This window comes from Gallinula chloropus (assembly GCF_964237585.1).
Source record: "Gallinula chloropus genome assembly, chromosome: 2".
NCBI lineage: Eukaryota > Metazoa > Chordata > Aves > Gruiformes > Rallidae > Gallinula > Gallinula chloropus.
The window spans coordinates 37,857,474-37,926,488 of record NC_140086.1 but is presented as its reverse complement, the minus strand read 5'-3'; the positions used below and the strand labels follow the sequence as shown (position 1 = coordinate 37,926,488).

General features: G+C 47.5%; 2 protein-coding genes across 2 annotated transcripts; one reads left to right on the top strand and one right to left on the bottom strand.

The window, feature by feature from the left end:
- Positions 1 to 22,921: 22,921 nt before the first annotated feature.
- TRIM55 (tripartite motif containing 55) lies at positions 22,922 to 62,532 on the top strand. The gene is made up of 10 exons (XM_084280587.1): positions 22,922 to 23,199; positions 23,625 to 23,797; positions 32,694 to 32,859; positions 34,561 to 34,656; positions 39,068 to 39,301; positions 40,314 to 40,336; positions 40,436 to 40,560; positions 42,699 to 42,919; positions 44,801 to 45,091; positions 62,131 to 62,532. Exons 1-10 carry the CDS (start codon positions 23,011 to 23,013, stop codon positions 62,248 to 62,250), a joined length of 1,638 nt encoding a protein of 545 aa, XP_084136713.1. The 5' UTR covers positions 22,922 to 23,010; the 3' UTR covers positions 62,251 to 62,532.
- A 2,356-nt stretch (positions 62,533 to 64,888) lies between these two features.
- On the bottom strand, positions 64,889 to 65,404 carry CRH (corticotropin releasing hormone; the record flags this gene model as incomplete). Its single annotated transcript, XM_084260237.1, has 1 exon — positions 64,889 to 65,404. One exon carries the CDS (start codon positions 65,402 to 65,404, stop codon positions 64,889 to 64,891), a length of 516 nt encoding a protein of 171 aa, XP_084116363.1.
- Positions 65,405 to 69,015: the final 3,611 nt, after the last annotated feature.

Sequence of the window (69,015 nt, the reverse complement as noted above, 5' to 3'; positions counted from 1 at the left end):
CTACATGGGACAGTCTCCCCAGCAAAGGGTGCGTGCAGACAGCGACACTGCGGCGCTGCTGATGACAGGGGCAGATGTCCTGTGAATGTCCCTGGGGCCAGCATCTCACTCAGGGGGTTTTGCATCTGTCCAAGGGCTGGTGCAGAGTGCCATATAACCCGGGCCTGCTACAAGACAGGAGTATTTCTCACTAGGATGGTATCCAGTGGCTGCAGAAGCCCAAGCATTTGAAAAATGGACAAGGGCCAACTGTTTGGCCGGGCGTGTTCTCAAAGAGCTGCCCTTTTGTGTGTTTACATATGAACTCATACCCAGAGTCCCTCAAAACGCCACGTGGGAAGAGGCATTGCAGATGGTTCAGGCCTGTCAGCAGCATTACCAGTTACTTAGGCAGCTCGTGAGCTTTTCCCCCTGCGACGAGTTTGTGTGGTAACCCACTTAGCTTAATGCAAAGAAAATCGACCCTAATTGTCAGACATTTAATTCCATTCCTTCCCTTGGAACGCACAGCCAAGGCATGACCGCAGAAAAAACGCTGAAGCACGCAGAGCCGAGCAGTTAGAGGCCCTGCTGGATTTTCTGTGCTGTTACAGAGCGTGTAGAAGGACCAGGGGTGGGAGTAATCCCCTTCCTCGCCTCCACGAACTGCTGCCAGCTGCATCAGCACACCCAGCGTGCCCCTTTGGCTCCCAGGGAGAGGAACAGGCACCGAGTTTCACACAAGAGGCCTCAGTCCTTCCTGCACGTGGCACCCACCTCGGGCTTGGGAAGGGATCGGTATGGCGGCAGCATGTAAATGTACAGGTACTTCCTTAGTCAGGAAAAATAACGTCTGGATGTTTGGGGAGAGGGGAGGGGAAGAGAGGGAGAGGGAGGGGAGAAGGTGAGAGAGAGAGGAAGAGGTGAGGGAGAGGTTTGGAGAAGCGTCCCTCAGAATTTCAACATCCGAGTTAACTGCGACGAGACAAGGTCTCTCAGCGGGTGACCTCCTGCGCTGCCTTGCTGTGGGAGGGTCCGTGGCGAGCGGGAGTAAGAGCGCACCTCTGCTCGCCTGGGGAAGGTACCGCGGCCTGGGCCGGCCGTCCCGCCGCCGCAACCGCTGCTGCTGAGCGCCGGCCGCGGCACACAGGCGCGGTTTGCAGGGCAGCCCCCGCTGTTCCTGGGAGAAAACCGCCGTGTGCTGCAGCTGGTTAAAAAGAAGCTGCTCTAACGGGGTTCGCGTGGGGGAAAAACAAAACACAAGCGTCTCCTTCGAGCCGGAATCGAACCAGCGACCTAAGGATTTCCGTGGGGCGCGGCCTCTACAGTCCTCCGCTCTACCAGCTGAGCTATCGAAGGGAGCTGGCGACCGCCGCGCCGCCGCGCTACAAGGACCCAGCACGGCTGGCGTAGGCGCCGCGCGGCGCATGCGCGGGGTCGTGGAGCTCGGGGGCGGGAGGCCGCTCCGGCCGGGGCTCGCCGCACGGCGGGGCAGGATCTGTCGGGGGCGCCCCCTGTCGGTAGAGCGGGAGGGGGGGGAGCGCCGCGGCCGGGCCTGACGCGACGGGGCGGGGCGCGCGCTCGGAACGCGGCCTATATTATGGGGCAGGGAAACACAGGGTCTGTGTGGGGCCAGTGGCGCAATGGATAACGCGTCTGACTACGGATCAGAAGATTGTAGGTTCGACTCCTGCCTGGCTCGCCCTCGTTTTTCACCCCTCCCGCGTTACGGCTGCCGTCAGTCACAGACGGCGGGGCGGGGGATGGGGTTGAACCCGAGTTTGGCGCCATTGGAGCGCGGGGCACATGGTCGCAGCAGCGCTCTGTGTCCCCGAGTACAGCACCTCCCAGGCTACAACTTTTCTTACAGCTGTCGGCGTCTGCCTTATCCAGCAGCGGCACCATCAAGCCGGGCGGGTTAAGGCCCCCGTCACCTACCGGGGAAACACGTATTGTTGATGACAACAATGGGCCAGCAGTGTGCCCTGGGGGCTGAGAGAGCCAATGGGATCCTGGGGTGCATCCGGAGGAGTGTGGCCAGCAGGTCAAAGGAGGTGATCCTCCCCCTCTACTCTGCCCTGGTCAGGCCCCACCTGGAGTATTGTGTCCAGTTCTGGGCTCCCAGGTATAAAAAGGACCGGGATCTCCTGGAGAGAGTCCAGAGAAGGGCTACGAAGATGATTAAGGGCCTGGAGCATCTCCCCTATGAGGAAAGGCTGAGTGAGCTGGGACTGTTCAGCCTTGAGAAGACTAAGGGGGGACCTAATTAAAGTTTATAATTCTCTGAGGCAGGGGATGCAGGGGGAATAAGCCAGCCCCTTCTCAGTGGTCTGTGGGGATAGGACAAGGGGCAGTGGCTGCAAGTTGGAGCACAGGAAGTTCCACACCAACATGTGGAAGAACTTTTACACAGTGGGGGTGACAGAGCCCTGGGACAGGCTGCCCAAGGAGGTGGTGGAGTCTCCTTCTCTGGAGATATTCAAGACCCGTCTGGACGCCTATCTGTGCAATATGAGCTAGGGAGCTGCTTTGGCAGGGGGGTTGGACCCGATGATCTCTCGAGGTCCCTTCCAACCCCTATGATTCTATGATTCTGTGATTCTATAATATTGTGCCCATAGAGGAGCCGTGTGTTCTTCTTCGTGGGCCTCGTGCAGTACAGTCAGCCCTACAGCTGAAGGCAGACAGTGCGATGGAGACTGTTGTTCTGGGGAAGCACGGCAGCATCCTTCCTGTGCAGTGGAAGGACAAGTACGTGACATGAGGGCTACGCAGCGGGTCCAGAACAGCCGGCCAGCCCGAGGGGGAGAGGAAGGGAAGAGGCTTGAGAATGCTCCACAGCTTCGGGGTGTCCCTGGTCTGTGGACTCAGTGCAAGCTGGCGATAAGAAGCGGTGCGCGTGGCGATGAATCGCTGCCCGCCAGTGCTGCTGACGTTCGCGATCGCCATCCTTCACTTCGCGGCATCTGTGACAGGTTGGTGACAGTCAGGATACTGAGGTGTGCAGACAGGCTGGAGGCAGCACAAGCAAAGCGCAACCTGTTGTAGCTTTGTGTGGCTGGGTTCTGGCAGAGGAGGGGGGCTGCAGGGGTGGCTTCTGCAAGAAGCAGCCAGAAGCTCTCTGCAGGCCCCGCAGAGCAAACACCAGCCGGCTCAAGGCCAGAGTCGTTGCTGACCAAGGCCGAACCCATCAGGGACAGTCACAGCGCCTCTGGGAATCACATTTAGGAGAAAAAACCACAAGCAGCTGCTTTTTGCCACTAGAGAAGGGATGTAAGGAACTGTGCAGACACCAAGGTCAGTGAAGGGAGGAGGAGGCGCCCCAGGTGCCGGAGAGAAAGATGCCCCTGAAGCCTGTGGAGAAACCCATGGTGGAGCGGGTGTCCCCACACAGCCCATGGAAAAGGCTGAGACCCCACCTGCAGCCCGTGGAGAGGCCTCACGCTGGAGTAGGTGGAGACATACAGGAGATGCTGTGATCTGCGTTGGAGCAAGGCCCTGGCAGCACTTGTAGCCCATGGAGAGAGACAGACACAGAGATGAGCAAGGGAGAGATTTGCACCGGAACAGATTTGCTGGGGGGAGGCTTGTGACCCTGTGGAGGACCAGGCTGGAGCAGTCTGGGCCTGAGAGACTGAGACACATTCTATGATTTATGACTGCACCCCACAGCAGTGACTCACGCTGGGGCAGCTGGTGAGGAGCTGAAGCTCCATGGGAAAGAGCTCACGTTGGAGAAGTACATGGAGGACTGTCTCCAGTGGGTGGGACTCCACAGTGCAGCAGGGAAAGGGTGTGAGGAATGCTCTCATCCCCCCCCCCATCCCCACCCCTGCTCCCCCCAGCTAAGGAGAACGTCTAGTGAGGAACTGACCAAAACCCCCATTTCCCCAGTTCCTGCCCCTCCCCATGCCACAATGTGGGGGAAGAAAGGAGCGAAATCACGACTAAAGTGAAGTCTGCTAATCAGGGAGGGGTGGGGAGCACCCTCTGGTCTCACTGGGTGTGCAGTGCGGTGTAATAAATGAGAGAGTTTTCTTTCCTTTATTCTGTGTTGAGTCCGTTTTGCCCATGACACTGACTGCAGAATGATCTCTCCCTCTCCTTATCTCACTCCTAAGCCACTCAATATCTATTTTCTTCCCTGTCCAGCTGAAAAGAGGAGCGATAGAGCAGCTTTGGTGGGCGTCTGGCCTCCAGCCCGGGTCAAACCCCCACAGCACCTCAGCATGTCATACACCTCCAGACCCTCCTTTTCCTCCCTCTTGCTTGGTGAGCTAAGAGGCGTCGGGAGCCCCTTGCAGAAGGCTTTCTGGAGAACCCCCGCCTCGGAGATGCTCCTTTAAACAGAAAGAAGGTGCGTGTCCGAGGACACTGCGCTCTGCCAGGCTCTGTGTAAGCGCTATGGGGTTCTGCTGCCCAGCCCAGCATGGCCGCTGGGGAGGGAGGCAGGCGGCAAAGCCAGCTTGGTTCCCCTCACAGGGGGAGAGCGAAAACAGAGCGTAGCGGGGCAAACCAAGGTAGCAAAATATCTCCGAGCCAGGCAGGAGTCGAACCTACAATCTTCTGATCCGTAGTCAGACGCGTTATCCATTGCGCCACTGGCCCCGCACGCGGCACAGGGCCCCACCGCCGCCGGCTCACCGAGTCCGCCTCTCGCGGCACGCCCGCTGCGCGCATGCGCTGTTACCGCGGCCCTCTCAGGGCGCATGCTCACAGCTCGGCGCTGGGGTAGGGATGGCACGTTGGGCAGCCGCTGGTCGGCGAACCACAGGTCCCTTCGATAGCTCAGCTGGTAGAGCGGAGGACTGTAGAGGCCGCGCCCCACGGAAATCCTTAGGTCGCTGGTTCGATTCCGGCTCGAAGGAGACGTTCATATTTTGTACTCGCTTTCCGTCTTGTGTTTAATTTAACTTTTTCGGCCCCTCGGTGATAGACGGAGGCGGCGCCGCCGCTCCCGTGCCTCACCTCTCTCCCTGTCCCGCCGGGAGCGGCGGCTGTGCCCCAGAGGCTCCGGGTGCCTGTTCAGGCAGGTGTAAGGTGCAAGCAGAGCACACCTCCCGAGGGGAGCAGAGCACACCTCCCGAGGGAAGCTGTACACCTCCCGAGGGGAGCAGAGCACACCTCCCCAGGGGAGCAGGGCACACCTCCCAGGGGGAGCAGAGCACACCTCCCAAGGGAAGCAATGTACACCTCCCGAGGGGAGCAGGGCACACCTCCCAGGGAAGCAATGTACACCTCCCGAGGGGAGCAGGGCACACCTCCCAGGGAAGCAATGTACACCTCCCGAGGGGAGCAGGGCACACCTCCCAGGGAAGCAATGTACACCTCCCGAGGGGAGCAGAGCACACCTCCCAAAGGGAGCAGAGCACACCTCCCGAGGGGAGCAGGGCACACCTCCCAAAGGGAGCAATGTACACCTCCCGAGGGGAGCAGTGCACACCTCCCGAGGGAAGCTGTACACCTCCCCAGGGGAGCAGTGCACACCTCCCGAGGGAAATGCCCTGGCAAGCCTCACAATCCATGTGGCAGAGATGCTTTTGTGAGGGCTTTTGTGATTGTTTTCTGCAATCATATTGCAGTTAATTATTAAAATAGACTTAGTAGTTTAAATATAATTAATAATAGTAATGTATTATCACAATAAAATATATAGATATACATATATGGCATTATCTTAGATGAAGCCAAAACTTAGGCCTTTTCAGCTCATTCTTACCTAGTTTTATTAGGCCTTCTCTTCCAGGGTGATCCTTGGGGTACCAGTTCAGCTGGGGGCAGGCTCTCCCCCGTTTTGCATGTTGCTTTGCATGGTGCTGAACACTCCTGCCTGATTTTGCTTTCTGTGATGCCAGACAACCCCTACGGACGCTGGCTCTGAGAGTCCTGGCTGATGGCAGTGGATAAAAGTGCTCCATTGTCTCTTGGCTTCAGGTGACGGGTGTGATGTCTGGCCCTGGCCTTTGATTGTGGGTGCACGGGATGACCTGGGAGAAGGTGGAGCAGTGGGAGAAGACAAAGGGGTCCTTTACACACGAGGGGTTTCATGCAGACAAACGGGCTCGCTTAAGATACTGTAAGCCGTAGGGCCAGCGTTCCCACTCTGCTTTTTCCCTCCACTTTCTGTATTGCTATCCCCCTTCCTTCTTCCTTCAAGTCATCTGTTTTCAGGAGAGGTGCTACGTGGTGTGCAGAAACACATGGCTGGCAGCGACTCCTGGCTTGCAGATAGGGCACGCATCTGAAAGGGGCCATGTCTGCCTGCATAGCAGGGGAAGAAGGGGAGTTTTCTCTGGAAGAGAACCCAGAATGAGTCTTCTCTGTGCCAGAGTGTTTTTCTGGGGTGGGTTTCAGATATGGGAGGAGGAAGACAGAGTATCTCTGGAAATATGGTACAAGCGAGATTATCAGTCGGGAAGGACATTTAACGAGGCTCAGCGGGAGCTCCTGCAAGCTCCTGCCCGGCTTTATCCATGACATCCCACTCCTACAAGATATGCTCATGTATTTAAATTTACTACATGCTTTTTACTACAATTACAGCCTAGTCAGTTCTTGGATGAGAGCTTGCTAGATACTTCATTTAGGAGCAAATTATTAATCACCTGCAAGAGCTTAAATAGTTTTGTGTCTTGTCTCCAGCAAGGGCCAATAACGAGCTGTGTGCACCTATTCAGTCACAGAACCACAGGCTGGGCTGGGTTGGAGGGGACCTCAAAGCCCACGTAGTTCCACCCCCTGCCATGGGCAGGGACACCCCCTACTAGACCAGGTTGCCCAAAGCCCCATCCAACCTGGCCTTGAACACTGCCACGGAGGGGGCAGCTACAGCTTCTCTGGGCAGCCTGTGCCAGGGCCTCACCACCCTCACAGGGAAGAATTTCTTCCTTGTATCTCATCTAAACCTGCCCTCTCTCAGTTTAAAGCCACTAACCATGGCCCTCCAACTAGACTTTGCCACTGATCACAACCCTCTTGGCCTTGTCTTTCAGCCATTCAGTTCACTTGTATCAATTCCAAAAGATGGCAGAGATTATAAGAAAGCCGCTCTGATGCACTGGGTCACTAGAGTGAGGTGGGCAGGCCAACCACTGGATGGCCTGACAGGTACCAGGGTGATACCTCCTCCAACAAAAATAACTCTTCAGCTCACGTGTTGTAAGAAAATGTTTGTTTGCATTTCAAGCAAAAGCTCTCTCATCTCCTGGAGAAAGGGGAAATAGAATAAATCTCAGAGGAGTTCAGAGTATGAGGAAAAAAAATTTCAGGCTGCCTGGAGGATTTCAAGAGAGAGATGGTGAAAACGTTCCCGCACGACGAGGTGCTGGCTGATGGATGCAGTCTGAGATACGTGGCATGTGTATGGACAAGATACCAGGCTGATCACATAGATGGCACTTAGGTACTCTTGTCACTCTGTCTATTTTGAATATTGTAAGCACACACTTCTGTTTGTACCTACTCTTCACCTGGCTTGAGTTAATTAGGTTTTCAAGGTCACCTGATCTATCCAGTTATCACTCAGCTGGTAGCAGGTCTCTCAGATGATGTCCTGGTCACTTAGACATAATTTTTAGCTTCCCAGGACATTCCCCAGAGCAGCCAGACCTTCCCCATTCCAGCAGCAGGAGCAGTGAGTCAGCCAAACCAAAGTTTAATAGTGGAAAACTGGAAGATGCTGTGAATAGACTTGGGTGCTGGAGTGGGGTTGGGAAAGATCCATGTAATAAGCAGGATTTAAAATAAAAGAAATCTCTTTGGAGATGGAGTTGAAACCTCGTGAGGATGCTGAGCAGGATGTGCAGGTATGGGCTGAATTAAATGAATCGTTTAAGGAGAAAATCTGTTCCTGCAGCTTTCTAACTGTTTGGGTTTATTGGCGGGTTTTTTTACCCTCAGTTTTCCCTCCGGCCGTACCCGGTTGGGTGGGAACCTGGGAGCACGCAAGCCAGGGAGAAAAGAGTATAAAAAGTAACCCTAGCGAGCCAGGCAGGAGTCGAACCTACAATCTTCTGATCCGTAGTCAGACGCGTTATCCATTGCGCCACTGGCCCCTAGCGGTAGGGGACTCCCAGCGCGGGTGCTGTTGTACCCTCGGGCCAGCCCCATCCACTTCGGGGTTCCCGCCAAAACGGGGGTTGCAGAGCAGGATCAAAGTCCTGGGCCCCGAGTGTCTGGTCTCCGGTGCTGCTCCCATCCGCTGGTGTTCTTGGGGTGGGGGGTGTATGTGGGGTGCAGTGTGGAGGGGAGATGGGAATTCTCCGGCAGCCAGCGGAGGTTGTGCGGTGGAAATCCCGACTTCTCACCGGCATCCCAGTCAGTGCTGCTCCGCTGTGATGATGAGCTTTGTAGGTGGGGAACAAGTCACATCATGCCACCTGATGCAACGCCCATGCCAAAAGGAAAAAAGAAAAACATTGTCATGTCACACAGTTCCCAAGTGCTGGCAGTTGTGTCATGCCCCTTTGCTCATAAACTCCATTGCCCCCACCCCCCAGCAGCCCCTGGGGCCAGCAGAACCTGCCTGCTCCCATGGCATCTGGAGGAGGAATCCCAGCTCATGGGAGGAGGAGGTGGGATCTGCCTCAGCTTCCACCATGCTGTAGTAGAAGAACCTTTTAGCCTTCACCCCACACCTGGTTCTGCCTCCACTGAAGGACCCCCAAAGAGACAGACAGGTCCTGCAGGGCTGGGACAGGCTGTGTGGATGAGGACAGCTCTGAAGATACCAAGATAGCATCAGCACCCTGACCCATCAGCAGTTCCTGCCCCAGGCCGTCTGGCCCATCCCTGACAATACCCTGGGTGTCAGTGAGCTGCTGGGCTCTTTCTAATGGTAGCCTTTGATTGCTGTTTGATTTCTGGCCTGACACTTGTCCATTCAGGCTTTCATAAACAAGTCTGTACCAGAAAGCCTGGCTACTGAAACTAAACTCTGCGTATTTAGTCTTAGGTTCATTAGGCAAACAAAAGCCCCAAAATAATAATAATTTTTAAAAAAAAACAAACAGCCAGGTCTGGACATTAGGGAGCATGAAAAAACATGAATGGTCCCTTTTTCCATTCCTTAGGAGCAGCGGGATGGGATTCACGTAACCTGCTGCCAGGGAGAGCACCATGAGATGTTGAAGGCAGATGTTAACCACCATAACTCTATCTGAAGGCCCACTGCTGCTGTACCTCCCTCAGCAGCCGTGATTGTGCCATCCCACTGGACTCAATGATGGCTGTCCCGGCTCCCTCCAGACTGCTTTTAACAGGAGGAGGGTGTGGGGTCAGTGAGTGACCCTCGGCCTGTTACGCCTCATTCAGATGTGATGCTGGGTTTGCCTATGTAACGACAGCAGCCCACCCATGAGCTGCGGCCACAGAACAAGCGGGTGGCTCTCTCTGCTTCAAAAGGCCTCAAAAAGAGCTCTTTGTCTGCCCTTTTCACCATGATTCCCTTCCCCAGTGTGCACGTACCTGCTCTGGAGCTGGTCTCCTTGGTGAGAGTAAAGAGATCCCACTTCTCGCCTCACTGTGCTCAGCTGCACCACTTGCCTTGTCCTTTTTCTGGTGGTCTGTGGCCTCTCCAGGCACATGAGTCACCTCAGTAATGCAGCAAAGTGGTGGTTAATTTTCTGAGAGTCGGTGAGGTGAAACAGCTCTGCTCCTGCAAAATAGGGGCGCAGGCCTTGCGGCCAGTGCCAGTGCAAGGAAGGTGAGAGGGGCAGGTTGTCCCATGCCCCTGGCCAGGGCAGCTCAGCTGCCTGCAGCTGCTTGTCAAGTTGCAGGCTGGAGAAGGAGGGCTGCACTGAGACAGTGAGGAAGACAACATGGAGTGGGAGCAAGGTGTGAGAAGTGGAGAAGTTATCCAGTGGGTGAGAGGTAGAGCTGTTGTCTGCCTCCGCACACACCTCACTTCGGATCTGTCCTTTCCATCATCCCTTCATTTTCTTTCTTGCTCTCTCTTGCTCATGAAGACAAGGCTGAATTCCTCCTGATTGCCCCAGGCTGGTGCACAGGGGTCAGCACAGAGAGGAACAGCTCCTTCATAAGCACAAACTTGCAAATAGCTTCTGCTTTGCAGATGGGTTTTGGCTTTCCCCCCTGACTTAATCATGAAAAACCACAAAGCAAATGAAAGGGTGAGTTTATCCAAATTGCTGGTGGCCTACAACAACAGGAGGAATGTAACTACAAGCAGGAGTTTGTAGGGGTGGAGGTAGCACCTTTTTCTAGTTGGTTAACTTGGATTTGCATCTATTCCTCAACTGGCAGCCAGAGAAGTGATCTGCTCTGTGTACGGGTCAGACAGGATAGAGAATCCACGTATTCTCTCAGAGATCCCAGGGATGTTACCCCTGCTGCAGTGATGGGCTAAAGGATGATGCTTAAACGTGGCAGCTTCTCAGGTTTCCATGCGCTGCAAACAGAATTGCTCGGAGCAAACAAAGCCACTCAGTTTTGGCGAAGGGAGCACATACTGCATGCAAGAAGATCTGTGCTGTGGTGCCCTGCAATTTGGAAAGCAGGTCCCAGAAAGGTGGGCCCTGCTCAAACCCATGAGAGGGCTGCAGCCAAAAGTAATGATTTCAGGTGAAACCTTGATCAAGCAGGGAACCATCCTCATGACTGGAGGAAGCTGGAGCCAGACCTGGGAAATCAGGCTGGTGGCCCGGGGAGGGAGTGGTAAGTGCTGGAAATGAGAAGGGCCGATACATCTCTAGAAGACACTTTCTTCCTGGCAATTGCCAGTCCAGGGGAGGGTCTGCAGCTGCAGGAAGGCACATTTGGATATTATGGAGAACAACCTGGCAACCCAGAGTGTTTGCAAGATGCCCCAAGCTCTACACAGAGATTTACCACATCCTTTGGCAAGGAGCGAGTCATTAGTATCCAATTACACTGAAATCATACTTAATTCGAGACAGGTTAAGACACAAAGCAAATAAAAACATTTACTCACAGCTGCCAAGAAAGATAAACCTATAAAAGAGGTAGGTGGAGAAATGAGAGAAAACCAGGCTTCAGTTACCGGCTTTGAAGATTAAATCAGCAAGGCCATTCCCTCATATCCAGGCATTTTGCCGCAGGCTCTCCTGACACAGTGAGGACCAGAAAATCTATCTTCCTCCACACCTTACCCCTCAGGCTGAGTTGGCCAAGAATTGTTTCCTCATGGAGGAACAAAGTGCCTCTCATGTCTAATTTCCTTCTAAAAAAACAAATTCTTCCCCTCCAGAGAGGTCTAACACTTGAGTACGGAGCTCCTCCTATTTCTCCCCTATCCAGGACACACACTGGCCCTTCACTCTTGGCAAAAATCAGAATGATTTCACTCCTTTGGCATTACCTGGCCAGTTAACAATGCCTTGGCTCAAGTGCTAAACCAGAGTGATCTCACGGGAAAGGCATTGGCTTGATGCCTGAATGCCACCATTTCCTTTTTGCCTTTTTTTTAGTTCTTTCCCTTAAACTTTTTGTTCTGTAATAACTTAAATACCTCTTAATTGCCCTGCCTGCTATCAAGAATTATTCTGGTGGGCATACAGCAACGTGTGTGCACCTGGTCAGCCTTGGTATGGAGGGGACATCTTGCTTCAAGCTAGTGCTGTGGTTGGGGGCTGCTCCTTGGTTGATTGGACTTATCTTTTCGGAGAGAGGGTGAGACAGTTGACTCCCTTAATGGAAAAGGATAATGGAGCTGAAAGTTGATGTGGGAAGGTGAAAAGCAGGTTGCTGCGGTGCTGTGAAGAAGAAGGGAAGGTGAGGAAGTTGTGCTGGGATCAAAGGAATTGTTGGATGCAGAGGACATCCTGGGGCTTCCTGCTGTGCACGCACGTAGTCTCCTTCCTTACCCTATTACTGTGTCTTTTTCTCTTCACGTCTTCCACTTGCCTCTGCAGGCTTTCTCCTTCCACTTTTCCAAGCTGGCCTCACATAAGGACCGCACAGGGATCCCTGTGAGCCAGCTGCTGGCACAGTGTCCTCCCAGAACTGTCAGGAAATGGCCCAGGCGCGGCAGCTTGCCCCTGCACTGCTCCTGCAGTGTGTGGGGCTGGGGGAGGCATGGGGACACCACCAGCCCTGGGCCAGAGAGCAGAAGCACTGGTCCTGCTGTCCCAGGTCTGGGGGTTCATTTTCTGGTGTGCACTGTGCCGATATTCACACGGAGCAGAGGTGTTCTGTTGCATATTTGCACAGATATGGGTGTCTGTCCCAAGGCAGCGCACCAGAGCTCCACATCAGTAGCTGTTTATATGCTTGATATGAACATATTCATGCTTCTATTTCCTGTGTATTATTTATCATTAAATGATTTGTTAATAAACCTTAACCTCCTTTGTAAATTCATGCACATGCCTAATAGTTCTTTCTTTTAAGTCTGTGGTGTAATTAGGGAGGGTGGTCCATGAGTCCATGTCTCGGTGGCAATAGACTCTTCCTTTCCCCCAGTTTCCTCCTTCTTCCTCAGCAAGTATCTTCAAGGGTTGTTGGGCAAGCTAACTATGTATCAGTTACACTTCTATTTTTTGACAATCACTTCTTAATTAGCACATTGTTTGGATAAGTGTTAACTAACACAGGGGTAGGGCTATACAGTGGGCATCTTTAGCAGGAATAGTCTTGGTTTAAATTACGTGCTGTGTTTGATGGTGCTCTAACAGTCGTGCTGCCTCTCACACGCTGGACAAGTGGGCGGGCACGCTTCCCTCAGAAAAAATACCCATCTGTAAAGTGAGGGAAAAGGTAGGAGCAGGTTCACCAAGCCAGAAAAAGGTGGAGCTTCGTGCCCTGTACATCATCCCTTTTGGATGCTTTATTTCTCAATTTCCAACCTGATCCAACCTGTGAAGGTCAGGTATAAAGCCCATTTCACATGGGAACATGTTAAAAAGTCACCAGAGGAAGGATGGGATTCACCTTGAAAGCTGATGCCTGACTGGGTGACGCCTGGATTGGTAAAGAGATGTTTATACTGGAAGTGAAGGACGGCTGACTTCAGGGAATGAGCAGCCAGTCTGGGTGCATTTCACATTAAAGTCTGCCAGGAGCCCAAGGAATTGGCTATGAGACCTGACATATCAGGAGCACCCAGATGAATGCAGCCCAAGCTGTGACATGTAAAGGAAGCTGTTAAGGAGGCACTATACTTTCTCAGGGCAATCACCTGCAGACCAGCCGTGAGGTGAGAGGCCTTGCTGGTTTGCATGGGGGAGGGTTGGAGTCTGTTTGACTCTTAAGAATTCCATAATTCCATTCTGTTTTGCATGGACATCCATAGATTTGTCATGGATAAATTATTTTAATCGTGATTTTACTTAATATTTCCTGGACAGAGTGGGATTTTAGTGTTACAGGCTGCTTGCTGGCATTTCTTGATGAAGGTTGCAGTAAACTCTTACCCTGTGGCCCCCTAACTCATGTTAGGCTCCTGACATGCTCTACAGAGTGCTAAAGGATAGTGATAGCCATGCCTGCCCCATTTTGGCTACAGAGGTGAGGTCACTGGTGAGTACCTGTGGTGGAGGTCAGGGATGGCAAAGGCATCCTGTGCTGGCAGAGGTAACTAGGGACACTGCTCGGTGTGAAATGAGAGGTTGGCCTCAGGCTCAATTTCTGAGATCTCTCAAGGTATCTGTCAGGGGTCCAATAATAAGCCCAGTGATGAGCAGGAACCTTCCTGCCCACCTCAAAACCCCTTCTCTTTTGAGGTGGAATTGGGAACCAGTCACTAAGGATTACTGTGGAAGAACCACAGCCCTCCACCCTGGGAACTGAGCTATTGAAGGATGAGAGATGTGGTCCCGAGAGACACTCCTGGCAGGTTCCCACCTTAAAGACACTTTGAATACAAATTTCTGCACAATGTGATGCTGCTGAAGAACTATTGCCTCACCGTGAAGTGCTTCATAGCAGTGATGAGGGATGCAAATAACACCAAGAGCATACTATGTAGGTAACTGGAGATGTGATTTGTAGTCTACCCATACATAAATCTATTACCACCCCTCTCATTGCATTACAGTCTTTGGGATTATGAGAAGCAGCAGAAACATGCTCTGTACTGCTCCAGCTTGCCACCTCCCAAGGTTTCCCTTAAGTAAGATTCCCTGCACACCTGCAGCAGGGCAGAGATGAGGGAGATCCAATCCCACTGCATTAGGAAAACAGCAGCGTAAGTGACACGAGGAGGCAAAACTTGCCGAAAGCAAATCCATCAGAGGACTGACTCTGCACCTGTATCAGATCAGCCATCATCCCCACTGAAGGCAGGGTGGAGACACTCTGGGCTGGAGACAGTCTGTGCTTGGCTAGGTGAGGTGGGGACAGGGGGACACTGAGGGAAGAGGGGGGAGAGAATGTCCCAAAGTGCTTGTCTTCTCCCCAGATCGTGGTATACGATTACTCTAGGGCAGTTTACTGCCATGAACTGCTTGGTCATATTGCCCAGCCCTGGCTGCAGAGAGGCAGGGCTTCATGGTGAGAGATGTGCATCCCCAGGCAGCATAGATTTTACTGCAAAGCTGCTTCTTCCATGGCAAGGTCAAACCCTTTGAAGATGCACTTGAAATTTGATTTGTCTTGTGGCCAAAGGACTTTCTATCTGCCTTTTCTTTCTTTGCATTCCCTAAACTCAGCTGGGATCAGAAAGGCTGATTCCTGGGGAACAGCTGGATGGGAGCAGGGGACACAACACTGTGTGTGGGGCTATGGGCTGGCATCCTTGAGATGCTTCCTGAAGTGATAATTCAAAAGGACGTTAATCTAATAGACTGCAGCTTGGTACAATGAACACAATGTCACAGCGGGCGGTATCCTTGATCATTGCTTAAAGTGCATTTATCCAACTCCTGCCCAGCTTGAAAAGTGTTTCCTTGCTAACACCTGCATCTTTCCCTCATGCACCATGCTCCCCTTTGCTCACCTGAATCTCACATGAGGGAGTGGAGGAAAGAACTTGGCTGGAAAATATCCAAGCTTGCTCTTCTAATCTGACTTTCAGAAGGGAAAAAAAAGGCATTGGCACTCAGAAATGAATAGTCATGCTGTTTTTGCTGTGTGCCTAAAGGACATTTACAGGGCAAAAGAACACATGAAAGGAAAAGAGAGGAATTCGAAAAAAAGCTAAAGGACAGACATACTGCCTCTGTCACCAGTCACATGCTGAAGCAGGCGCTTGACTGGTTCAGGTGATGACTTGCTGTATGAAAACCTTCCTGCCCCTACACACAGTATTTTTGTTTAGCTGTGATACCATAACGTTCAATCCTTTATCTTCCAGCACTGAATCTTTGTTCTGCCCTGGAGGAATGACCCATGAGACTGTGATGGATGAGAACATAACCTAGGCAACCCTCTGGAGCTGGGACAGAATCTCAGCAGGTCTCTGACGTGGTGTAAAGTCATGTGCCAAGTATAACTTTAAAACCAGTCTCTCCTTTGAACCTCAGCATTGTCCTGGAGAAAAAAATACCCGCGTTCCTCCGCTCTGCCAGCTGAGCTGTAGAAAGGACATACTGAAATAGCATCAAGAGTGGCTTATGTTGAGCAGGCCAAGGCTGGGGAGAAACGTGACACTGGGACGGGGCTTTATCTCTGCGAAGTGATGAGCTGACGCCAGCTGGGAAGCCTGAGCTGGATCTGTGCTGTGAAACACGAGTCACTTCTCTATCGAACATCACTCTCTTTTCCTAATGGCAGAGCCAGGGTTGTGGCAGTGGGGTTTGCAGGGGAGTTCTCTGGCCTGCTAAGGTCGGAGCAGAAAACAAATCTGTCCCCCAGCCAAAATTCCTACTGTTAAAACTCTATGGTCACCTTTTCTTTAAATGCTCAGGAGGTCTCCTAGCACAGTGCCAGCTGTGCCACAGGTGTCCAGCCCTGCTGCCACGGCACCTACTCCCGGCTGCTGACCCAGCACTAGAGCCCGTGTTACTCTGCAGTGTGCAGGAGCCCAGGGAGGAGGGGTCATTCCTTCCTTTCCTCTAGCAGGGATACAGACACGTGAGATGATTTGATAACTGGCTCCCACAGGACTCTGCGATAACCAAGGAGAAGGGAAAGGGTCAGGGATGCATTTGGAAAGTGGGGGACTGTGTTAAAATAGTAAGGCACTTGGTTGCTCACTGTCCAACAGGAAGCGGGATTCTCCCAGTTTTCTACCTGGTGTGTTCTCCCCTTTTTCTAACTGGTTTTGTTTTACGTATATCCTTTCTTCTTTCACATCTCATTCTCACTGCAGGGAATATTTGGGGGTGTGGAAAAGCATGCCTGAGCCTGTTATCTGTCAAATTTGTCCCTGGCCCTGGAGAGGACCTATTTTTAGGTAGGCAGTAGTGCGGGGCTATTTCTTCCCCATATGCAATACTTCCTCCATGCAGTGCTTTGGACATACTTTTATGTCTTGCCTGTGAAATGCAGATCTCTTTCTGGCAATAATGTGTTGAGGGGATGTGGGTTTAGGAATCTCTGGGCTCGTAAAGTTGTGTACGGCTTGGCGAGACGCTGAACTGCTTGCCTCCTGTTTGCTATTCCACAGCACCAGCAGCCTGTCTCTTCAGGCTTACTGATTTTGAGACTTTAGAGGATACAGATGATTGCAGGGAAGATGACCAATACCTTGCTTTAATTACCATTTGGGGTCACCCTGCCTCCCCAAATTTTATGGTTCAGTCACCCACAGTTGTCTTACCCTGACCTCAAGGACTGTGAGGAAAACAGGACTTTATGTTGGAAGGGCTTTGTGTTGCCCTGTTGTCCCCAAAGCACTTGGATCCTTGCTGGCCTGCTGGCATTGCTGAGGGGCAGCAGGAAGCCATGGAACCCTTCTTCTCACAGGCAAGCAGCCAGGAACAGCAATTCCATGGCTTGGTATCCTGCCAGTGGTGGAGCCAAGGTATGCAGGGGTAACTTCCCAATGGAGTTCGTCCACATACTCTCCCTGTTTCAGGGTCTTTTAATAAAAATCTCTGAGGTTTGTCTGTTGTAATTTGTGTTGGCACTGCTGATGAATCTGGAAGTGAAATGATAATCTAGTTCATGTGCCCTTTTATCCCATGTTTATGTCCATCTGCTGCAAATTGTGGAACCTCCTTGTGTATGGATAAGACCAGAGAAGGCTGCTTTCAAGCACAATCCAGCTCAGGTCAGTGTCCATCCCTGATCTGAGAGAAAAGGGCAGACATCATTCCTGTGACTGGTCTTTGTAGCTTGTCCCTGAAATCCTGTGCCCCTGCACATTTGATGTGTTCCCAGTGACTCACCCTTAGAAGTACTTTGAGCTTGCTTCTGCTGCTGTGACGCTGAAGGAAATGTTGAAAGATGTAGTTGTCTCCCATGCTGGTCCTTGTTTTCCTGGAGATCTGAAACCATCTCTCAGATTGTTTTTAGATGGTGTCCAAATACTGACCACCTGTGGCCTAGTGTCACGTATGAATTGACAATGGCAGGACAAGGAGGAATGGATTAAAACTAAAGGAAGGAAGGTTTAGATTTGATATTAGGGGGAAGTTCTTTACAGAGAGAGTGGTGAGGTGCTGGAACAGGCTGCCCAGAGAGGTGGTGGATGCCCCATCCCTGGAGGTGTTCAAGGCCAGGTTGGATGGGGCCCTGGGCAACCTTGTGTAGAACCAGGCCTGGAGGTTGGTGTCCCTGCCTGTGGCAGAGGGGTTGGAGCTCTATGATCCTTGGGGTCCCTTCCAACCCATGCCATTCTATGATTCTATGAAGTACACTAAGACAAATATATATGTTGAGTGGAAAACTGTCGGGCTCAAAAGATGACTGCCTTCAAAAGCACTTGTCACTGTTACACATGCTCTTTGGCTGCATAAATGGAGTCACACACAAGGGCAGTAACAGTGTTTAATGGTGGGATGTTTAGTGATGATAATAAAATTATGAAATGCAAGATACCATTTGCAGTTTGCACTTGTATGGATGGGAAGGCTTCATCTTACAGCCTGCTCGTCGGCTTAGTAAGTTATTGCAAATTTTAGTGAAATGGGAGTTTCTGCAGCACTCTGGCCATAGGTGGGAATGCCAGTGCTCACCATCAGCTGCTGAGGGACTGCTCTCTGCAGGGTGAGAGGGCACAGACAAAAGGTGGGATAGATGAAGAGCCTCCTCCCCACCTCCCAAGGGATGCTTGGCTAAAAATGCAAGTATTTCCAGTCAAAACAACCAGCAGAGTTAGCAGGATGGGGAGAGGGGAAGGCCACATTGTTGTTTTATTTTAAAGCTCACATTTGGGTAGGCAGAAATGGAGGAAGCAACCTCATTTTTGTTAGGTTGTTGTATTGCTTGGGCAGTCAGGACTTGTCACCAGAGGTGAACAAAGCAGGGCAAAGCTGGGGGGAGACGGGCAGGTGGGTCTGGGGTCCCCACACACAGGCGATGGTTGCTTCCTCTCTTGTCCTGTAAGGGCATCCACCAGCCCTGTCCTCTTCCAGCAGCCAGACTCTAGTGCAAAGCCCTCAGGTGAGCCCCACTGACCTCGGGGGTGCAGGGAGCTGCTGGAGGCAGCAGGGTGGGGGTGGGTGTCAACCCCTGCCCAAGAGAAAATGGGCAGCTGCCCGCCTGGTTTAGGCATCTCCCAGTGGATGGGTGGCAGGGTGCTTGCCTGAGGACAGAAGGGAAGTGGGGTGGCGATGGGCCAGGGCACTGTCACCCCATGGACCAGGATGCTCCATGCCACCCACCACATTCAGGTGAGGATGCCTGGGCAAGGGGCCTGGTGTCTGTGGAGCAGACTTTGTCTCTGCTGGGCTTGGTGGCAAGGTAAGCCAGATGGGACCTATCCTCTGGTGAAAACACACTTTTTCTCCTTGCTTTCCAGTCATGCAAGAGAGCTATAGGGCAGATTTTCTGTGACTGACACATGACAGCCTCACACCACTGGTACAAGATAAGAGGTTGCAGAGGGGAATTCTGTGCATGCAAAACCCAGGGATGTCATTATGGCATTGAAACCTGAACCTGGACATCATTCAACCGCTCCTTCCTCCTCCAAATCCCTCTCCTAAACCCATTGCTTTGCAGCCAGCCTTCCAGGCTCTCCTGGCCTTCAGTCCACAGCCCACACACTGTTATTCAGCTGCAAAAAAAGAGTTAGAAACAGTATCTCTAAAAGCAAGGAGATCTCTGGGATCCAGTGTTCTGATTGTGTCAGTAAAGCCAGGTAACATTCCTGGGCAAGAAATCCTGTTTAAAAAAAAAATCATGAAAAAGTTGGTATTTTCTTCTGGCAGACATCCAGGTTTTCTGTCCAGGAGTGGGGTTAAAGCAGGTCCTCTTGCCCTTTGTTCATTCATTGAGAGATGGCTTGGGTTGGTGGCTCTTTGGAGGTGGAAAACTGTTCCATGTTAGTGTGCTTCAGCACATGGTAAAGAGGAGTAACAGGAGCAGAATCTCTCACCTTGCTGCCATCAGATGTCCTCTGCCAATGTGTCAGGTGTCGCGCTCAGCCTGTTAAAGGAAGGCTTTAGTGGGCACAGGCAAGGATAAATTCACCAGAATTACATCTCAGAGGTACACCACACTTTGAGAGGTGCCTTAGTTCACTGCCCAAAGTGCTGGCAAAGCAGTATGATCCCCCAGTTTTTTTCTATGCCCTGAACACCCCCTTCCTTACACCACCATAAGCCGGTGTTTCTGTGCACTGACATCTCTAACCCTCTGCTTTTCCACCCAGTTTCTGCCTGCGCAGGAGGGGAGGACGGCTTTGCTCATCTAATCCACAGCCCCTCATTATGTGCAAGGAGCAGCTGACTCAAAGTTAGGAGGGTAGGAATGAGGCATTCAAATTCCTCCAGACGTGAAAGTCACCTCTGACCCAACCATGGAGGGGAGGGAAAGAAGAGAAATAGCTTCTCGCTGCTGCCAGGAAAGGCTTCCCGCCGCCTCTGCCAAAGCCCCAGCTGTCTGCAGCTCAGCTGCTGGAGCAGCTTCTCCCGCTTGGCTCTGTGCTCTCATCTGCACCAGGCAGTCGAAGCAAAGGTGTGATTTCAAACAGGTTTAATTAAGCTATCACAAATTTCCTGTGAGTGCAAGACTTCAGAAAAATCTACTTGTTTTTATGTGGCCACTGACAAACCTATATTGCCAGCTCATCTTGAGCTCCTCATCCACCAAGACCCCTAAGTCCTCCTCAGGGCTGCTCTCAATCCATTTTGCCCAGCCTGTAGCTATGCTTGGGATTGCCCTGACCCACATGCATGACCTTGCATTTGGCCTTCACGAACAATGGGCTCCCCTCTGAATTCTGTCAAGGTCCCTCTGGATGGCATCCCTTCCCTCCAGCACGTCAACTGCACCACATAGCTTGATGTTGTCAGAAAACTTGCTGAGGGTCCCCTCAATTCACTGTCCATGTCACCAACAAAGATGTCAGACACTGCAAGTCCCAGTACCAAACCCTAAGAAATGCCACTTGTCACTGCTCTCTACTTGGACATTGAGCTGTAGACCACAACCCTTTGAGTGTGACTGTACAGCTAATTCCTTATCCACTGAGTGGTCCCTCCATCAAATCCATATCCCTCCAATATCGACACTAGGATGTCATGCAGGATTCTGTCAAATGCTTTGCACAAGTTCAGGTAAAACAGTGTCAGTTCCTCTTCCCTTATCCACCAATGCTGTAACCCTTCCATAGAAGGCCACCAGGCAGGGTTGGAGGAGGTGATCCTTGAATACTAAGCTGCGGGTTTTGACCTTCTTCCCTTCAGTGCTTTGTCCCATGATACTCTACCAATCAGACAGTCTGCTCTCCTGAAGGCCGGGACAGTGAGCTTGCTATGCACCCTCCTTGCTGCCCTGAGGATCTTGAATTCCACTATTTCATGGTCACTGCAGCCAAGGCTGCTCTTGAGCTTCACATTCTTCACCAGGTCCTCCTTGTTGGTGAGAAGAAGGAACAGCATAGCAGCTCTCTGCATGGGCCTCTCTATCACTTGGAGAAGGAAGCTGTCATCAACACACTCCAGGAACCTTCTAGTATTGCTTGTGCTCTGCTGTGTTGTCCCCCCAGCAGATAACCGAATGGTTGAAGTCTCCCCTGAGGAGGCTGCCCCTATCTGTCTATAGGTTGGCCTCATCTGCTTGGTCTCCCTGGTCAGGTGGCCTGTAGCAGACCCCCACTATAGTGTTCCCTGTCCCTGTCCTCCTTTTAATCCTGATCCATAAGCTTTCAGTTGGCTCCTCACCCATGCCCAGGTGGTCATTGCCATAGAATCAACCCCGCCTAATCTCCCCTGCCTGTCCTTCCTACAGAGCCTGTATCCTTCCACCCAATGCTCCAGTCATAGGAGCCATCCCATGGTCTCCATGATGCCAACAAGATCACAGCCCTGCAGGTGTGCACATGCCTCTAACTCCTCTTGTTTATTCACCATGGTGTGAGGTTTGCACAGAAGCATTTCATTTGGGCCTGCAATGAAGCTGAGTTACTAGATGGAGTGGATGGAATTCCTTTGTGTGGAACTTCAGGTGCTCTGCTGACCTGTGATCCTTCTCCTGACTCTGGTCATCTATTGCTGCCACTGGCATCAAACTGGTAGGAGCAGGATGGATTGAGGTTCCTATCCATATGCAACTTTAGTTTAAAGCCCTTCACTTTTTTTCACTTAAACACATCCAGCTTTATATTTCCCTGAAGTGCCATTTCCAAACTGGTGTTGCATGCAGATAAAGGGTCCTGTTTTGAAGTTGGGGTCTGCCCCTGGAAACTAGGGGACTTGCTCAGTGTCTGTATAGTATATTTCAAACACAAACCCTATGCAGTGATAAGGTAGTATAAACATGGGAGCTTTCTATGAGACACTTAACAGAGAAAGTATTGTTGTTACTGATTAAAAAAGAAGACAATATTCTGATTACATGTACAGTACAGTGGTAAAGTGATTTTCTACAGTACATGCTGGGACTTTGGCTTAAATTTGAGGATGAGATATTTATTGCTTGTACAGTTGTGTGATAAATTATTGGCAAGTAGAAGCACAGATGGCTTTCCCTTAAGATCAGGCATCACATGCCACAAATTATCTGGGAAATTGTCATTTTAAAAATAACTCTGGAACAAGTGCCAAGCTGAGAGGGATATCAGTGTCTAATAAACAGATATAAACACAGCAGTGCTCAAAACTAAAATGTATTTGAATTAAACTATGCAGATAGAGAGCATATACAATTAGCACCTATTCTCTAGCAGTACAAATGAAAGCTTTTCATACTGTATTTCTTCTGTCTCTTTCTCATCAGGGAATTCAAATAATGTATCTGATGCATATTTAATCCGATGTGGAGCTAATGGCTGGAATAGTCACGTTAGATTCTTATGTTACAGCTCCTAAAAGAAAAAGAAATCGTACCAGAAGAAAGTTAATCACAGTTACAGGCAAGCGGGGGGAGAGGTTAAAAGTGCTTTTTCAAGGTGGTGACATGTTTACACCTTGAAGTGGCTGAGCTCTGGCACAGCCATCACTCCTATTGTCTCCTCCAGCAACTGCATGTTCCTCACTGCTTGGAAAATCAAGATCCTGCAGTCCGCTGAAACACACAGGGAGAATTACACCCCACATCTCGCGGTCATGGCTGCGTGTTCAAAACAGAGTGTTGATTAGGCTGCGGCCTGCAGCTGGGCAGATTGGGGCAGCCCTGCGCTCTCTGCCACCATGCAGAGATAAGCAGTTTGAATTTGCTTATCACTCGCCCTCTTCCTCCTTGAGCAGTGAAGGCCGCCATGTGTGAGTGAGAAGAGCCAGGGCCCCACTGGACGTGTGTGTCGTCCCCGTCCCCCCCCCCCCCCGCCCACCAGCCATCACCTGTCCCAGCCTGTCCTCCTCTCACGCGCTTATATGGGCACGGCAGGACGGCATCTTGTGACGCCGTGCTGCTAAAAACAGCCCCGGCTCCCTTCAGCCCCTCGTTTAAACAATGTCCTCCGGCCAGAGCAACCCAGAGAGTCTCTGATCACAGCACAGCCTTGGACTTATTTCAAGGGAAATTAAGCCGGAAACCCCTCCACGAGGCCGTGATCCTGAGCCTATGCCCCTGGAAAAGCTAGGGATGAGCACCTCCGTGAACTACAAGTCCTTCTCCAAAGAGCAGCAAACCATGGATAACCTGGAGAAACAGCTGATTTGCCCCATCTGCCTGGAGATGTTCACCAAGCCTGTGGTCATCCTGCCCTGTCAGCACAACCTCTGTCGGAAATGCGCCAGTGACATTTTCCAGGTAGGTTTCTTCCCGCAGAAAGCTCTGCTTCCCAACCAGCTGGCTGAAATGAATGGAAAAGCAGATTTTTACATGTTCCAGTGAATTGTTTTTCACAGTTAGTAAGTAAGACTGAGGGGGGGGAATGATTTAAAGCAGAATTTGAGTGTCCCTGGGGGCTGGGGCTGAGCTCGCAGCAGGCTGAAGTGTCGTGGGGTCACAGCTCTTAGTTGTGGGGACATGGCCATGTGCATGAGCTGAGACGCTGGCCCCTTACCCTGCAGTCACCAGGCGCTTTCCTGGGGGCGGCTTGTGGGACCTCCCTTCTCCTTGGGCATGTTAACAAATGTTTTCATGACAAGCATGTTCTTGCCCTGCTGATTTTGAACGAGGTTTTCACGGTTTTGCATGGCCTTACCTCTCCTTGTGCTGCTTGGCAAGAGCAGGCCTCCAACCCCTACCTGCCAACCAGGGGAGGCACAACCATGGCATCGGGAGGCCGCTTTCGCTGTCCCTCCTGCAGGCACGAAGTGGTCCTCGACCGGCACGGTGTCTACGGGCTGCAGAGGAACCTGCTGGTTGAGAACATCATTGACATCTACAAGCAGGAGTCCACAAGGTAATGAGTGAATGCGTGCTGTCCAGAGGACGTTTGCCTCGAAAGTAGATGTGGCGTAGGAGACATGTGGCCTTTGTTCATTCCATGTGCCACACATGAGGTTGATTTAGTTGATTTCTTTCTTGGCAATGCAGAAGGGGATCATGCTGCCATGCATGCCAGTCTGTTTGCTGTACCATGAAGTCAGCTCTCACTGAGCACAGAAAACCTTATCCAAGCAGATGCTGAATTTCCCCACTTCCACTTATGGCAGAGAATTGTACCATGCTTACTCACATGAGCAATACTTACCTCTGCAAGCAAAGCCCTTGAAGTCAGCATGGATACTCACACAAAGAAGGGAACAGTTGCTAGGATCATTTATTTTAAAAACATTTTATTTTAAAAACAGTTCGGATGATTCTTATTTGTTTTACCTGTGTGTTCTTGTGCCAAAGGAGGGGAAAAATATCAGATCTTATCAGAAAATCATGAGGGATTGACAGTGCAAACAAGACTAAAATAATGCCAAATCAAAACTCAATTAAAAAATCTCAATTCCTGTCAGCCACAGATATGAATTAAGTCTTATTTATGACTCCATAAAAGACAAGGAATAGCCAGAAATAATATGTATTAGTATCATGTAGCTGGGCACAAGAACCAGAACCCCAGGGCAGAAGAATGGGTTAAACCCAATAAATAAGACTACTGAAAGTTAACTGCCTGCATTGACAATAAAGAGATGTTTCATTCTCATCTCTCTTGCCCTGGGATGGGTCAGATGCCTGGTACCACCTTGGGGAACTTGGCAGGGAGAAAGCTAAGCCTGGTCCCAGGCTGCCAAGCAAGCAGCTCTCACCCAAGGAAGCCACCTGTTGTCACCATTGTGCATCCATAGGGTCAGTTTTGTATGGAAAGGTGTTTTGTGCACCTTAAGGAAGGTGTAATGCTGGCTGTGCTCCCTGGCAGTCTTCCCATCCCAGCCTAACATGGAGATGGGTTTCTCAGGGACAATGAGGCAGTATTGCTGGACCATGTGAACTGAACCATTGGAGCCCAGGTGGATTAAAGCACTTCAACCCTCCTGCAGCAGAGGAGGACACTAACCACCAGAGAGATGTTTTGGAGCCCAGCATTGGCTTTGGCTAATCACACCTGTTTGAATCCCTTTGGGAACTGAGCATAGGTTGGAGCTCCAAAGTCTCAGAGAGCACCGGGCTGGCTTAAAATTTTCCTTTCTATTGCCCTTTACACTCAGTGAAATGGGGAGGTCACTTAGCAGTGTGTGTCATTAATACCCAAATATTTTTGGAGTCAGGAAAATCTCTGAGGAAAATGAATCAGCGAAGCCATGGTGATAGACTTTGCTTTTTACCAAGTCAGCTGGACATGTGCAGCCTCTTTTTTGTTTTTGGGTGGTGCTTGCAGTTGTATTTCACTTGAACATAAAGAAATGCAGCTCTATGTAGTTCACTGGCATTTGGAACAAGATTCAGTTAAACAGAAATATAAGAGATTTAGGGGTTTTGTAAATTTCATTAAATTAAAACACAACATGATGAATAAAAGTGGAATAGAAAAATATTAATATATATTTGCTTAGATATTTGTCAAAAAGGTTAATTTGTTCAATCTGTTAAGATTTTAATTTAACCTTCATGTATGCCCTTAAAATGAAAGTTATCTTCAGGTTTTCATAGCAGTGGCAATCCATAGCAGCATTATCTAAACTATTTGGCACTTTGTAGGCCTCAGCTGCTTATCTCCCTTCGCCTAACATTCCTCAGGCTCCCATGAGAGTGAGAGCAAGATATCTAGTGTCTTTACCCTGTGCTATCCCACTGAAATCCAAAAGTCAAGGGAAATCAAAACTTCTCCATTTCTTCTTTCTATGCTTTTGGAGCACAGGCAGTTCCGCACCAACATGCGGAAAAACTTTTTCCCAGTGAGGGTGACAGAGCCCTGGGACAGGCTGCCCAGGGAGGTGGTGGAGTCTCCTTCTCTGGAGATATTCAAGACCCATCTGGACGCCTATCTGAGTGATATGTCCTAGGGAGCTGCTTTGGCAGGGGGGTTGGACCCGATGATCTCTCAAGGTCCCTTCCAATCCCTAGAATTCTATGATTCTGATTCCTTTTGTACCAGCCTCTTCCAAACTGAGAGCTGGGGTCTGGCAGAGGTTCATGACCTTTACCTCCTTTCTTCCCAAGACAACCCTTAAAACTCACAGCACCCGTGGCTTCTAGGCAGAGTCCTCTCGAGTCCTCTTGTGGGTATAATTCACCATCACTACACATGCCAGAACTACACTAGCTCCCAACTGAATTTACTTAGGAGAGTGAGGAAAATTCAGCTAAGGAGCAAACTTTGTCCCCTGTTTCAGCAAAAATCATTTATTTCAGAAATGTCTGGGTTTGCGGACGTCTGGGGTTGGGTTTTTTTTTTTGTTGTTGGTTTGGTTTTTAATATTTGAGTTTCTATTTGAATTAAGGAATTGTTGTGGGTGGTTTTAAATAAAAGCTATGGGGTTGGGAGTCTCTGCCAAAGCCTTCCCATGCAGCCCCTCCTATTGCTAAAAATCACATCATGTGGTCTTTCCTCTCATTGCTCATCAAATTTCAGCTGACAGCATCATACCCTGTTGGTCTATTTAGAATCTATTAGCAATGAAAGGAAAGAAATATTCAAGCAGAATGTGGCTCCTACAAAGCTTTATAGGAGGGCAAAGGACTGAACTGAGTGGAAACAGAGTTGGCTGAAATAGTAAACCAATATTTGAAAGTCTGTAGTCTACTGATTACCTGAACTATATGAGGAACATCAGGGCGCCTGCTGCCACTGAGAAAGAGTAGCTACAGCAGACTGAAACTTCTCACAAGCTCTGGCAGCTTCTATCAAGCTTGACCAGTTATTCCAAGTGAAAAGGTACTTTGGGCTTTGTTTCTAGCTGAATTCTGATCAGGGAGGGTTGAGTGCTCTTTCTGCCTTGCACCTACTAGGTACAGGCTGTCCCTGCAGTCCCAAGCACAGATGGAGCAGTGTGGCCAGCAGTGTGCACAGCAGGGATCAGGCACTGAGTGTTTACCCTGAAGGTATTGCTAAGATTACCTGAAGGTATTGATAAGATCAACATCATTGTTAAAGCCTCCCAAGCCTTCTCTTCTCCAGGGTGGAAGTCTCAGCCCTCTCAGTCTTTCCTCATACAAGAGATAGTCCAATCCTTTCATCATCTTCAGGGCCCTTTTCTGGACTCTCATTTGTATGTCCGCGTCTGTCATGTTCTGGGGAGTCCAGAACTAGAACTCCAGATATGGTCTCACCACTGTTGAGAATCCTCCTCTCCATAAAATATGCACAACATTCCATACATTAAGGTCAAAACCGAAAGAATAATGCAATAGCAGTCAAATGCTGCCTTTGCAACTCTAAGTACAGATTGAGAGAAAGAGAGCATGAAGTTATTAGGCCATTTCAGATACCAGCCACTTCTTCAGTCACAAGCACACCTATGATGAATCTTTTCTCTTAAAGCCATGCTGTCATTTTCCTACTGGCTGCACTTTAATCTTCTGTTTCAGGAGTATCCACCATTTTAAAGGGGTTGTGTTTGTGCCTTTTCTACACCTACATGGACCTAGAGGGTCCCATCTGAAGTCAGGGGATATTCTGCTAAAAAAACTATTCCTTTGAAAAGCCTAGGGAGGAGAAAACTGTAGTTATGTTTATTTCTAGTCTTCTGTCACTGTCTTCAGGGCCGCTGTAGTTCAGGGAGTTCTGCCAGGTTTCTTCCAGCCCTTTGCGGCACCTTTAAAGGTTGGTTTCTTCTGGCTGAACTCGCTTGACACCATCACCTTTTTTGCCCTGTGAAATGTGTCTTTCATGCTAGTGGCACCATTCCAGTGTCAAATAACATTCGAGTAGTTTCTGGTTCTGGTCTTGTAAATATTTGCAGGAAGAGCAGCTATTTCAGGCTTAATTAATCACTTTGAGACTTATTGTCTGTTATTACCCTTGCAGGCAGGCCCTCCCACTGATGCCCTATAACATGAATATATTAGGGGCTGTTTACAGTCACCTGCAAATAATGTAAAGAGTTAATTATAGTGGAGACACACCTCTTTTGACTTGCATTGAAATTATGCTGGATCTGACACAACAGGTGCCTTATGTAAGTGAATGCTGGTGTGGTGGTTTGACCCTGGCTGGAGGCCAGACGCCCACCAAAGCCACTGTATCACTCCCCTTTTCAGCTGGACTGGAGAGAAAATATATATTGTCAAGATAAGGACAGGGAGAGATCATTCCACAAGCAGTGTCATGGGCAAAACGGACTCAATGCAGAATAAAGGAAAGAAAACTCTCATTTATTACACTGCACTGCTCATTCAGGGAAACAAGAGTCAGATAATGAGAGGTGCGGGCAGATCTTAAATCATCTCCCCCCATCCCCTCCCTTCTTAGCAGACTTCACTTTAGTCATGATTTCTCCCCCTTCCTCCCCCCCAGGGTGTCACAGGGAGAGGTGGGGATGTGGGTTTCAGTCAGTTCCTCATGAGATGTTCTTTTTCTTGGGGGGGAGGAGACAGGGAGGGCATTCCTCACACTCTTTCCCGGCTGTACCATGGGGTCCCACCCATGGAAGACATGTCCTTCATGAAGCTTTCCAATGTGAGTCCTTTCCCACGAGGCTTCAGCTCTTTACCAGCTGCCCCAGCGTGGGTCGCTATGGGTACGGTCATAAATCATAGAATCATAGAATCATAGAAATGGGTTTGAAGGGACCCCAAGGATCACAGAGCTCCAACCCCTCTGCCACAGGCAGGGCCACCAACCTCCAGGCCTGGATCTACACAAGGTTGTCCAGGGCCCCATCCAACCTGGCCTTGAACACCTCCAGGGATGGGGCATCCACCACCTCTCTGGGCAGCCTGTTCCAGCACCTCACCACTCTCTCTGTAAAAAACTTCCCCCTTATATCCAATCAAAACCTTCCTTCCTTTAGCTTTAATCCATTCCCCCTTGTCCTGTCATTATCTACCCTTTTAAAAAGTTGATTCCCCTCCTGTTTGTATGTTCCCTTCAGGTACTGGAAGGCTGCAATTTGGTCCCCCCACAGCCTTCTCTTCTTTAGGTTGAACAAGCCCAGCTTACTCAGCCTCTCTTCATAGGGGAGGTGCTACAGACCTCTAATCATCTTTGTGTCCCTCCTCTGAACCCTCTCCAACAGTTCTACATCTTTCTTGTATTGTGTGCCCCAGATCTGGACACAGTACTCCAGATGGGGCCTCACGAGGGCAGAGTAGAGAGGGACAATCACCTCCCTGTCCCTGCTGGCCACCCCTCTTCTGATGCTTCATAGAATGTCTCTCAATCTCTCAGGGCCAGACTGCTCCAGCCTGGTCCCCCACAGAGTCACAAGTACCCCAGCAAACCAGCTCTAGCCTGGGGTCTTTCCACAGGCTGCAGGTGGGATCTCTGCTCCCCATTATCCTCCATGGGCTGCTGGGGGATAACCTCCTCCATCATGGTCTTCTCCATGGGCTGCAGGGCCATCTTTCTCTCAGGCTCCTGGAGCACCTTCTCTCCTCCCTTCTTCACTGACCTTGGTGTCTGCACAGTTTCTTACATCTCCTCACTCACAAATAATTGGCCCAAATAACACAGGCTTCCTTCAGAAGTATCCATCTGGGTTTATTCTGGTAAATTGTGTTATATTGCAGACTGCAGATTTTCCTTATGAACCTTTTAAATTCCAGTGGCCTCCTGCCGTTTAGAAATATGAATGCATGAGACATTTTCTTTGTTGCTTCCATTCCCTTCAGAAGAGTAAACCTGTACTTCTTCATTAAAAAACAAATGTCATGTCTACTCTACCAGAATGTATGGAAAATTCCTATTGTAATATAATCTAAAACAATGATCTTCCCATACATTTTAAACTCGTAATAGAGTGACTGGTTGCTTCCTTGCTACAGAAGTCTGTAGAATAACTTTTTTGAAATTGTTGCCATTTAATTCTGTTAAATGTAAAGATGTATTTCTATGATGCCATTGCTCTACTTGCTACTGGACACAGTCATCCTTCATTACAGGCGGGGGAAACATAGTGGCAAAGGATCAGGAAAAGGCTGAGGTACTTAATGCCTTCTTTGCCTCAGTCTTTAATAGTAAGACCAGTTGTTCTTGGGGTACCCAGCCCCCTGAGCTCAAAGGCAAGGACGGGGAGCAGAATGAAGTCCACATAATCCAAGGGGAAATGATTAGTCAGCAGCTACACCACTTATACACACACAAGTCCATGTCTATGGAGCCAGATAGGATTCACCCAAAGGTATAGAGGGAGCTGGTGGAAGTGCTCATCGAGCCACTCAGCATCGTTTATTGTCAGTTCTGGCTAACTGGAGAGGTCCCAATCGACTAGAAGTTAGCAAATGTGACACCCAGCTACAAAAAGGGCTTGAAGGAGGATCTGGGGAACTACAGGCCTGTCAGTCTGACCTCAGAGCCAGTAAAAGTTATGGGGCAGATTATCTTGAGTCCGTCAGACGGAACACATAGAATAACCAGGTGATCAGGCCCAGTCAGCACGGGTTTATGAAAGGCAGGTTCTGCTTGACCAACCTGGTCTCCTTCTGTGACAAGGAAAGCCACTTAGTGGATGAGGGAAAGGCTGTGAATATTGTCTACCTGGATTTTAGTAAAGCCTTTGACACCATTTCCCACAGCATCCTCCTGGAGAAACTGGCTGCTCATGGCTTGGACAGGCCTTTGCTGGGTAAATACTGGCTGGATGGCTGGGCCCAAAGGCTTGTGGTGAATGGAGTTAAATCCAGTTGGTAGCCAGTCACAAGTCATGTTCCTCGGGGCTCAGTACTGGGGACAGTTCTCTTTAATGTGTTTATCAATAATCTGGACAAGGCACCCTCAGTAAGTTTGACGAGACAAGAAGTTGGGTGAGAGTGTTGATCTGCTTGAGCGTAGGAAGGCTCTGCAGAGGGTTCTGGACAGCCTGGAATGATGGGCCAAGGCCAATTGCATGAGGTCTAACAAGTCCAAGTGCTGGGTCCTGCACTTAGGTCACAACTACTTCAGGCTTGGGGAAGAGTGGCTGGAAAGCCGCCCAGCTGAAAAGGACCTTGGGGTGTTGGTTGACAGCTGGCTGAACATGAGCCAGCAATGTGCTCAGGTCAACAGCATCCTGGCTTGTATCAGAAATAGTGTGGCCAGCAGGGCTAGGGAAGAGGTTGTCCCACTCTACTTGGCACTGGTGAGGCTGCATCTCAAGTATTGAACTTCAGGCATCCAGTTTTTTGGCCCCGTACTGTTGAGGGGCTGGAGCATGTCCAAGGAAGGGCAAAAAAAGCTGGTGAAGGGTCTGGAGAACAGGTCTTACAGGAGTGGCTGCGGAACTGAGGTTGTTTAGCCTAGAGAAAAAGAGGATGAGGGAAGACCTTATCACTCTCTACAGTTACTAGAAAGGAGGCTGTAGCTGGGTGGAGTTGGTCTCTTCTCCCAAGTATCAAGTGATAGGACAAGAAGAAATGGCCTCAAGTTGTGCCAGGGGAGGTTTAGATTAGTTAGTAAGAAAAAATTCTTCACCAAAAGGGTTATCAGGAATTGAAACAGGCTGCCCAGGGAATTGGTTGAGTCTCCACCTCAGGAGGTATTGAAAAGCCATGTAGATGTGATGCTTAAGGATATGGTTTAGCAGTGGACTTGGCAGTGCTAGGTTAATGGTTGGACTCAGTGGTCTTTCCCACCTAAGCAATTTTATGATTCTATGATAGCTCTTCATCCAAATGGCAGTGGAAGGCAATAATGACTTGTATCAGAAAGATTTAATGTAGGAGTAGGAGTGGCAACCTTGGAGGCTTGAGCCCCCAGTCACACTCCTTCCACCAATCTAACAACTCTGTGATCTGATACCATATTCTCACACACTCATATGCTTGCTGCAGACGTGCTCAGGATGCTAAGCCTGAAACATGAGTTCAGAAAAGCATTAACCTGTCCACATGGACTGCACCACAGCTTTCGCTTCTACTGGATTGGTAGTTAAGTGGCTTATTTACAGGAAGCTACAACTAAATTAGTCCCTAAAATAGCAGGGTTGGACTTGTGTGTATGTGGCTAAATCATTTGGGTAAAGATAAGATCAGGACTGAGCTATAGCCTGGTGATAGGTCCTGGCTAAGCACAGGAGAGGGATGCTTTTGGTGTAACTCATGCCCTCAGAGGCTGGCACATTTGAGTAGCTACTGTAAAAAAGCTCAACACTGTACAAGCTAGACACGTGCCACTCAGCTAAAATTAATTTCTGTGAGACCTTATTTGGTTACTGGCCCAGTGTAAAGGCGGTAAGTTCCCAGTTCTGTTTGATAATAGTAGTCCTGACCAGGGCCTCACAAAACTCATCAGCAGAGATAAAACGTTAAGGGCATGAAAGTCTACCAATGCCTACAACTCTCACTTCAAATTAAGCCTCTGAATAAGAGCTTTGGTGCCTTGAGGCCAAGTGCCCAACATTTTACACGATGGCCTCTAAAGGAATTACATATGTTTCATATTTCAGACAGATGTCGGATAACACGCTAATTAAAGTACATGAGTAGTCTGAGATCAGTCTTAGTGAGGTTATTTACATTTTTAAATATGAGCAAGGGTTAAGTCACACTCCCAGCTGGAATCCCCGTGTGAAGTCATGTTGCTATATTATCATCACATCCTGCTGTGTCAGGACTTTAAGCTGTACTGTTGTCTATTTAGTCATCCTGCATGGCAGGTTTAAGTCTACTCTGCAGACCTGCCTTGTACACCGCTATATAAATGTACGTTATTTCATGCCAATACCCTAACATTGTCATCAGAAACTCATGAGCACCAAGGTGGTTTTTAAACTTCCTTTCTTTTGCAGACCTGAAAGGAAGTGTGACCAGCCTATGTGCGAAGAGCACGAAGATGAGAGAATTAATATCTATTGTTTGAACTGTGAAATGCCCACCTGCTCCTTGTGCAAAGTCTTTGGCGCCCACAAAGACTGTCAAGTTGCTCCTCTCACAAACGTTTACCAGCAACAGAAGGTAAATATCTTTTCGTGTCTTATGGTCCAGCTGGCAGGAGCATCAACAGGGAAGTATTCTCATGGGCTTCCAGTGAGTTTCCAAAGGAGCCTGGGTGTGCCTTTGCCATTCCTGTGTGTGAGTGAAAAACTCAGATCTGAAGGAACTGTGAAGAAACACAGGGAAATAAATTTATGAGAAATCACACAGAAAGATATTACAGTGTCCCAATTTTTGTTAGCACAGTGAGTAAACATTTTAGGCAGTGATTTGATGTGATGTTGAGGATATCTTTTTTGATGTTTCGAGGTGCTTTTAGATCAGAAAAAAACCAGTGGGATTTCCAGTACATGAGCTGGAAAGAGAAGAGACCATTACAAATCAAATAGTTATCTATCGGGCACTTTTGCCTTTAAGCATCCCATTTTTCAGAAAATTCAAGTGAAAAACTTCCTCCTGCAAGTGAATGCAGGAATATTCAATAGCAGCACAGGATGTACCTAATATCCTCTGCCCTTGCTGTCACCAGTAAAAGACTTGTTTATTTTTAATACAGTATTAATTTAAAACCTGACTCACTGGGTTATCCTCCTGAGATAAACAGCTCATTTTTCTGGAGGGTCCCAGGGGGGCAAGCAATCAGACAGGCCAAGTTTGCATTCCCAGCCTCCAACTTTGTCACTCAGATGCTTGTGTGGGGAAACTACAAATGAGAAGTTGCTTTAGGAAAGTAGTTACAAACATCCATTTCAATCTAAAAAGGAGGGATAAAGAGGAAAAGTTTCTTGGACCAATTCCATGCCCCTGATCACTCCTTTTGCATGGAGACTTGCAAGCAGTGGTTTCCTTCCCAGCATGCCTGCAGAACGAGACTGTTGTGCCCAAGACTAGAGGTGTAACCTGGAGAGTGCAGGATGTATGCTTCAAAAGATTCTTTACAAAGCTGTGAAGGCCACGGACACAGGTGCCTCTGTCACTACAGCAGTGTTCCAAGGGCTCCTCACCCTCCCCAGCACCCTCCCCAAGTTCCCTAGGGACAGGTTTCTCTGTCTTTCATCTTCTAAGGGCGCCTCACAGTCATCCCCCTCCCCACACGCAGGTTATTTCTTTCGTCCCTCATGCCAATGACTCAGCCTCCACCTGCTCATCTCCCTTTTCTCCCTTCCCCTCTCACCACAGCCCCAGTCCCACTGCCTTCCATCCAGGGGCTCTGTAATGTGCTAGTTCCTCCAGGCCCATGGGCCACATCTTCTCCTCTTTGGGGCCAAGAGCTACAGTCCTCAGGGAAATACCACAGTGGCATGGCTAGGCCCAGAACATTGAAAAAAACCTCACAAAACAAAACTTCAAAGGAGAAAATCTATTGTCTCAACAAACCCAAAGGGAATACTTGGAGGCTGTAGAAACATAGAGCTTTGGGAAAAAAGCATTTAGAAGAGCCTCCTGGAAGAAAGTGCTTCCTCCTTTCCAAACTGCAGCTTCTTCTCCATGAGACGTTTCAAACTGTCAATATTTTCATAGTGTTTTGGGAGAGAAAACAAATGTCAAAGTACTACTGGGTAACTTGTGGGCAGGTAGAGGTCCAATGTTCCTCAGTTCTTGTGGAAGAAGAGCTAATACTCTGGTATGGGTCATTCATGTCTCACTCCCCACTGTTAGATATGCCACCCTGAAGCAGGACAGGGTTTAACCTCTCCCACTTGCTTTCCCCTTCCTGCCTAGTCCGAGCTGAGTGATGGCATTGCAGTCCTGGTGGGGAGCAATGACAGAGTGCAAGGGATAGTCACACAGCTGGAGGAGACCTGCAAGACACTCGAGGTAGGTACCACACCTCATAACACAGTTATTTCTGTGTGGAGTTGTGTCTTTTAAACTGCTGGTAATGATCATTCTTTAACAGACCTCACTTGCTCCAAATGCCTTCCCACATCATTTTGCTAAACTAGTACCTGTGGCTTTGTATAGTATCAGCTGTACTGCCTCAAGGAAAGGATACATCCTGCTCAGCACCCTGCCTCTGATATGGTCATGTGGTTGAGGACAAGGAGTAAGGATAATCCACTATCAGCACATCTTGTTCAGCATTTTTAGCTGTGTCAGGTATCGCTGACGTTAAAAGCAGATCCAACAAAAGACCATCAACTCCCAGCTCATTTAATATCTAAGATCAAGTTATAAAGCTGTGAAAGATCGATACTAGTCTAAGATCTGACTGCTCCTGTGCATGGAGCCCTAGGCTCAACCACAGGGTAGCCACAACAGAGCTCCCAGGTATGCCAGTGAGCTCTGTATTTGGTTGCTTTGCCTCCTGTGCAGAAGCAGTTAGTTAATATACATATGTTGCCCTTTTAGGAGTCTTATTTTGTTGCTCGTGGGAGGGAAGAGTTTGGGTTCTTACTGTGAGTTTGGATTTTCAGGTAAAGGTCTTACTCTGACAGAGCTGGAATTAGTTTTGTGTCATTCAATACCAGAGGTGGCTTTCATTTCCTCCAAGCGGTTTGCACCAGCAAAGCAAATACAAATATCAGCTCTGACCAACTTGAGCATCACAGAGCAATAGGCTGAAGGAGCTCATATGAATAGATTTTATGATCAGAGTTTGATGAAGCATCTAGTAAAGGAGTTGCATCTCTCTCAGCCCAATTAGAATTATATTGACCCTTCAAAGCTGAAACAGAAAAGAGAAAGGGCAGAGAAAAAAGAGGTTAATCCAAGATGTGTAGACTCTAATTAGTAAGAAAAATTGATTCCCCAGCCTACACACACAATCACCCAGGGCTCCTTTTCCTCTTTTCCTCAGAGCAAGGAAGAACAGAAAAAGTCCAAGTTTGGTTCAAAGGACATAAAACCATTCACCCAAGTAAATGAGAGAACGTGTTAGCAGCAGTCAGAACTTTGTAGTCAGGAAGCCTTCACATTGCAAGGACAAAATTGGCTGCTATCAGGACTTTGCAGACAGAAACAAGCCTTTCAAGTACGTTAACTGCAGAAATTTGAATGATACAAAAGCAAAAGCTTATACTCATTTAAGTTGAACTGGCTGAACCAGGAACAAAACTTCAAACGTCTAGTCTGAAGTATGGAGAAAACACTGTGCTAAAAATACCTTAATAAATACAACAGTTTCTGAAACTAGCTTCTTCAGAGTCATCCACTCTGTTTCGAGTCTAACCTTTAAACTCGAAGCCCAGAGAAAGTGCAGCCATTTTACCTTTAGATCTTTTAACAGGCTTTTCACCTTTAAAGTCAAAGATTGCAGAAAATAGATCTTAGAGCTTACCTTGGCACTTCCATGTTACATTTCAAGCAAATCACATTTCCTACCATACAAGAGCTTTGTCTGAATTGACATCAGTTTGTCCTTGAAGATGAAAAGCTCCAGCTGGAGCTGAGAAATGTGCACACATGGAAACAGCGCTTGCAACCCAGGGTTGTCTCTTCTCTCTGCTTAACACTTTGCAGCCAACAATAAATATCCGCTCTAGCAGGGAATACGTGATCGTTTTCCTTTTAGCTGGAGTAAGCAATAGCCTGCAGTTCTAAATTTAACTATTGCTCCTTTCCAAGCCTAAAATCCTGAAAAACAAACAAACAAACAAAAATTAATACTTGTGTAGCTTTTACGTGATGGAAAGGTAGAGCAAATTCACCTATTATACTGAAAATAAAAAGAGGGTATATAAAATGCTAAACACTGGAAAGCAATAATAAGTCATTAAGTATTGTTTAGCCCTGTAAAGAATATGAGTCAAATAATGAAGGAAAAATTACAATGTCTCTTTCAAAGGCTAATGGTGTCAGGCAATCAATACAGATACTTCAGAACAAGCAGTGCAACCCATGCTCAGTGGCAAGGGCTCCTTTCTTTTTGCTGTAGCCATGCTTTAAACAACAAAAAGGCTGAGGACTTTTTAGAATGGAAAGTCATGCACTTGTTAACCTTTTTCATTAGGCAGAGTCTGAGTAGGGCAATTCCATCAGGCAGGGACTTCCTACGGGAACATTTTATACAGAAAGAGAATATCTCAGAAATATTTCAGCATTTGCAGTTAGGAACCTGTTTGGCACTCTCACTCCTGAGGTTCACAGTCCTGTAATGTCTGCTGGCAGAAAATATGCTAGATTAGATTTGAGAGACAGGAAAGGATTTCTCAGGGCACCCTGCTGTCTCTCTGTTGCTCTTCCTCCCCTAATGCTTGTCCTGTGTCAAATGGCAAAGATAGCACACACCTGTCTTGAAATTAAGGTTGTTTTACAAGTGATGTGAGTGATGTTGCAGATGAGGTCATTGTAGACTAAACCGAAGAGGGGTGTGGAGCAAACAGAAGTGCAGGAAACGCTGGGAAGAAAGCTAGCAGAGGATAGAAAGAGGAGGTTATTTGAGGTCTGATCATAGAATGACACCCAAGAAGGATAACTCACTTGGTTTGAAAACTTCCTTATCCCCACCTTATAATTCACTGATCAGGAATTTCTGGGAAGTGGCAAGGATGTGCCTGCCACCACTCTCCCATTAGCACCCCGGCTTCAGTTCCCCCAAAGAGCTTTAAAGCAGGAGTGCTGGTTTAGTGTAGTTTCCCTCATTGGGAAGCAGAGGTGGACACTTGGGTCAATGCAACAAGGTCTGTATTCACTCCTTAACACAGACAATGATTCTGGCCATACATCCACCTTCAAAAGGCTCTCTCCTCGGAACGATACAGAGCAGAATGTCACCACCCATAGCAAAGAGCTAGGGCTGGAAGTCAAGAAAAAAGTGGGATTGTCTCTAGCACAGTGCTATGAATAATCAGGCTTAACACTTCCAAAAGTACTGTGGGACTGTTAATAATCCTGTGCTGCCAGGATCTCAGCATTATGCCTCAAGGGACAAAGATGAGGAATTGATTTAACCTCAGTTCCTAGGAAAGAGATTTAAATAATCACTACCATCCGCAACCAGATATAACCACAATAAGGTTATGCCCATCTGTGTGCCCCGGGGCACAGAGATGACTCAAATACTTCTATTTGGTAGACCTCAGACATTATAGATAACCTGTCTCAAATTTCCTTCTCTTAAATCATCCCTTGCAAGTGCAGCGTGTTCTTGTTAGAGAGCTCTCAATGAAGCATCAAGCATCATCAAACCCATCCTCCTTACTCAGTGAAGTAAGTTATGTGGTCTGGTTGGAAGGACAATAAAAGTGTCTCAAAAAATGATATGAAAATCAGTGCCTGAAGATAGGGTTGGAACCTGATTCTTCTTTCTTGTCTTTGTGCTTTTGTCACACACCATTTTCTTTGTGGTACCTCTACCTCATTTAGTGCACAGTAAATGGAATATAATGGACACCTATTGTCAAAATATAGTCTAAGAGAGCATATGTGAAAATCAAGCCCAGCCAGGATAGTTCCAGGTTCTCTGGAAGAAAAAAAAAATTTAAAAAATTTTAGAAATTTGCCAGAGCTGATTTGATATGATTCTCCAGGCTGAGACAGTTGGGGTTGTTCAGACCTGTAGAAGAGAAGGCTCTGGACAGATCTTATAGTCGCCTTCCAGTAGCTGAAGGGGGCCTACAAGAAATCTGGGAGGGACTTTTTAGAAGGGCATGTAGTGATAGGATGAGGGGGAATGGTTTTAAATTGGAAGGGGGGTAGATTTAGTTTGGATATTGGGAAAAAATTCTTCCCTGTGAGGGCGATGAGGCGCTGGCACAGGCCGCCCCCTCCCTGGAGGTGTACAAGCCCAGGTTGGATGGGGCCTTGATCAGCCTGGTCTAGTGAGAGGTGTCCTTGCCCATGGCAGGGGGGTTGGAGCTTGATGATCTTTAACATCCGTTCCAACTCAAAGCATTCTATGATTCCATGATCTCCTTTAAAAACATTCTGTTTGTGCAAATGAACCCAGCTGCTAACGTGGGGTTTTTTTTTCACTTTTTCTGCCGGCTTTCGTGTATGACTACAGACATCATAAGTACCTTTCACATTTTTTTAGCATGCTGACAAGTTATACAATAACCTGTTTGGGGGCTTTCAGTGGTTTGAAACCCAGAGTTTCAGAACAGTTTAAAAACTTTTGTTCCAATAGCTTGGACTTTGAAAATTATAAAAGTCTCTGGGGTCATTCAGAATCCTTTTCACTGTTCAGAAAGAGGAATTTCTTTGATGAAAATGCTTCCAAGTAACTGTAAAAATAGAAACTCTTTTAAGAACATAACATGTTTAACATAAACCAAATTATTCACAGGAATGCTGCAGACGACAGAAAGAGCAGCTGTGTGAAAAATTTGATTATCTCTATTCTGTACTGGAAGAAAGAAAAAATGAGATGACACAAATAATCACTAGAACCCAAGAGGAGAAACTGGAACACGTCCGCTCCCTGATGAAGAAGTATGCGGATCATTTGGAAGCTGTCTCAAAGCTGGTCGAATCAGGAATCCAGTTCATGGAAGAACCAGAAATGGCTGTGTTTTTGCAGGTATAAAGTCAATAAATAGAGATAGACAAAGAATGATGGGTTTATCAAAATACTGTTTAAGCATTTCTCATTTTTAGGCACATTCAGAGTTTGGTCATCTCTGAGCGAACATTTATACAAACTCATTTTTTAAATGCTTGCATCAACACAGATAAATGAATAGTCTTCTTGTGAATAGCATGTAAACCAAGAATGTGAGTATTTGCTACTTGCACCAAAATACACTATCCCATGTGTGAATTTCTGGTCCCCTAAGAAGAAACAGGAATTTTAACATTTTGCAAACTATCTTTATTGTCCCCTTGCTATAATATATGTGTATATGAACTTACCTGAGTTCTAGGTTTTATTTACATATTGTCAGAGCTATTAAGTTTCCAAGAATTAAGTAAGTAATTTTTTATGCCTTCACTTCATATTTTTTTCCTTCAGGAGAGCTGATTAGGAAACCACTGGTGTAAAATTTCTGTCCTGCAAGTTTACAATTCCTCTATATTAAAGGCTCGAAGGTTGATTTCTACCAAAAATAAACCCAAACAAAAAACCAAATAGAAAACCAACCAACCAACAAAAAACTAAACACTTATTTGCAAAGAATTGCCTTTAAAGAGTATAATAAACTTTCCAGACAAAATGTTTTGGCTCCAGAAGTATGCCCTTATGGACAGTCAAAGGTCTAGTTGCTGTGACTAAAGATGGTGACAGAACAATTGCTTTTCACCATAAACACACACACACAAAAGAGAAAAAATATTTCAATTTTAATTTTTGTAGAAATGATATGTATTTCGCGTTTTAATTTAAAAATTTTCAGTGAACTAAAAGGTTTACTCAGCTGTATATTAATTACCATCCAAATTTGATCTCATTCATAGATCTCATGGTGGCCACTTATAAGATCCATGTTAGTGTGTTTAGAAGCAGCCAGTGTAAGAATTAGATCTCAGTGTATAAAATCTCTGAAAAAATGGAACCATTTAAGAAATTGGTTATTTCCTTTTTGTTTTCACAGAATGCCAAAACATTGCTACAAAAGTAAGTATTCAAACTCGAGACTCTTGATCTTATAATGAATTACAAATTACAAATTTTATCTGCAAATCTAAATGCCAATAACCAATGTCTCCGGTTTAGAATTACTGAAGCATCCAAAGGATTTCAAATGGAAAAAATAGAGGATGGGTATGAAAATATGAATCAATTCACAGTGAACCTCAGTAGAGAGGAAAAGATAATACGAGAAATTGATTTTGACAGAGGTATGTCATTTATTTCACCTAAATTGCTTTCTTAAATTGCAGCTGTATGTAATTTACATGATGATACCAAGTAGGAAAACTTGAATGAGATATTTCTTTCCATCCCAATACGTAACTAGACAATTTTGTATCAATTATATTCAAAAGCAGAACTCCATCACAGTTAAAAAAAATGTCACATAACCTGTTGCAACCATTAATCTTACCTTTTAAGTGGCCTCAACACTTTCCTAAGACCATGATCTTTATTGACTCCTTATGTGAAGGACCACGAAATTCAGCTTTTGTCTCAGTTTGTAAAGTCCTATTTTTCCCTAAAACACGGCATGACTGGATGGCCTGTCTGCTCTAGAAAATCGTTAAAGAAATAGAATGTTTACTACTAAAAGAAGTACTTAACGTAAGATTTTTTTAAACTCATTTATTATACTAATTGAGAAATGTAACAGACATAATTGAAACTCAACATCAGAGAGTTGTGGAGAGAGGTAAAAATTGTCATCATTCTTCATGCATTTAACACCTTGTGCCATGCCATGTGTCATGGCATCATGACTGATCATGCTTAGTATGTCTGTACAATAGTGCATAGCTGTAACTCTATGTTGACCAAAGCAGCCTGCAATCTAGGCTCACATGTGCTTTATCTCACAGCATAAGCCACAAGGAATCAAGGGAAAGAAATGCTTCAAATCAGCAGACCTCTCCTCTCAAAAAGCAGCAGAAATAATCTGAACATCTCAAGTTTTCTCACTAGTGCTGGATTCAGCTCATACATTTACATTTACCTTTATCAGCCCAGTTAAGCCTCGTGTAGATACCACCCATTGCTACTCCCCTGCCACTACTTACACTGACTTTGGAGCTCATGGCTGCTCCCGGTGAGGGACCCTGCGTGCCTGCTGCACAGACCTTGGTCTGTCAGATGGCTTCCAAAGATTATCCATACTTGGCACAAGGTCTCATGTAGCAGGACAGCAGCTGTGGCCCCAGTCAGCAGCAGAGGAGCAGGTGCCATCTCACAAGGCCATGAACCTCCAGGGATTTGTCCAGGGAGGGATAGCCTTGTGCCCTGTTTGCCCCTGGGAATAGCTACAGCTGCCACATTCCTTCCCGTTCCTTCCACACAGGAGATCATGACCTCCAGGCACACACCCCCACCATGTGATGGGGGAATGTGACACCCACCCCCTGGGGACACGACATTAGTAAGGGCTTTGAGAATCCCAGTCCTGCATTTCAAACTCTTACTGCAGTCAGTGAAGTCCCATGCAGTCAGGGGACATGGAAGCAGAGGTTCAGCACTCTGCTTGTAGGAGTGAATTTCTCTGCAGAAACACTTCTCCATTATGAGGGTGTTACTTCATTTGCTGATCTACATTCCTTCTACATACTCAGGCAGAAACATAGCTGGTGCAAAATGTGCAGCCCATTTGGAGCTTGGGTTAATGCACCCATCTAGGTTTATTTCTCTGAAGTGTAGGATGGCTCTGAACAACATCCAACATTAGTGAGCATGAACAGTGTGATTATGTAAAAGAAAATGCATTGTTAGATGGCTCCCTCTGGAAATGAGCCAAGCCACAACTGCTGACCACAGGATGTGTCAGATGATGCAAATGCAACGCTTGACCAAGTTTGACAGTCTAGTTTTAGGTAGGTTGGTGTCCCAAACCTCCAGTAAAGTATTGCAAAGCAGTGACCTGGCAAAGATTTGTTATGACGACTTCAATGGTGTTTAAAACAAACACACAGATAAAATTGCAAGAGGGACTTTTTTCATGGCAGATTGTACCAGACCATGTATCCTTTCCCCAAAAAGTGCAGGGCTGTGCTGCACATCCCTCATGAAGATGACTGCATTGACAGGATTTTCTGTCCTTCTTCCAATGAATAGGGCCAGCTGAAGATTTTAAAAATTTTGTGTGATTGATGCGAAGTACCTGATGGCAGCTCCATGGCAGAGCCCAGTACAGGCTAGTGGGATGGACTCCTCACTGGTGCTCTCTTGCCAACCCATGTCCCCTGCCAGCATCAGTAGCTTGGCCATGCAACTGTGAATGGCATTTTAATTATAAAAAGGTGGTAACCATCTTCACATGATGTTCAGCCCTGTCTTTTTACCTGTGTCCTATTAGAGGAGGAGGAGGAAGAGGAAGAGGAGGAGACAGTGGAGGGTGAAGATTTGGATGAAGTCCACACAGAGTCATCAGGAGAGGAGGAGGAGGAACAGGTGGAGGAGGAAGGGGCTGAGAGACCATCACAACCCCCTCAGCAGGACCCCAAACCACAGAGCGCAGTGGGAGAGCCCCCAGCTGAACTGTCTGCGGCACCGCTGCCTGCTGCCTTGGCTGGTCAGGTAACTGTCCCTGTGTGCCATTTCCCTGTCAGCTATGCTGAATGTGCCCTTGTAGATCAAGAACACCCTCCCCTGTGTCTGTAGGCACCGTATGCCAGGAGCATAGGGAGTCAATGCACTGGAGAGCAAAACGGTTTATTGCGCATGTACACGTATACACAACTGTATCCTGTCCTCTCAACCTGCACATACGTTGCTTGATAGGCAAAAAATTACATTGCTAGACAAATTAAGATCTATATGGGATACATAAGATATAAACAGAAGATATTTGTTTTGGGAGCTGGTTTGGGAGCTAAGTACATTACAGTGGTTGTTCTGCTTGCTGTGATTTAACAAAGACTAACTGTTATAAAGGAAATGGTTGCTAAAACATTTATACTAAGATAATTTGGGTTTCCCTCTGGATTTAGGGAGCTTTCCACCACCGATTTTTAGATCCTACTCCTAATCCATTTTCTGTGAATGGCTTTTGCCACCTTCTGCTCTGGTCATCCTAGGGTCTGGTCATCGTCGTCTAGGTAGATGCAGGGAAATCATACGCCAAACAGAAGAGGCAACTACTTCTTACAACCTAGCAGCAAACTGATTCAGGGCATGAATAATTTAGGCCAGCACTTTTTCTTAAGGAATTCTATTAGAATAAAACAATAATTGCCTATTCGATTAGAATGAGGCAATAAAGACCTACATAAAAAGATTATACTTCATGTGCTACTTCAGCTGCCCTTAGATACAGTTTGCTAAGCAAATTCTCTTCTTGTACAACATACACAGTGAAGTTTGTGAGCAGGTAAAGGCTGCTGAGATATTTGAGGAGCGAAAACAAGAGAAGAATCTTTGATTATATGAGCTCCCCACGTAAATCAAGGGAAAATAAATACTGTAGATTCATTCTTACTTCGATTTTAAAACATACGTGAGTTTGCACCAGTTGTTTGAAGATGCTCTTAAATCAGGCTTTTCTGATTTAGCTAGTCTGTCTTTTGAAGATTTGCACTGACTTAACTAAACTTTTACAGCTTAACTGCAGTAGGATGTTATGCAAACAAGGACTGAACATAAGCAATTTGCTGACTAATATTACTTCTAAGGCTAAAATGGGAAAGGTAGGGCATGCTGCCCTAGCAATTGTGAAGTGCTGTTAGGAGTCGGTCAGATGTGGAGTCAGACATGGCAAGTGGGCACTGTGTTGTGTGGGATACCTGTGCTTCAGCTTTTGCCTTCTGGTGTAAGAAAGGTGAAGCAGAAAAGCTGTGATGATAGCAGGTACCATATGGGTGAGACCTGAGAGCTTGGTGCAAGTGAAGAGGTGTGGTTCAGACTGCTACTCCTCTTCCTGGCAAAGTGCAGCTGTGCTTGGCTTGTAGCATTAACAGCAAGGCTGGTGGGCAAATGTTTCTCTCCAGTGTCTTTGTATTCCCCTTATTCTGACTGCTCAGCAGACTCATGGGAAAACATCTTGTTCTTAATCCAAAATCCAAAAGACCATTCAGAGATACCTATGCCTGTTGCTCATGGCTGGTACTGGTTCAGGGGGTTCTTACGTGGAATTTCTTACATTTTTAGGACTGATGTGGGTGTTTATCTGAGTTAAGGAACCACTTCTTCATTCCTTTCTCATTCAGCATCCCCTTCTCAGCTAATTCTACTCTCCTGTTCTATTTCTTGGCTAGGTGTTGTTTTTCCTATGTCAGTGTTATTCAAACAACAGTTGCTTCTGCTTCATGTTTTCATTGTAATTCTTTTGGACTGTGTGTTAGGACAGATCTATTCCTTGCAGTGAGATATAGCAAACACAACATGCAGAGCAACGTGGCTATGGCAGGAGGGTAATGTGGTGCACTCTGCTTGTTCTTCTCTTTATCTGTCCTGATTAAGGATGAGGTTGTGACACCGGGTGGTTCTCAGCAGACCCCAGAGTCTGACACTCAAGTGCCGGCCACAGCAGAAACCGTCGACCCCTTGTTTTACCCTAGCTGGTACAAGGCTCAGTCACGGCAGCCAAGCAGTCCGAGCTCAACCCCCGTGAGCGGGCTGGGGAAAGTAGGGCCTCCTGTTTCTCTGGAAACAAATGCAAAGAAGGCAGAAGCCCCGGCAGCAGCGACAGCGGTCGAGGAGAGTGCGCCGGGGAGTGGTAAGGAAAGTAATGCCGCTGCAGCGACGTCCAAGGTCAGTGCAACGGGCGTCACCCCAGCGGGCTGTGGCGCACAGCAAGGCGGGAACGGCGCTTGCTGAGGGAAATGTGATGTGGTTTTCCTCTGCATGCTAAAGGATAAGAATCATCTCAGAAATATGGAAACAGCATAAATTGTCGTTTCAGCGAACCCACTGGATTTGCAGATGGTTTCAGTATGTGACAGGCTGACTTCTCAGCTTCAGAGTAGCATGCTGATGGTTGCTCGTGCTTAACTACTAGTCTGCTACCTCACTTGTGCAAGCTGTTGTCCAGGTTGCTCATGCACATGCTCAGGAGCTGTCGGAATCGCTGGCCATGACTCTGTGCAGTCAGATATTCGCATGCATTAGTAGCAGACAAATCCTCTGCATGAGATTATTCTCAGCACCTGTTGAAAGCCTGTGTACATCACACGCTGTCCTACGACCACTGGTAGAGCAGCTATGGCTTGGCTTTGGCTTCCGCAGCTCTGTGGCTGCACCTGGAGCCTACGGCTTGCCCTTGTGAACAGATACCTGGAGCCTTCTCGTGTGGTTTGCTGCCTCTCAGTTAGCAGTGTGGTTTCCTGGGTTGCAATCTGTTGCAGAGGGTTTCCTCCAAGGATACTTGGGGGACTTGACTAAAGGAAAGCATGAAGATAAATATCCCACTTGTGTGTTAGAGTACCAACAGCATTGTGAGGTGACAGAGACTTATGTCTTGGGTATGGGAGGGTGTTTTCCTTACAATTACAATGTTAGAGTTGGTGTAACCTGAATTTTAGTATTCCTTCTTCTGCATATGTGTACAAACTCCACGTGGATCAAAGATCCAAGGAGCTGAGCTGAGGGAGCTCTGTGTGAGGGATTTGCACACTACACCACCTCCTGCTCTAGTGCCTGGCTACCAGCCCATGAGCAGCACTCCCTAATTGAAACCATCCTGATTTGCAGGCTTAAGCCATATGTTTTAACAAATCAGTTACTGGTATGTGTGTGATGAGAAGAGAGAGAGTGAGTGTGTGTGAGTGAGTGTTGATTTGTGCTGTTTCCTTTAAAGTTGGAGTGAAACATTTAGTGTACGTGAAGCAGTCCAACTGTGATAAACTGTCACGTATGTGGTGGGCAAAAAGTTCAAAGGAGAAGGAATTCATACATATATAATAAAAGGACATTGGAGGCTTTAGTCAGTGACACTTGAATTTACTGGTGGAAGGGTTCTTGCTGGCTTCAGTGTTAACAAAAGCAACATTTGACCCCCCAAATCTCAGCACCTGTTTTTCAAGTCAGGATTTGATTTGAGAATATTTGAGTAAAATTCTTTTTTTAAAAAAGTATTGTGAAATTACCAAATCTGCTATGACCTTGTCTTCTAAAGTATATAACAAATGAGCTGGCAGAAGCAGATAAATTCACAATGAAATTAATTGCTGTTCTTTCTTTGTATAACTTCCATTAATGACTGACTGGGCAGCCAAACATCACTGTAGGCAGGCAAAATCCTTGCTGCTCATTCCCTGGGAGCTTGCGTGACTATGGTCTGCATCCCAGGATCCTAATTTACCAGCAAAAAGCAAAGGAGCAAAACTAAGGTTTGATATGGCCAACTGTCTGAAAAAACAGTGGCAGTGGTTTTCAGTCACACAAAAGCAGCAGTCTAAGTACCCAGCTCTCTTCATCATCAGGCACTGGGAATAAAAACAGGCACGTCAGAAAGATGTCAGTTCCCATTGGCATGTGAATTTGGGGTGCTGGGTTTTGATATTTTCCTGAATCAAGAGTGACCCTGACATTTTGGGAGGAGGAAGATGTTGAGAAGGAAGGAAGTGGTTCTGGGGATTGCAACTTGGTCTAGTAGAGGGTGTCCCTGCCTATGGCAGAGTGGTTGGAACTAGATGGTCTTTAAGGTCTCTTCCAACCCAGACCAGTCCGTGGCTCTATGGAGGGAGGCTGGAGCAGGGGATCCAGCTGAATGTGTAGTTTCCCCTGAGCTGAAGACAGAGGAAGGAGTAGGAAAGCCTGGGAAGCAGGCCAAGTCTACACAAAAAAACAGAGTGACCAAGGGTAAGGGTTAAGGGTAAGGGTAAGGCCATGAGATGACACCATGATCGGATTTACAGATATGAGCTGAAATGTGTCTGTGTCACAAGCAGAATGGCCTCTGTCATGTGGCAGGGATCATTTTTAAATATGTGAACTTCAACTTTGTTTTTTTCCTGCATGTGATTTTTACACGACCCACTCTGAAATGCTGTATTTGTTTTGGGGTTTTTTATCCCATCTGATGCTCCTGACACCACTGGTTTTGCTCCCTTCTTCCAATTAAAGGGTATCATGGAAAAGTGCTGCGAAAACAGAACTTTTCCATTGAATGTAGTGATATTAACTAGTTTGCATCATGACAACACTAGTGAAGTGCTCTTCTTATTTTCTCACAGGAGTTAGCATTCTGCATATCACTTTTGGCATTTCTTATCATACTACATCATCTTTGGAATCTGATTCAATACATGATTTGTACTTTCATGGGTAGGAAATATTTCATTTTACCATTAACTAACAGTTCAAACAGTGTCTCTGGTGATGTTCCTACATGATTTTCCAGGATTTTTTCCCCCTTTCTTCCCATCCAAAAACATCATGCTTGTTCACAATACAAGCTGCCTAAAACATTCCTTCCTCGCACCTTTGAAACGCCACCCTTCAGCTTACTCCTGCATGGTTAAACATTGCATCTCCCTGGTTCAAAATGTAGAGTGACATTTATTCCCTCAGATATATGGGCTTATATTTCAGTGGCTGTTCACATAGCCAGCAAGATGTGGGTTGACAGGAGATCTGAAGAGCCTCAAGGTTGTTCAGTACAATAAATAGGGGAGGAAGATCTGGAGAGTAATGGTTGTCATCAGAAGGGTAAACATCAAGAAGGAAAAAAAAGCACTGAATAATCCTGCTGCTGGGGCTCCCATCATGAGCACACCACTGGTGGTCTCTCAGGGATGTCCTGTGGGGGCCTCCAGGGAGCAAGGCCCTAGCCATCATGCCAAGCCATCAGCTCTCACCACCATGGAGAGGGTTCTCTCACACTTCAGCCCACACCACAAACCCCACATGTTGGAGACTCCTCTTCAGGTCCTTTTTCCGCCAAAAGGTATCCAAAGGCATCTCTCCCACATTCACAGTGAGCATGGAGTACCCAACATGGCCCTGAAATGCATCCCCATGTAGCTGGGAGTAACCCAACCGAAGACTCTGTGTGCTTTTAAGTACCCCAGCTTTAAAAACATTTTTCTATAGACAAAGACTTTTTTCCTTAGATCACTCTAATTAAGAGCTGCAACATCTACAAGACAGAGGACTAAGAACTTCACAACCTACTGAAGTTGTCCTGAATGCAAATATTGTAAAGTCAACCTTAACTATTCCATAACATCTCTTCTGGAGTAGTTCCATTTTGTTGGACACTGTCCATGATTTAGTTCTTGCAGCTCCAAATTCTGCCTTACCCTCTTTAGGTAAGACATGTATATTTCATTTCCAAAGTGACATGGCTGATCTGCACAGAATTCTCTGTTACCACTGGGGTGTTCGATATTATTTACTGAAGACCAAAGACCCAAGACCTCTGACACAAGACACCTGTAGTTTCCTTTGGGCATTTGCTCTAAAACCAGAAGATTTCCATTCTGGTCTATTCTTCAAGACAAAAATGCTTGGTTTTCCCTGCTCACTTTTTGTACTGCACTCTAAAGACTGTGCAATATGATACGGTGCATCTATGAAAAATGATACATTATTATTCACCTCTTAAGTGCAAGAATTCCAGCACTGAAGTATAGCTATCCATTATTTAAAAAAAAAAAAAAGGAAAAGAGAGGGGAGGAGCTATCACCTACTCTTCAGCTGCGTAAGTTATGCGAAAAGATGCACTGTCTGGTGGTAATTTGAATTTGAAAAGCATCGGACACTGTGAATCTCAATTAAATTTATGGATCATAGTTTAATTTTCATTTATTTGTGTTTGGTTTTGAAAATTCGTTGTGTTATTACAAGAGGACATGGAGCTTGTTTGTACTCCTGGGAAATCAGACATGCGAACAGCATCATGCTCTTTTTTCCCTCTCTTTCTTTTTTAATTCAAAATACCTTTTGAAATTAAAAATAGACAAATGCAGAAAGCTCTCATTTCGACCATTTGAGACCTCCTTCTGTGTGGTCTCTAGTGACAGCTTTATGATTTATTTAATCATGCAATAGAAAGGAGGTGAGAGAGAAAGGCATTTTGCTCTCAGACTCCTATTTGCATAAAAATTATTTTCTTCTCCATGCATAGTGAGGTGGCTGTTTAGACAGTTTATGTGTCTTTATCTTTCATGTGAGATATGAGGTCGCTGACCCTTTTTCTTTCTGTGAGATAAGCCCCTGAAAGCCAAATACAAAAATTACATGGAATAACTCTAATAATAATTTATAATAAAATATAAATCTGCATGACTGTCATCATAAACATAATTGATCATAACATAAATATAATTGGGGACATCAATATATTAGATGACATAAATATAATTTATTTTCCAGCTATTATAATAGAATGCATTGATAGGGATTTCTTTTTTTTTTTTCAGAAACAAAGAGAGGCCAGTTCCACCTATTAATTCCCCAAATTTTCTTTGTCTGGGGGCTGCTACCCTCTAAGAAATTGTATTGATGTGTCAGGAAACTTCCTCCAGAGTGCAGGAGAGCGTATGCCCAGGGCTTCAGCACCAAGGAGTGCAGCCCATAGTTGCACAGATTTCCTGGTCTAAGAAGGGGTGGAGGGAGATAACTTAGCATGAACAAAATAGACAATTCCACAGTAGAGAGACGCATCCTGCTCCAGGGAGAGCTGAAATCAAAAGTATAGTCACTGCAGGCTACTTCTGCATCTGATGGAGACCAAGAGGCATCTCCAGTGAGAGACAGCTCACCAGCTGCTGCTGGTTCTCACTTGGCACCTCTTCACATTTGCCTGCTGTGAGTGACATCACCCTTGAGTCAGGTGCCTCTGCTTGAGTGTCTAAAGGTGGGGGTGAAGTGAACCTGAGCCTCTGCTGGTGACAACCGAGAGCGAATTATTAAAACACAGGGAGCGGAAATAAGACCGCTGAGCTGCCCTGCCACCATGGGGAGTAATGTGTTAGTGGGGGGTGACAGAGACATTAATAAGCAGCCCTTTCCAGTGCGTGGGAGAAATAGGTCTTGGAGTCCAAACCTTAGAAACTCTGTGTGTGATGGGTTACAGAAGGAGCTGAAACAAGCCTTCAGTGAGTCTTAAATTGTCTTCTTGTGTTCAGTCTTGGGAGACAGGATAAGTGAGCTAGGAAGAATATATATTTTGTGTGTTAGACTTCAGAAGCTCATTCACCCATCGGGCATTTCAGGATTCAGGCATGTGGTTTTTTGCTCCTTATACCTGAAAGATGCTACCAATGGCATATAGGCGTGGAGCTTTGGGCGTATGAAGAGTGATGTGTATATTTTATACATGCTTGTGACATCTAACTGTTGGACTGGTGCACCCAAAGGGCCATATGGCCCTTTAGGCTCTTGGAAATCTGACTTTTAAATATGCATTGACTCCTCTTTAGTAGTAAGATTAGTTTGCAGGAATGCTGAGCATCTATCACTTGTAACTATGCAAATGCCCAATACTGCCAGCTAACAAGTCAGGTACATAAACCCCTCTTGCTGCCCAGCTTTAAGCAGCCAAATGGGAAAAGCTGGCCTAAGCTCTGACCCTTGTGCAGACTTCTGGCAGCTAGAGAAAATCATGTGTATTGAGAAGAGTAAAACCAGTTTCTGGGAAGTCTGTCCTTAAACATGTCTTCACCTGCAGAACCACTCCCTCCCTTGGTTTGTGATAAAGGAATCCCAAAAATCAGTGGTGACAGGTATTTTATAACAAAACTTATTTGTGTTGTCACTACAGGAAGGCAAATCCCCACATACCCTACATCTTCTCAAATTACTTCAGTCTGTTTAAAATACACAGGGCAATGGATGCATAAGGAAAAGTTTGTTCATGTTTTTCCCCTGATCAGAATTTTTGTAGGCAACATCTCTCATGCAGAGACACCATATGAATTTATGAGATTTTGTAGAAGTCTTGTGTTCACCTGGGCATCTGATTATCCAGTTTATTTCACCCAAGGTGAAGTACTGGACCCTATATTCTGTTGCTCAAGTTCCCTGTCAGAGAAGCGGCTCTCTGTGGCATTTAGTTTGAAAGGAAATGCAAGTTAATCATCCACAAACAGCATTCTCACCTAATATCCCTTTGCTGCCAGTAAGTACAGTGTTTTAATTCCATGAGGATATAATCAGGACTGAGCTGTTTGGGGAGACAAATACTAATGGAGTGGCCTATGTTAATTGTGTTTCATTAGTTTTTAAATTTTCTATTACTTGCTTGCAACCTTAGGCCATCTGCCAGAATTACCATAGGGCCAGTCCTCTCTGTATTCATGTACTGTAGTTCTCTTTGCCCTGCTGCTGAACACTTCAGTTACAGCGGGTGATCTTTCAAATATTTCTCCATGAGACAGCTTTAAATCGCATGTCAGAGAGGTCAGTGCTTAGCTAAGTTTTAGCCCACCGGTTGTCATGTCAATACACAGACAACACAGACAAAATAAGATCATTTAAAGCCAAAATAAGCCTGAGAGACACCATGCTGTGCACATTGCCCATGTAGGGCTGCTTTTCCACCGATCTATAAAAGATTCCGTCCCACGTTTTAGCACAGTGCTGCTCTGGAACGGCTGTACTAGCGTGGTGGTGGTATGTATGTAATGATTTCCCTTCTCCTCTCCAAACTGGAAACTCAGTCCTGTCAATCTGCTCAGGTAAGGAAGCTTAGTCACCCTCCTCAAGCCAGCTGCTCCAAGAGAGGGGATTGTTTGCCCAAGACAAGGCAGTCTTGCAATGTTAAGCAAGGGTCTCCCTTCCCTCTGGCCCACCCAACAGCCTTCCCACAATGTGCTCCCAGAGCAGGATGAGAAGTTTGTTAGCACCAGCAGCAGACACAGCCCAGGCAGCTCTCTCCCAGGAAGCCAGCTGCTGCTCTGACGGCTCTCTGCTCCCTGCAACACCTGTGTTTAGCGCTAACAAAAGATCTGGGAATGCAGGGAGCAAAAGTCAACTGGATTATTTATCATCTAGGTCAGGATATACTTGTACTGTATCTTTTTTTAGGTAGAAAACTGGATAGGTTTATTTATGTACAGTTAAAAAATCTGCAAGGTTTGACTGGATGAAAAATGGGTCATCTGTCCTCCATTAAGTTGAGCTTTTTTGTAGGAGACCCATGAATTAGCCAGTCTTAAAGCTCAAACTAAATTTTGTTTGAAGCTTCTTCCTAAACTTCTCTCTTAAATTTCACTTGGGAAAAAAAAAAAAAAAAAAAAAGCAAGCCTGTAGCTGAAGCACAGGGCAAATGTTAGATGCAAGAATCTCAGTTAATGGCACAAAAATCCTACCTTTGCTTCTCTGTAATTTGACTCGGTGAGATGGGACTCCGTTATAGGGGCCAGGTCTGAGGCCACTCAGGCTGATGTTTAGTTGGGTGGTAAATTCTGCCTGTAAACTTCTGTTTTGTATCTTGACTTTCTGCTTCAGGTGGGATTATTTTTTTCCCTTGGTTTAGCAAATACCTGCAGAGAAAATCAGGAAAGTCTTGACTGCTTCTATTTTAACACCTCTCTCTCCCTTGCTTCTGACAATTTTCTGAGTGATTCAGAGGCAACAGTGATGAGTCGTGAGGGCAATGTATTAAGACCAGCTTTCAGACAACAGTTTCTCATAATTAATATGAGTGGCAAATACTTCACCTGAAGTTTTGCCTCCAATAGTCTGCTCTGTGATTTGTCTGGTGAGTCATAGATACCATCTGATTTATGTATATTTCATTTTTTTTCAGCCCATTACTAACAAAAGGACCTCCACAGCGACAATGTGGACAAAATTATTTCTCCTGTTCAAACTAATACAAAGCCAGGCTCGCCTAGGCATTGTCTTTCTGTGACCAACTCATTTAAATACTGAAATCCACCTCCACTCGACCTCCTTGTCCAAGGGGTACTCCTCGAGCTCATAGTTAAGGCTTTCAGAAAGGCAAATGGAATGTACACAAAAAATATTTCTTAATCACAGGTGAACTGTCGTTGTTTTACATCAGATTATGGTAGATTTATGTCACAACAACACAACCCATCTGTTTGTAAAGTATTTGGTTAGTTATCATCCTCCTGCCTTGAGACAGTTCAGGCTTTGAGTGCAGCTGTATGTTCGTCAATGGAAAGCAGTGCTTGCAACCTCGTTACCGTTACAGAGAGATCCTCTGGCTGAAAATCCCACTGGCAGTAATTAGTAAACTGAGTCCTTGTGTTTGGATATTGTATCATGCGACTTCTAGGCTTTCCTGACTTGTGAGCAGGCCAGGGGCTGGATCGTAGCCCCAGGCAGGGTTAGGTGCTCCCCTACCCACTGTTTGACATGGGATTACAGGTGGGGTGGCTGCCTGTACAGCCAAAATGAAACAGAGGGAGGGAAAAACCAAAAATTAAACAAAAAAACACAGCAATGACAGCAAGGGAGAGAGACATCTCAAACACATTGTCTTTCATCCCTTCTCAGGTGAGATACATTCCTGACATCTTTACAATAATCTTCAAGTAACTAAGTAAGAGACCAGGGCCTACTTCAGAAAACCTGTTGCCCCAGGCTGTTGGCCAATGGAGACAGACAGGTGCCGCACTGTTCAAACCACGCTGCAGGTGTCCAACATGGATGTCACACCTTCGTGCAGAGAACAAGGATTTCACACTCTCTGTCCTGGAGACTAAGTGATCTGAATTTCTCATTGTTGTTTTTAATTTATAAATTGTGTGCATGATTTAGAAAAGCTGTCTGAGCCTCTCTCAACTGCCGAAGGTGGTGATCAAAACACAGGCCCGGTCTCCTAGAGCGCTCCTGGCTCAGCACTTCTGCACACAGAAGAGGCTGTTCCTCATGACGAAACACTTGCTGTTTGCCTCTCTCTATTACAAAAGGCCTTACTGAGGAAAGGCAGTTGTTTTCCCCCAACAATGACAGCGAACCTTTAGAACATTTGGCACCAGATTTAATTCTTAAAATACAATAAATTTTGTATTTATTCACAATTTCATCATTTAATTTTATAAAATAAATTTATTTGTTTGTTGGGTTTTTTTTTTAATGGTGCCTTCCCAGATGCAGGTCAGTTCCAAGCTTGTCTCTGGTGACAGTTGCCTGTGATATGTGCTCTGTACTCCATAACAACCTAGTCAATAAATGTGATTGAGGCTTTAAGAGCAGTATTTATCACTGATTCCTTGGACTTCACCTGGGAGCAGTCTGAGATGGGCAGAAGGAAGTTTGATTTAATATCTTGTTCATCAGTTGGCCGAGCACTGTGCAAGCAAGGCAGCATTACTAATGGGTGAACAGAGAGGTGATAAAACAGATGCTTCTCCTGAAAGTCACGGTGCTGCTCACTGAGCATTGGATTGTTGGAGTAAGGTCATGTCTTAGCTACCAGCTTCAGTTTCTGTGGCAAACAAAGACCTGGAAAAATTAGCATATTACAGAAAAGGAGCAGCACCAATAAGTGATGAGAGAAAAATGGTTTGACTTTGGCCATGACTTTCTTTTCTGTTACACAGTGGCTTTAAAGAATGGCAGCCTGTTGCTTTAGCTGATGTTACAGCTTTTTCTCTTGCATCTCCATCAGGGTGTTTTCATCTCTCAGAGAAGGTGTGCTGTGTCCACAGCACACACATGCCACCCTCCCCCAGCCCCCCATATTTACAATGACCCAACTTAGTCAGTCATTCACAATGCGAGCAGCAGTCCAAGTCCCAAAGCACGCTATGTGTCTACACACCTCACAGCTATGCAGGCTCCGTTATCTGATCCTGTGAATGGAGCTCCAGGGTGAGTCACAGTCTGAACTGGCACTCTGTCTCATTCATTGGATTTACAAAAAATACCATTTGCAGAGGAAGAAAATGCTTTCATTTACAACAGCCCATATTACTCAAAGGAAAGACTTACATGACAAACATGACGTTAAACCATTGCTAGGTTTGCTACTTCTCTCTGAAACGTAATAATGAAGTTTATTTGACATGGACCAGATGGGTTACTGCCAAAAGAAAAGTTCTTGGAAGGTATTTACTTCACATTTAACTTGATGATCTGAAGTGATATCTACTTGTCTGATGAATCAGAGATTAGAGGAAGAAGGGGGAACTGGTAGCTGTGAGTAGCTTCCTGGCGCTGGTGGCCAGTGCACACCACTTCTACAGCCTCTCAAGGTGATCCTTCCTTTGCTAGACAGTCCTCCAGTGGGGCTGGAAGGGAGCAGAAATGATAGATGACTGACTGATCAGGAGGTCCTCAAAAACTTCTCTGTGAGAGGGACAATGTGTGGCTAGATCAAGAAAGGATGTTCTGCTCACACAGTCTCAATCTCAATCTGTTTGTAAGACTCTCCTCCTGGGTTTTCTTCATTTTTCTGGACAGTGGTGGGACTAGGTTCTATGCAGGTCTGTAGTTAATCACTCTCAATGAGAAGTAATGCCAGTGAGGAGCAGCAATGGGAGAAATGTTAAATAACATCATTTCTGGCTTTTTTGTTTGAGTCATGACAAAGACAGGTGACGTAAATAAGGAAATGGTATTTCCTTTGTCCCCAGTAACAGTTTGAAGAAAGCTGCTCTCTCACACCATTCTCCAATAATGTTTCCACCCCTGGTTCAGGTGCCTGGACCTCCACGCCCCATGGGAGATGCGCAGATCCTATACCAAATTAAGCTCGCTGGGCTGTTTTCCTCCAAACTGTGTTTGGTCTCTGTACGGTCATTGTGTAAAACATTGGATTAGACATTAACCACCTAATGTTAATCGTAATATAACGAAAATCTGTTGAAAAAAAAAGGCATTTCCTCCTAATAGACTTTTAAATTTCATTACTGACCGCTACTGAGAGCGACATACCTAGTGCCGTGACCGATGGAGCTTATCTCTGCGTGTTATTTTATCTGTCACTGTATGCATTTCTGTGGCAGGTAATTGTAGCAATTATTTCAGAGAGCATTCTGCTGGCTCCCACTAATAAAAAGAAAAGATCCGTGCAAAATAAGCAGCCTCTTCGCTTGAAACAATATTGTTGTGATATATGTGACAGCTGCCAGGTGTTATGCTGAAGGAGCTAGACTGCATAAAAATATGAAAACAAAATGCTTGAACTAAAGTTTAAACTATTTAAAAATAACCTGTTGTGCTCCCTTTGTTTCCGCTGCCTGGAAGTGCTGAGTGCCAGAAGTGTAACACTTGACATTTGAGGCAGACAAACATAGCCTACAGATTCTGTGATGGCTTTGCGACCAGCTAGCATTTTTCTAATCATGCCTGTTCTTGTCAACACTGGGGGTTGTTTCTAAAGAAGCCAGATAAAATATGGGAATTAGCTTTAATTTCTCGCTCATTTTCTGAGGCTACAGAAACCATAGAAGCAATAAGCTTGTATTTTTCACTGCTGCTCCCTCCAAGACCCACATTTTTCCAGCTCTCCTGCTGGATCAAGCGGAGACAGCAAAGGCATTGGGTACTTTTGCATGCCTCTAAGGCTGTAGATCCATTTTTTTCCTCTGGCAGCAAAGGTGATGTAAGAGTCTCTTGCCAAATGGCCCTGCTTCTTATTTCTGCCCAGATGCTACCACTTTCAAAGCGTTTGTGCTGAGACAGCTGTTTGCTGGACTGTGTTGGAATCAAATAATTCAAATGGTCTGGGTATAAAAGTCTCTTCCTTAGTCTCAAAAAACCAACAACAACAACAAAAAAAAATGTTATTTGTGTGATATTCTCATTCTCAGCACAGCCCTGCAAACAGCTGCAGCAATGCAAATGGACAGCAAACCATGCAGGACCTGAAGCAGGAAGAGGTGGATGGGGTGCCGAGGGGCAGGAGCTGCCTTGGTTAGCATTGTTGCTCCAGAAAACACTCTTATAGCCACACAAGGAGTTATTTGTAACCAGCCAGCCTATCCATGTGCACAGTTGTAACAAATAATCCCCTTTCCTAGTGCATACTGACTTCTAGCAAGCCACATGCATTCTTTGCTCGCTCATCTTAAATGTAGATCTTTCTTATTAACATAGTCAAAACTGAGTCCATGATTCCACAAGATATATATTCTACTGTAAATACAGTTTTGGAGAATTCAGGTCAGAAATAACATACTTGGGTGACACAAAGTGTTCAACTCCTACCAATTCAGTAGGCAGAACCCTATTCAAAAAATGTGAGGAGGTCATTTTTGCTTTGCCAGTAAAGGCATAATCTATTCTCCTGCAGCCAGCATAAAACAGTAACCTCTTTTTTTCTTCTTCTTCTGATTAATTATAAAAAATTAGTGTGCTCAATCTGGATAAAATATACTGGTGTGTGTGATCTACAGCCCTGGGGGAAACAACCATTTCGGCCCTTATTTCTCTTACTTCTCACACCTCATGAGAGGGCCATAATAGCAAGGGTTTTTCTATGTCCTACCTTATCAGAAGTCATCAAAAATAAGCAAAAAGTTGCCAAAACAAAAACCAAACAGAAGATGACTATGAAGACATTTCACCTTTCTTATCCACTTCCTAAATTTAAGAGTTGTTACTGATCCAGTAAAATGTAATATGTGAAGTTCTCAATGCCCATCAAGTGGCTTTCTGATATGCTGAAGTATTTGGCTGGAATCTGTCCTGTGTAAGTATTTAAAAGACAGACCTAGTCTAACCCAGTCACCAAGAATGTCTCCAGAGTCAGTAGAGAGAAAGAAGTACCTCCAGAGAGCAACCCACCCTACAGACACTTCTTTTAGGATGGGACAAACCACCCTCTGGTGGTGCCTTCCTCTCATTACTCCCATTAGAGGGGATGAATGCAATTAGCTTGAGTGGATAGCTTACTTCTGGATGACTGAAGTTTGGTAACACAAATCCCAGTCTTTGTATGTAAAGGCTGCCAAGATTAATGGTGGCAAAGCAGAAAACAGTGTGTAGAGTACACTGTGTTTCAAATATCTCGAAGGCCTAGAATGCCTATTTTTTCCCCCAGCATAAATAGGATAACTGCCAGGACCTCATAAATGAAAACATTATGACAAAGCCATCCCACTCACCTCTTTTCTCCCCTCCACACCCTTTACAAGCACCTCATACAGATCTAAGTAGTGCTCTGCTTAAGGAAGCAAATGCTGAAAGATGCTGAATACTTGCAACTTTGATATAACTCATCAGGCTAAGCTCTGGGATCCTTCTACTGTTTATTCATGCAAATTCTAGTGTGCCAGATGCTGAGGAGTGCTGAACGGCTGCTCAGTGGGAGTTGTGGTTGCTCAGCACCTTCAAAGAACTGGCGTGCAAACTCCAGCCTGGACCTTGCTTATTGGAAAAACAAATCCAGCCATCAGTCATGCAGGGTGTGCTTCCCTCCCTGCTTCATGAGTTGCCCTGGTGAAAATTTCTGGTGCTTATTGAAAGCATCATCTGATGTCACTCAACACCACAGGGGAAAATATAAATCAAAGTGTAAGTATTCAGCACTCTCTCAGCATTGGCCTAATGTGATTAATGTAATCTGAGGTAAACACTTCAGTTAGTCCTGATTACTGCTAGAGACTTGAGGTTGGGACTTGTTATTCTAGGTAATGTGGAAAACAAGCCCTACCCATGAGATCTCCAAGACTTGACAAGGGTTACCTAATAGCGATGGACAGATGCAATGAAGTGTTGAATCTGAACCATCTGAAACGTGTGTGGCAAGGGCCGTGCCGTGCTCAGCAGAAAGCTCTTCTCTGGCAGCTGGGCAGGGCTGCGGCAACAGGGCGAGCGGGGTGATGCGGGCTGAGATTGCCAGAACCTATGGAAAGGTTGGATGCCCAAATCCCATTCACACTGAGAACCTACTTCTGCTTTCTACAGTTCAGAATCACCTCCTGGTTCAAAAGAGTTGATTTCTGAAATCTTTGTCTCAGACAATCCTGGCACGTTACGTGCTTCGTAACGTGGACAGAGTTGATGGTCTCTGGCCTGACATGAGGATAGCACACCGCTGTCACAGGGGTGAAAACACAAGTCTAAACACCGGGGAATTGCACTATTATGAGTGCTGTGCTTGCTTCACTCCTGCCTGGGTGTGATGGCAAACGACTGCTCTTGGAGAGGCACATGGAGGTATTGCAGACTGGCAGCCTGCTGAGTCCAGCGAGGTGCAGGGAGTAAAGCTTCATCCAGCCAGACCCGGTGGGAATATGCTGGAGCTCTGACATTGTTTTGCTGACACAGGAAGATGTCATCACAGCAGAATATGAAGGAGTTAACACATTATGAAATGCAGTTTTGGCAGTGATGCAGACAAAGATTGTTTTGTTTGAAATGCAGTACCAGCAGTGTTGGTTAACATGGTAATGCGGTCACCTTGCCAGTCTAAGCCATTACAGTGTGGGTTTTTTCTTTTAGCTTGTTAGGTCCAAATCCTATGAAATCAGGTTTTTAACCTTGATAGATAGAACCATAGATAGTTCTTTGCTTCAAAGTCAATGATTGAATGTACATTTCTGAATAGTGGCTGGTTGGAATAGCAAGTGGAAGTGCTAAAGGAAGCCCATGTTGCGCAGGAAGAGCAATGACAAAGTACCAGCGTGGTTTTCAGTAATAAAGAATAAAAATGCAGGAAATTGTTTTTCAACCACTTGCCAGTTCTATTCCTTTGCAGGGTGAGAAGCAAGGAGGGCTGTCCCATGCCTACTTACACACACTCCTGTGGGCTTGGTGCACAAAATTACACAAGCAATTTCAAAACGTCTCCTAGCTAGTCCAGGCACTCCGGTTATCCTTCCGAAAATAAAAGGCAAAATTTTCAACATCACAGACGACTAATAAACCACCTACGCTCCTGCATCTACTGAGCTCAAGAGAGCACAGAATCCCTTACGACTCAGAAAGTCTAGCCATGGCTTTACTGCTGATACCTGACTTTTGTAATCGGGTTGAAAGGTTTCAGTTCAGTGCTTTCCAGGGCTGAGAGGCAGCTCTTTCTAACTGGGACTCCATCAGCTGCCTGCCATTCCGGCTGAAGATCTCACCCCATGGGCCCAATTCTTTATAATACTTTGCATAAGCCTGGGAGACGACCTTTCTCACCAGCATTGCTGGAAATGGACTTCTGAAATTAAGTAGGCAGCTCTTTCTCCAAGATTTCCCACCATACTTGTGCTCTTGTTACAGTCCTCAACAAAGTTAGGAAGCAAAAGCCATATTCTTCTGCAAGATCCTTGTCCAAAAAAATCCTTTCTGAGCCCTGCATTTTGTGGTGAGCAGCAGTGAGACCCTTGCTTTGAAAATAGGAATCTCAGTCAAAAATAACTCTACTTTTCAAATATTAAAGCAGATTCTTAGATAGTATTTCACTGGCACAAGTAGGGCTATGCTAGTCTAGAGCAACTTGAGCATCTGGCTCTAAAAAAAAAAAAAAAAGAAACACCAAAGTAAAAAGAGCAATGAATTCTTTATCAGGTATAAAGAAATAGGGAACTACTTTTTTCATACGTCCATGAGGTCCTGTCTGTTGGTGTCACGGCACTTGAAGAGGTCGTAACTGGAATGAAGCCCAGGAGCCAGTTTATACTTAACATACCATTAGTTCTTACTAATTCCTGCGGAATGCTTTAAGAATTTACAAACACTGCTTAGGAAAATCATCCGTCCCGTGCTTCAGTTCCTCACAAGCATCCCTGCTTCATTGTTTGTTCCTGGATATGTCTGTTAGCATCACTACTTTGATAGATTTCCATTTTAGGACAGTATTATAAATGGTTGAGATGTGTTCATATTCAGAGGATGCTGCGCTCTCATTTTCCCTCTACCAAGTAACACCTTGATAACAAATAATTGTCCTGAGATCATGCTGAAGTTCACAAAATAAGGTGAAACCGTTCACAAGGGAGGCTGACAACGTTGCCTATTTTCATTTTAAGAATGTAAAATAATGTACATGCATATCTAGCAATATAGAGGGGGGAAATATCTTGTATATTGCACATCAAATTGGGATTTTAATGATGAAGACACAAGGCATCCCTTAGCTACAAAGTCACCCATTTTTGTACATTTTATCTTTAATAGGATTTCTGATACACAAAGCTGGTTTTCGTTCTCTGCCAAAGGGACCTCAAAACACTGGCACTAGTAAAAGTATTTCTGTGTATCATATTGGCCTGTTAAATATTCATATAATTAAAAAAAAATAGTAATAATTCCTGGGACTAACAACTACAGCATATCATATCATGTCCAGATTCCTGCCCCCCCCCCTTTTTTTAAGAGTAAATGTGGAATACCTGTACAAACAAAAGCAGAATTTGGCCTGGGATATAAGCACAAGCTTGTATCTCTGCATTATTTATTTCCTGTTCCTGGGCTGAGTGAAATTGAAGTGAAATAAATATTAAAAGACTTTAAAGACAAAAAAAAAAAAAAATCAGGAAAAAAAAGCCCCAAACAACACATTCAAGGCAGATTTCATGACAGCAGAACAAGTATCATTTTGAGTGGCAATGCACTGACAATGACTATTGGCTTTGGTCCACATCAATCTGGAGGCCCAGCTACGCAAGCCAAGCTGGCTCAGGATCCCTTCTAAACAGGCAGTTATCACCTTCGGTGCAATAATATTCCAGAGGTCCAAATCAGGACTAAACCCTTTGCACAGGTGCAACACACTCACCCAGCATAATCCTTCCTCTGCCATTATCCAGGGCAAAAGTCCCTCCAACTTCTCTGGCGTTAGAAGTCTGGCTGGCCTCCCCAAATGTTTGTGGTCCCCGCCTTTCCCCCCCTTTCCTGCTTCATTTTGGTTTTCTGTGTGTTGTGGAATCTTGAGGATTTCAATGCAATTGATCTTTTCCTCTTCCATTTGTCAACCTTTCCCTCCTTTACAGATTGGTTCTGAACCGGCCCCTCAAGGGCGCGTGGAGGAAACTCCCCTGAGCAATGAGAGGGGTGACGAGCCGGCTCGTCATGTCTTCTCCTTCTCCTGGTTGAACTCACTGAATGAATGATGACTCACTCTGGCTGGCTTCTGGTGTGCTTCTCCTCCGAGGGACTGAGAGCGCAGGCAGCCTGGCTGCAGTCAACAAAGAAACCGGCCTGGAAAGGGACATCCGAGCAGGTTTCGTTCCCAGAAATTCAGTTGACCTCCACATCGTACCCGACCCTTGAGACGACAAGAGTCCTGAGAGGGATGGGACATGGGGACAAATTGTTATACTGTATCGTACTCAGAGTGTTTTCCAAGAATGTATTGTTTCCAAGGGGAAAATAACATCACTACAGCTGCAGGCAAAGCACCGCTGATGTTTTGTTATTTACTTTTTGGTGTGTCCCCGTGTAGGTGTAAATGCTTCACCAGTGTTGTTAGCTAAACTGCTGGTAAGATACTCACTAGTAGCATCCTTTGCCAACACAACGTTTCTCCTCAGCACCTTCCTGCGTCCCCCTCCTCAGTGCTGGTGACTTCAGTGTCACTAGGGTGCCCTTGGGACCCCCAGCTTGGGGCTGTGTCTGCGCACCCCCCTGCAGACACTCGTGGTCCCCAGGGTGCCAGTGCGTCCCCAGCTGCGGGGGCTGAACGTGGGAGGGCAGGGGGAAGCTGCTGTTTCTTCCTTCGTGCTTGTTCTTCCTGCTAAGTCACAACAGAAAATGCTCCCATAAACAGGTTAGGGAGGGTGCCCAGCAGCAGAGATGAGGGAGACACACATGCCAAAAACACTCTCCAAGCCCCCACACATGGATGAGGGACACAGCTCTGACTGTGCTGAGCAGACATTAGAGTGCTGCCCGTGTCTGTCCAGCCGTATTCTGTGTCTGTGCCCTCTCAGCCATCTGTGTGTGTAGGAAAAGTGACATGAAACCAGAATGTGGTGAGGTGGTCAGAGGTGTTCACTCAGGGTTTAGCCCCCCCAAGGTGCACTGTATAAAAGGTGGGTGTTGAATGCCCTGTTCCACATGCATGGCAGGTGTTGAGCCATCTAATGAAACCAAATCTGTGTCTTAAAAGAAGCTCTACAAGTTGTACTGAAGGTGACACTGCGAGTTTTGTCACTGGGGACAGGGTGTCAACACTCAGTAGTGTTTGAGAGAGACTGGGAGGCTGCTGGGAGTGTTTGGTGTTGCAGGGGACCAGGTGTCCAGCTCTGCACTGGGGTCAAGTGTGGGTCTCTCCAGGGGCCACGAGCCAGCCCCCAAACACAATGCACCCCTTGGGCAGGGGACTGTGTGGGGCCATAGCGCTGGGTATGCCTATGGCCGTGGGGTTGGTGAGCTGGCAGAGCAGGAAAGCAACGCCTGGGGTCGGTCCGGGTCCCGGCCACCCGATGCCCCAGGGCCGAGTCACATTTACCCGCGCTTGTATCTGCTTCCCCTGCTGCTACTGCGGGAGAAGTTGTGGAGGGCTGCACGGCGGGCTCCGTGCAGAGCTCTGAGACCCGCACAGCCCTGAGCGACCGCCGCTCTGCACCGCACTGCCTCCGGCTGCTGGAGCAGCTTTTCCCAGGGATGTGCTCTGGGCTGAGGGATTTCCTATTTTCTCCCGGTCACCCTGGAGGATTTCCTTCAGTTCCTCCCGGGAAGCTTCTCCAGACGCACCGCCACCTCCCCAGCGCTCCTGGGAGAGGGACCCGGCTTGGGCACCGCCGCCGGGACGAGGGGAGCAGAAGCAGGGAGGAGCCTGCCCTTTCGGGCTGCAGGGAGGATGAGCAGAGCTAGAAAGAAACCACAGAAGAGATGCGGGACAGCCTCACGCGTGTCCCATGCCTGCGCTCTTGGCAGGAGGAGGCTGCCCGGTCCCGTTCCCGGCGGCAGAAGCCGGGGACCCACCTCGGAGTGCTGCTGAGCTGTGAGTCAGCGGTGCTGGGGGCCGCGGACCGGCCCCCGACACCCTCCGTGGTCCCCGGGAGCAACCTGTGCCGAGGGCGGCAGCGTGGGGCAGCCCCTGCCCAGCGCCCGGGGCCAGCGACACGTCGGGGCGCTCTCAGGGAGGGGGGTCCCCGGCGCGGGGATGGGAAAAACATCCCCGGGGTTTATTTAAGGCTCCCCGCGGCTCTGTGTGTCCGCGGCAGTGGGTGCCCCCGCCTCCCCCTCCCCATCCCGCCCCAGTAAGCGCTGAGGGAGGCGGAGCTGCCCTCGGGCGTCTAGGCAAGAAAGTCTATCAAGCCATCGTTACTTTGCAGCTTTTATTAAAAATATAAATATTAAACATTCTCTTACACAACAAAATCGACCGAGCGCTGAAAAGATGTTTTATTGTGAAAATGTTTACAGGAAAAAAAGTGGATTTAAAGTAGCTTACAGAGATTCCCCCTCCCACCTCCCTGCCCCCAGCAGAAAAGTTATCTGTCTTCTTGGCACCATTTCTTCCAATGCTCACACATCCCTACGTAGCGATGGCACTAGAATAACTGGGAAATGGAGAAATAAATAAAGGTAGGGGAGGTTACGAACGACACTCGTGTTTCTGCACTTGGTACACGGTTGTGCATGCTAGTCAAGGGACAGAGGCTGTTCGGAATACACCCTTCTAGGTTTAAAGCTATATAAAAATAAAGAGATGACATCAGAGCAGCACTATGGTACATCGGACGGTGTAATTACTCTTGTGCTAACTGCGGAATCTCTTTGGCAAGGCGGGGAGGGGCCGTTTCATTTCCCGATTATCTCCATCAGTTTCCTGTTGCTGTGGGCTTGCTGCGCTAGCTGCTCGGCTCGGGCCATCTCCAAGACTTCTCTCAGGAGGTGGAAAGTCAGATCCAGAGAAATAGGGGGCTCCTCGGACCGCTTCTCCCTCTCCACGGCCTCGCCCTCGGCTTCGCCCTCCTCGGGGCTCTCCAGCGAGCGCTCGGGCAGCTGCTGCAGCTGTTGCACCGCCGCCCGGAAAAAGTTGTTGGCGGGGGCTTCGGGCTGTAGGTGGCTGGTGCTGCTGGGAGAGGTGGAGAAAGAGCCAACGGGTCTCTTGTTGAGGTTGCCCAGGCGGAGGAAATACTCTTCTCCCATGCGGAGCAGGACGGGCAGAGTTTGCTGCTGCTGCTGCTGGAAGAAATCTGGCTGGTGCAGAGCCCCGTGGGCGGCTACCGGGCTCTTGCTGAGAGCTCTGCACTCCTGGCAGGGCAGGAGGGCGACCAGCAGAATTCCCGTGGAGACCAGCAGCGGGATCTTCATGGTCGGGGCCCAAACCTGCGGGGGCAGACGGGGGGCGGAGAGGGAGGAGGGTGGGGGGGTTACACAGCCGAGCCGCGGCGGCGGGGAGGGCAGCGTGGGGCCGCGGAGGGGGCGCCCCCGCTGCCGCTGTCCCGGTGCTGAAACGCGCAGCTCCTCCGCGCCCCTCCGCGCCCCACCGCGCCCCATCGCGCCCCGCACACCGCGGGACGGCCGCGCTCAGCCCCGTCCCGTCCGTCCCCCGCCGTCGAGGCGGCCGCCCCCCCACCCCTCGCGGAACAGCCCCGCTGCGCCCGCACAGCGTCTTCCGGGGACCAGGCTGGGCTGAGACCCCCGCGGAGAAAGTCCGTGCGTGTGCGCGGACCCGCGCGTCTTCACCCACCCGGGGAGGGGGGGGCGAGGGAGCGGGGGGTGCCCGTGGCGGGGCGGCTGTCCCCGAGCGCTGCGCGGTGCGAGCGCTCCGCTCCCCCGCGCCTCCTCGCTCCCTGCCCGGCCGGGGGAGCTCCCCGCCTCCCGCGGGACGCGGGGGACGCTCAGCCCCCCGCAGAGCAGAGCAGCACGGCGCAGGGCAGCGCAACCCGCTCCGCACCCGGGCGCGGCCCCGCACCTACCTGGGGCGGCGGCGGCGGCAGGGCAGGGCGGGCGGTGGCGGGGCTCGGCGGTGCCCGGCGTGCCTTCCCTCTCGCTCTCCCTCGGAGCCGGCTCCCGGCGAACTTGGGATCAGATTTGGTCCTAATCAGAGCCGGGGCGCGGGATTTTTATAGCTTAGACCCTCTCCTGGAATCACGCAGAACTTGCCTAATAAGCTGACGCTCTCCTGACAGCCCGATTGCGTGCCCCGATCCACTGCTGAATAAATCATGGGGGCCCGTCGGAGCGGCGATGGGCCGAGTTTCGCTATCGCAACCCCAAATCTCACGTCCAATTATATCAACAGATATTTATCGCCTCTGCGGTGACGTCAGCCGGGCCGGGGGCCGGGGAGCGGGGTGCCCCCCCCCCCCCCCCCCCACCACCCCATTGACAAAAATACTTGAATGAGATTTCCTAGCGAGAGCGTACTATGGGAGGTCACTCCGGGGAAACTTTCCACTCGCGGGGAGGGACCCGACCCGCCCGAGACCCGGGCAGCTCCCCGGGGCCGTGTCCTTCCCTCAGCCCCGGTGCTCCCCAGCCCTCCGCCACCTCCGGGCCCGTCCGCACGGGGCGGCTGCGGTAGCTCGGCGAGGGAGGCTCCGCGGGGCGCGGGTTTTGCATCGATCCCGTCTCGGCTCGGCGCCCCCGGGAAGCGCGGGCCGGGGCAGCGCTGCCCCCCCCTGCAAAGCGGGCAGGAGCGCAGACGGGCCCCGTGGGGCAGGGCAGCTGCCGGGGCCGCGGGTTCCCTCCCGGCACCGCAGACTCCGTCGCCCGGAGCCCCTTCCAGCAGGAGAGGGGGCGGAAAGATCCCGAGAGGAGGCGGGGAGGGCCGGGGGTGCCGCTGCCGGGGCCGCCCCGGGAGCATCTTGTCCGGGCACGGACAGCAGCCCGGACACCGCTCCGCCCGCTCCTCCTCCCCTGCCCCCTCCAGCACGGCCGCCTGCTCCTCCCGGCCCTGCCTCCGCGCTGCCAGCTCCCACTCCTTCGTTCTGGCCCTCGCTTCCCTCCATTGTCTTCCCACTTCTCGCGTGGAGGCAGCAACTGCTCTTTTTTTTTTATCTTTTCCCTTTTTTTTTGTCGCCCTCCTCGACTCCACCAGCTGATCTCCCCGACCTCTCCAACCCCATGGCCCTGTGCCTCGCTGTTTGCCCTCCTCAGCCAGGGTGAGGACAACACCCTCCAGAGTGTCCTAATCCCACACTGAACTCCCTTGGAAGTGCTGTCTGGACTACATTCTGTTTGCAAGCTCCAGACCACGTTCCACCAATGTCTCCAGCTGGGTTTCTTAAGCTTCTCATCTCCTCTTCCAGGAGGCAGCGCTACCTATAGAAACAACTCCTGCCCAGCAGTCATTCCATGTGCATTCCTCAGTTTCTGCATCCCATCAGCTTTGCCACTGCATCTCAGTCCTGCTTCTCCACTGCCTCGGTTGCAACATCAATCATGTCCTTCCCTTTAAATTGGAAAATTTTACATACAGGCTGCTGGTGTTACCCTTACAGACTGTAAATGCACTTGTGTGTCTCCCATCGCAGCAAGGAGCTACAACAGACCCCAGCAGGTGGTCGTGTGCCACCGATGCTAAATTGTTGATAAATCTCAAATCCATTTCCTTAATAAAATAAGAAAAGTTCAAACAACTTCACGTACGAGTTTGGCCACGGCCCGATTCTGAGCACCTCCTCAGGGATGCTACACACTTTAATTTTTGTTACAGCTGCCTCCAGCCTCGGACGCTGTTGGTGAAGTGCCAAAGAGTCAGATCTTGTGCATCATAAAGAAACAAATGGAAAAAACAAGTAGTAATACCAGAGATTTATCTCTGCATTATCTCTGTTAGCTCAGGCATTCATGAACTGAAATGCGTATTACAACGAAAAACAGAACAGAATAGATTGTGTAGATCGCTGCAGCAGAAGCTATTTGTATGCTTTTAAAGCATGTCAGCACGGCTTTCAGTGAGAACAACAAGAGGTTCAGGGAGGCAGGAGCTAAGTTCAGTCAGTTGGTGGGAAATGGAAGTGGCACTTACTAAACTCAGACCCTCCAGGTGTGCCCTGTGGTGGGCTTCATCCCAGTGTCTCTACTTTTAGGCTTAATATACTTTTAAAGGAGATGAAAGTCATTAAAATAATGTGATCATGAATGTAAAGAAGGAAGTGTTTTGATCAAAATAAATTTTTAGTGTCATGGGTGAGATCTAAATGAGACCTAGAGGTGCATGTCTCCAAAAGACTGCTACCAGCGGGAGCTGGCTCAGATTATTTGATAGGTTTTCTTGTAATTTCCAATAGTATTGAGGTCTCTTTAGGCAGAAGGGTTTGACCCTTGAAGAAATTTGGTGATAACAAATACAGGAGTGGGTTAGGAGAGCCCCTGCAATTTTCACAAGAGCTGTACAACCTGCCAGGTTCTTCTCCCCTTTCTCAGCTCTGAGCAGGGTCTGTGGTGTCTCACATGTGCTTGTTTGTAATCCAGTGTGGTCACATATACTCCTCTTTCCCCACAGACCCTGAGGGATGTGTGAGAGGGCTGGCAACAGTCTGAATGCAGCAAAAACTGTGAGACATTCGAATGCCTGGATAACGAGGAATATAAAGCACCACAGAAACCCAAAGCAAAGAGTACTTCCCTCTGCACTTCGAGTGCAGAACTGACTGCCTAGGAACACAGAAGTCCTTTCTCTAGTCGCTGGTTTTGAGCAAAGTCTCAGCTGTTGCTCCTGAAGGAGGTCACAGCAGAAGAAACCCTGGGCTCCCACCGAAGGGGTGGAAGGGAAGGACGAGGCAGCCACCAGGTGTACCGAGAGCGGAGTTTTATGTTTGGTGATGGAGTTTGAGATTAGCATACCCTTCATGAGAAGGGTATTCATATTTGACTCATTCTGCAAACATCAGTGGCAAACAGAAACTTCACGGTGAATCACAAAACAACCTTGCCTAGAAATAACAGGTGGCAGCGAGGCCCATCTCCCCTCC

Bases quoted from the DNA above. Each gene is read 5' to 3' on its own strand.
- TRIM55 (XM_084280587.1), top strand. From the start codon at position 23,011: ATGCCCCTGGAAAAGCTAGGGATGAGCACCTCCGTGAACTACAAGTCC. The intron at 23,200-23,624 runs GTAGGTTTCTTC...TGGCAAGAGCAG, and splicing joins GCGCCAGTGACATTTTCCAG to GCCTCCAACCCCTACCTGCC. The intron at 23,798-32,693 runs GTAATGAGTGAA...TTTCTTTTGCAG, and splicing joins TACAAGCAGGAGTCCACAAG to ACCTGAAAGGAAGTGTGACC.